The sequence below is a fragment of the Lycium ferocissimum genome, chromosome 3 (assembly GCF_029784015.1).
Source record: "Lycium ferocissimum isolate CSIRO_LF1 chromosome 3, AGI_CSIRO_Lferr_CH_V1, whole genome shotgun sequence".
Lineage (NCBI taxonomy): Eukaryota > Viridiplantae > Streptophyta > Magnoliopsida > Solanales > Solanaceae > Lycium > Lycium ferocissimum.
In genome coordinates this window covers 65534746-65605691 of record NC_081344.1, presented here as the reverse complement: position 1 = coordinate 65605691, position 70946 = coordinate 65534746, and the positions used below count along the sequence as shown (strand labels likewise).

The 70946-nt window shown below is 34.7% G+C and overlaps 8 protein-coding genes across 10 annotated transcripts in view; 2 read left to right on the top strand and 6 right to left on the bottom strand.

Annotated features, from left to right (window-relative positions):
• Nucleotides 1-5954, top strand: part of LOC132050433 (methylsterol monooxygenase 2-2-like) — a 9132-nt gene extending 3178 nt beyond the window's left edge. Inside the window, exons 3-8 of the mRNA XM_059441674.1 lie at nt 2608-2745; nt 3010-3155; nt 4291-4410; nt 4501-4713; nt 4812-4892; nt 5587-5954. Of these exons, the coding sequence (XP_059297657.1) occupies nt 2608-2745; nt 3010-3155; nt 4291-4410; nt 4501-4713; nt 4812-4892; nt 5587-5734 (846 nt within the window). The 3' untranslated portion in view covers nt 5735-5954. The remainder of the gene's footprint in view (nt 1-2607; nt 2746-3009; nt 3156-4290; nt 4411-4500; nt 4714-4811; nt 4893-5586) is intronic.
• A 7341-nt stretch (nt 5955-13295) lies between these two features.
• Nucleotides 13296-21742, bottom strand: LOC132050432 (tropinone reductase homolog At5g06060-like). Its single transcript, XM_059441673.1, has 5 exons — nt 21522-21742; nt 19335-19542; nt 17627-17843; nt 17219-17325; nt 13296-13531 (listed from the first exon to the last, which is right to left on the bottom strand). Exons 1-5 carry the CDS (start codon nt 21740-21742, stop codon nt 13343-13345), a joined length of 942 nt encoding a protein of 313 aa, XP_059297656.1. The 3' UTR covers nt 13296-13342.
• A 2048-nt stretch (nt 21743-23790) lies between these two features.
• LOC132050431 (uncharacterized) lies at nt 23791-27950 on the bottom strand. The gene is made up of 3 exons (XM_059441672.1): nt 26219-27950; nt 24613-25158; nt 23791-23917 (listed from the first exon to the last, which is right to left on the bottom strand). The coding sequence occupies exons 1-3, from the start codon at nt 27029-27031 to the stop codon at nt 23816-23818; spliced, it is 1461 nt and encodes a 486-aa protein (XP_059297655.1). The 5' UTR covers nt 27032-27950; the 3' UTR covers nt 23791-23815.
• A 111-nt stretch (nt 27951-28061) lies between these two features.
• On the bottom strand, nt 28062-32832 carry LOC132050430 (protein PLASTID TRANSCRIPTIONALLY ACTIVE 16, chloroplastic). The gene is made up of 6 exons (XM_059441671.1): nt 32476-32832; nt 31644-31876; nt 30281-30739; nt 29835-29903; nt 29418-29476; nt 28062-28865 (listed from the first exon to the last, which is right to left on the bottom strand). The coding sequence occupies exons 1-6, from the start codon at nt 32684-32686 to the stop codon at nt 28235-28237; spliced, it is 1662 nt and encodes a 553-aa protein (XP_059297654.1). The 5' UTR covers nt 32687-32832; the 3' UTR covers nt 28062-28234.
• Nucleotides 32833-34788: 1956 nt separating this feature from the next.
• Nucleotides 34789-37413, bottom strand: LOC132050429 (pentatricopeptide repeat-containing protein At2g13600-like). Its single transcript, XM_059441670.1, has 2 exons — nt 36182-37413; nt 34789-35822 (listed from the first exon to the last, which is right to left on the bottom strand). The coding sequence occupies exons 1-2, from the start codon at nt 37356-37358 to the stop codon at nt 35131-35133; spliced, it is 1869 nt and encodes a 622-aa protein (XP_059297653.1). The 5' UTR covers nt 37359-37413; the 3' UTR covers nt 34789-35130.
• A 3056-nt stretch (nt 37414-40469) lies between these two features.
• Nucleotides 40470-43445, top strand: LOC132050428 (pentatricopeptide repeat-containing protein At5g59600). The gene is made up of 2 exons (XM_059441668.1): nt 40470-41179; nt 41620-43445. Exons 1-2 carry the CDS (start codon nt 40525-40527, stop codon nt 42546-42548), a joined length of 1584 nt encoding a protein of 527 aa, XP_059297651.1. The 5' UTR covers nt 40470-40524; the 3' UTR covers nt 42549-43445.
• A 4252-nt stretch (nt 43446-47697) lies between these two features.
• On the bottom strand, nt 47698-49373 carry LOC132050427 (transcription factor LUX-like). Its single transcript, XM_059441667.1, has 2 exons — nt 48225-49373; nt 47698-47962 (listed from the first exon to the last, which is right to left on the bottom strand). Exon 1 carries the CDS (start codon nt 49108-49110, stop codon nt 48244-48246), a length of 867 nt encoding a protein of 288 aa, XP_059297650.1. The 5' UTR covers nt 49111-49373; the 3' UTR covers nt 47698-47962; nt 48225-48243.
• A 5915-nt stretch (nt 49374-55288) lies between these two features.
• On the bottom strand, nt 55289-65755 carry LOC132050426 (pumilio homolog 2-like). 3 transcript variants are annotated; one of them, XR_009413415.1, is made up of 11 exons: nt 64378-65753; nt 62228-62618; nt 61061-61988; nt 60835-60976; nt 60051-60158; nt 59208-59420; nt 59017-59127; nt 57841-58035; nt 56567-56741; nt 55583-55725; nt 55289-55502 (listed from the first exon to the last, which is right to left on the bottom strand). XR_009413415.1 is itself a non-coding variant. In XM_059441665.1 (10 exons), exons 1-10 carry the CDS (start codon nt 64963-64965, stop codon nt 55688-55690), a joined length of 2889 nt encoding a protein of 962 aa, XP_059297648.1. In that variant the 5' UTR covers nt 64966-65753; the 3' UTR covers nt 55289-55687. The 3 variants fall into 3 exon arrangements, 2 of the variants coding, with proteins under 2 accessions (XP_059297648.1, XP_059297649.1); XM_059441665.1 differs by having other exon boundaries at nt 55289-55725; XM_059441666.1 differs by lacking the exons at nt 55289-55502; nt 55583-55725 and adding an exon at nt 56330-56468 and having other exon boundaries at nt 64378-65755.
• Between the last annotated feature and the right edge of the window lie 5191 nt (nt 65756-70946).

Sequence of the window (70946 nt, the reverse complement as noted above, 5' to 3'; positions counted from 1 at the left end):
ACTTTCTTTTTCCTTCTAGATGGTTCTGAATTTCTGTTCCAATGTGACTATTCTATTTTTAGTTTGGTGCATTGAGGAACAGTACATTTATGAGCAAAATGACACAGCATTGTTTGCTTCATTAGCATTCTTGTGTAGCAGTAATGGAGGCATTTTGACTTGAATTTGAGTCATTATCATAAGTTCATTTCTCCATGCATTATTTGATTGTTCAGTTATTGAAAGGAAATACTAGGAAATTCTCCTCTCTATTTCATACTTCCCTCAGTCTCAATTTATGTGTTACAGTTTGGATTTTGAGAGTCTAATAAATTTTTTGAGATAAAATTTACATATTTAAAAAATACGGATAATCAACTTGTTTGATATCAAAATCCGAAAGGTATCAGAGTGGGGACCAGAAAGATTTATGGTTTTTACTGAAGTAATAATAAGTAAAATTTTGATATGCCGTGAAAATTCCATTGACTTTTAGTTGTTTCCGGAAGTTAGTTGGAGGTGTGTTTGGTACTCCCTCCTTCCAAAAAGATTATCTTCTTTTCCTTTTTAGTCTGTACCAAAAGAATTGACACCTTTCTATATTTAGAAATAATTTAACTTTATGAGGTGATTTACTGTCACACAAATATCTAAGGCTTGTTTTGGACCACACATTTCAAAAGTCTTTCTTTATTTCTTAAACTTTGTGCCAAGTCAAACTAAGACAATTTTTTTGGGACGGAGGGAGTGTGACCCAAAATATTTTGGGAAAATAAGTCATTTTGTGGCGTATGATTGTCTGAATATGATTTTTCAAGAAAATAATTTCCCTCGCTTTTGGACAAAAGTCATTTTCATTTGTCTCAACTCTTAATTTCGCATCACTTTGGACACTTGGTATTTTATGATTTTTTAGTATACTCCCTACGCCCCAATTTATGTGGCACAGTTGGAATTTCGAGAGTCAACCAAGTCTTTCTTTGACCTAAATATCTTTATATGTCTTTTAAATATTTTAGGTTGTTAATTATTGTGATTTATAGTGCTTTTTACGTAGTTTCTAAATATATAAATTTTATTTCAAAAAACTTAAAGCTTGTGTGTCCAAATTCACGGTCAAAGTTTAGAAGTTTGAATCTCGAAATTCTAACTTTGCCACATAAATTGAGACAGAGGGGGTATAATGATTATCGATCTTTGAAAAATGTTTTACTATGATAAATGTTTTTTTAGTAAAACATTTTCAAAATAATCATCTTTTCCGGAAAAAACAATTCGGATAATTTTTTCCATCTACTAGACACTAAACACTTGAATTCTTTAGTTTATTGTATGAATTGTTGGTGTTCGGACCAGTTTGTGTGAACCTCGACTAATCCGTAGCCTGTCTAGCCCGCTAGCAGGTTGCCAAAGCTAATCATGCTCACCAAGGTTGGAGCAAATGGGCTCACACCTAGTGTTATAGCCGGGACTAGTAGCCGGACATAGGCAATAAGGATGAGTTAGTTTGCTGTTGACTGTAGCTGGTTGTACCTTCAGCCTTTTTTTCTGTGCTGTAATGTTCACTGGTAATAAATAAAATGTTTATTTACCAAAAAAAAAAAAATTGAATGAAGGAGAAAGCAGGATCTTTTGATCTGCATCAGGGGATTTTGACAGGCTCCAGGACTAGTAGCCGGACATAATCACAATCTGAACATGATGGAATGCAATGGAAATGCGAGTTTGTGTAGCACACATGAGAAATTTTTGAGTAGCCAAGTTTGAAGTAGGTGGAGCTCGAATGATGATAATTTTGTAATTATGTAGTTGTAGCGGGTTTGGAAGCAGGATTTGAAGTGGGAGCAAAAGCAGGTTGGGGTTTTAGAATTCTGTTGTGGCAGCAATCATGGAAACTGGAGATGGATAGGGAGTAAGACCGTGAAGATATAGCTTGTAGACCGATGCTTATTAAGTTTGTTAGAATGTAATTAATGAAACATAACTTAGAAATTTGGAAATAATGTAGGCATGTCAGGTTTGGGAGTTTTTGACATGCAATTTGCACTCAGGGGAGTCTGAACAAATCGTTCCACTGAAACTTTGGACTGATTTATTAGTTTGATAGTCCCAAAAACTGAAAGTTGGATGCCTTCTTTGGTGTTTGAACCGCATCACGTGCTGTTTTTTTTTTTTTTTTGGGGGGGGGGAAGGTTGGTGTATGTTCAATCTTCAAAGTTCAGGAAAGAATGAAGCAATGGCTCATTTCACTACAATATTTCAAGCTTGTTAGCATTCATCATTTATCCGTGGTAAAATGTGGGACTAACGTAGCCTAACATGACAAAACACATCCAACGTGTAAACTTCATATTTTTCTTTGTTCTCGAATGGTATAATTCCTGTAGTCATGTAGAGTTTCAACTTTAACAGGCTACTATCAAACTTTACTTTCTATATAGTGCTAAGCATGACAAGATAATGATACTCAAGGTTGCAATCTGGCACTTGTCTGCTTCCGAATAAAAGTCCAGTTCTCCAGATATGTGGATTGAAAAGTCCTACAAGTGCACTCGTTGTTATTTAGAGTAACGAGGTACTAGTTACCTGTCTAATAGCCTTTTGTTTTGTGCTTTCTTTCTTTTTCAGTATCTTATTACAAATTTCAGCGATTTCCAATTGACTTGTTTTGGAGGTTTCTTTCTTCATGAGAGTGTCTTCTTCTTGTCTGGACTCCCCTTCATTCTTTTTGAAAGGGCAGGATGGTTTGGCAAGTACAAAATTCAGGTATTACTTTTTGACTCTTCTAATGACATGATATTTCTTGATTAAAATGATCCCAAACTTCAATAATATTCGAATTAAGACTCGTGCACGAGTTCCGTTTTGGTTTGCATTTGGAAAACAGTTTCTGGATAAAATGATTTGAATTTTCGCTAGAGTATTTGTGTTTAGCACAAGTGCTTTGCTGAAAACTTGTTATGATGTTTCAAGTTCATATTATTCGGATGAATTTTCATTTCGTGGCATTCTTGACCTCTGTTTGTGCAGAAGAAGAATAACACCCGGGAAGCTCAGGAGAAATGTATTACTCGTCTACTGATGTATCATTTGTGTGTTAATCTTCCACTCCTAATTGCATCGTATCCTGTCTTTAAATACATGGGCATGCGAGCTAGTCTTCCATTGCCGTCCTGGTATTTTCCGGTTCTCTATATACCAAGCTTTAGTTATGTGATGGCAACACATATTCATTGTATACCTTTATTCGGTCTTGTAATCTTCGTTTCTTTTGTTTTTGCTTTCTATTTCTTCATAATTTTGTTTTCAGAATCCAATGTCCCGACGACAAGACCATGAAACCATTTTGTGAGACTGAATATATGCCGTGCAAGTTTTGCCAGCGTAAGAAAAGTGAAGTTGATGTGAAATTAGATGAGGTTATGGTGCCTAAAAGCAAACAATTAAGATATATAGGCTCAATATTCCAGGAGAATGATATGATATATAGAGTTATAACACATAGTATCAAAATAGGATAACTGTATTGGAGGAGTACCACCACAGTGTTATACGATATGAGCACTGACCATATGAAAGACAAGTTATATGTGAGTTGTATGATTGAGAATATTATATGAAGTGAATGTTAGATCTCTATGTTCCAACATATCCACAAGATGATTGTTGAAAAATATGAATGATGAGACAGATGAGCAGCTATATAAGATTAGAAACAATTATAGTCGACAAAAGGTACACGTAACCTCAAATAGAGGATAAAACGAAAGAAGTTTTTTTAAGATGGTCTAGTCATGTGACTTATGTCCTATGTGGACATCGAGATCACCATATATAGGTGGGCGAAACCATGGAGGTTGAACGTGTTAAAGCCGGACAAGATAGATCTAAAATCTTTAGGAAGAAAGTTGTCTTGAAAAACCTATTCATCTCATAAATTCATGAAAACTTACTGAAAAACATGATACAATGGAAAAGAAAAGATCCATATTGGTGATACCAATTAGTTCAGATTAAGATGTAGTTATGGTGGTACGCTTACTCAAGTACAATGTTTGTTAGGAGCTTTTTAATCTTGTTAGCGATTTGTAAGCAAGTAACACATATAGTCAACTAGATTAAGATTGGTCCAAATGGAACAACATGGATAGTGAGAATTCATTCTTTTTTTTATAAATGAGGATTCATGCAGCTGACTCCAACTAGCTTGGCATTGAGGCGTAGTTGTATAATATTGGAGCAGGTGTGGTAGAGCTTGCGTTTTCTGTTTATTCACAAGAGTGAATTGCAATACCTTTTTCTTTTGTGCAGGAAAGTGGTTTCAACGCAAATATTATTCTATTTCATCGTGGAGGATTTTGTATTTTACTGGGGACACAGGATTTTACATACGAAATGGCTCTATAAGCATGTCCACAGCGTCCATCATGAGTATGTGAACTACATTATGTTTTCTACTTTAATTCTTCGGATTTCTATTTTTTGCACATGAAATCAGCGCTTCTGCTTGTTACACCACAGGTATGCAACACCGTTTGGGTTGACGTCTGAGTATGCTCACCCTGCTGAAATTCTATTCCTTGGATTTGCTACGATAGTTGGTCCTGCAATCACGGGGCCCCATTTAATAACACTATATCTATGGGTTTCGCTTAGAGTCCTCGAGACAGTTGAGGCACATTCCGGATACCATTTCCCTTGGAGCCCCTCGAACTTCTTGCCGTTATATGGGGGGTGTGTACATTACTTTTACTGTTAGAAAATTTGTCATTTTTGTATTTATTTGTTCTCCACGTCATTAAAATCCCTGAAATGGCTATTATTGTTTCCAGGTCTGATTTTCATGATTATCATCATCGACTGCTCTACACGAAGTCCGGCAACTACTCATCGACATTTGTTTACATGGACTGGTAACAATTTCCACACATTGACTTAAATATTCTTGATATTTGTTTTCTGCATCTTTCTCTAAGCTGTTTATGCTGTCATTAATTTCTCTTTAACTGTGATACTTTCTTTGTGGCAAAGAGGATCTCTGCTGAAACTGCAAGTAATCTGTTTGTGGTATTTCATGTTTTATGTTGATTGTCTACCAAATTCCTCTTCACCACTTCTGCTAATTTTACAAGGTCACCAAAGAACTAGCCCCTTTAGTTATAATGAAATTTCATAGGCAGTTATTTCGAAAATTCGATAACTCGTTTTGATACTTGCTCTCTGGTCCGATGTGCACGGGAGGTTCCAGAAGCTAATACATCTACCGGCTCATGCTTTGACAATTGACAAAACTGTCTTTCGCATGATTTCTCTTTGCAGTTCAATAGAAACTTGATTGCATACCTCCGCCACATTGTGGTTGTTCTTCTGTTCCCCAGCTGATATTGACCTATCTTGCTCGGACTTTCCAAATTGTCGCCTCATCCGTGTCGGATCCTCTAAGAAATGCATTATTTGAAGGACAATTGGACACACTCCCATAGCATTTTTGAAGAGTCATAAGACTAACTCTATCTCAATGATATCTCATTATTTTGTGGCCTGAACAATACAGAATAGGAGATTTTTGTAGGATTTGTGATTTGACGGATCTCTTTGTTTTGTCAGGATATTTGGTACTGACAAGGGATATCGAAAGTTGAAGTCGCTAAAGGAGGAGGAACGCGCTGAGGTCAAAGTAATGCAAAGAAGATGGGAAAGGGGAATAAAACTATGCCTGCTTGGGCATCACACGATGGAGTTTCTGGTTGAATAGATGTAGGTGAATGTTCAAATTGTTGTACCTAGTCATCTTGTCTGTTTGTGTTCATCATTGGTCTCAAAAGAACATTCTTGTATTTAGGTGGATCAATTGTAAGCTCGTGCTGAATGAAGTTTTTTCTCTGCCTCCCCTCTTGCGTTTATGTGATTGTAAATTACATTTTCTTTGAATAATAGTGGTGTATGAAGCAGTTCGCACGCACCTGATTATTCTACCATATTTGTTACTTCCTACCAGTGTATTTACTATATAACTTGGTCCGCTAAACTTAGGCAGATGGGAAGACTCACCTAACGTGTTTTTTCTCTATTGGAATTTGAACTCTGATCTTCAAGATATGCAGTCATTTCATTGATTATTCGGTCACACACTTGATGTTATAAGTTTCATTCTTTCCAGGGTTTCTTATGCTGCTAACTAATAATTGCGGAACCCATCACTGGGACCAACTAAATCCGAATTTGGCTCTTCAAGATAGTTTCTCGACTCCGTAAATAACCCGACCCCTGGAGTTGTCTAGGCAAAGAATCTTTAAATGGCTCATGGAATAAAAATATTTAGTATTCTGTGTTAAAAAATCAGCAAACCAGTAAACGAAAATAAATTGGAAACCCCAATGAAAATGCAAAATGTATAAAACTGAAAATATCCGAGTCCACAAGGTTCTTGTGTGTGCTGAAAGAATTTTATTCCCTCGCTGTACCCAAGGTTATGGATTACTTCCTCCCAGGATAAAACGGATATACCTGTTCTTTGGCGTCGCGGTACCTCAAACCCCAACAGCTTCGTCGAACGCAAATTCGGTATCGAATCACACAAAGACTCGATATTAATTTGTAAGAAAATATGTAGAAGAAGTCCAGAATTTTTCTGTGTCGAAAACTGAGGCTGGTCCTCTAAATTTATAGGCAATGAAAAGGTGAGATGGAAGAGTACAATCAAAAGGTGCCTTAGATGGAGAGGTGCAATCCAAAAGGTCTTTTGCGCACTCCTTTTCTCATTTCCCATTCACGCTCCAAAAAATCCAACAATCCCATATGAATGGGGAATGACTATATTATGAAAAAACATGCATGAAAAACTATGTGATTCGTAAGCAAGGATTAATTGCATCTGGATAAGTAGATTTCTCTTTGAACTTTCCGTAGTGAACATATGTCGAATATACTCGATCAATTGGTAGATTTGATATCTTTGAACCGTCGAGCTTTGGTTTATACCTAGATAACCACATGTCACACAATTAACCCTTTAGCCGTCTTTTGGTTCTCATTGTTTTGTTCGCTTTGACCATGAACACTTGCACGTTCATAAGTGCATAGAGAATTGACCTTCTGAGAATTCTCCTTGAAGCCGCTTACACTTCACACTTACATGGTGATTCCTAAATGTGTCATCCCGTAGATACACTATTTGATATACCCGTATCAAACTTAGAAACCATTAAAAAGCCTTAATGCTTTATCCTGGTACTCAACATTGTCTCATCACGAGAATGGACCAAAAAAGTTTATTTTGACAATGTTGAACCGTCATCAATGACTTTGTTTGATCTCTTTGAACCTAGATCTTGGGATTTCCAGTCTTTTAGGTAGAGTTACCGCCACGATCACTTGTCCTCGGCCATAGTCCCATTCTCCTTGATGATCTTTCAACCACCTCTCTAATTAGGCCTTTAGTTAGTGGATCCGACATATTATCTCTTGACTTAACGTAGTAAATTGTGATAATTCCACTAGAGAGTAGTTGTCTAATGGTATTTTGTTTTGTCGCATGTGACTAGACTTTCCGTTATACATAACGGTCCTGGCCCTTTCTATTGTCGCTTGGCTATTACAATGAATGCATAAAGGAGCCAATGGTTTGGGCCAAAACGGAATGTCTTCTCAGAAATTTCGGAGCCATTCAGCTTCTTCACCGGCTTTGTATAAAGCTATGAACTCAGACTCCATTGTAGAGCGGGCGATATATGTCTGTTTGGATGACTTACAAGACACTGCTACTCCACCAATGGTAAAAATGTATCCACTTGTGGATTTAGTTTTAGTTGATCCGGTGATCCAATTTGCATCAATGCATCCTTCAATAACTGGAGAATACTTGTTATAATGCAAAGCAAAGTTTTGAGTATGTTTCAAATACCCCAAAACTCATTCCATTGCCAGCCAATGATTTTGGTCGGGATTACTTGTGTAGCGACTCAATTTACTTATAGCACAAGCAATATCAGGCTGTGTACAATTCATGATATACATCAAAGTTCCCAACACTCTGGCGTAGTCCAATTGAGAATGACTTTCACCTTTATCCTTAGCAAGAGCAAGGTTCACATCAATTGGTGTCTTTGCAATTTTAAAGTCCAAACACTTGAACTTTTCAAGTACCTTTCAATATAATAAGATTGAGATAATGCGAGACCTTGAGGAGTCTTGTGGATTTTAATTCTCAAAAATAAATTTGCAACTCCTAAGTCTTTCATATCAAACTTACTAGCAAGCATGCGCTTAATAGCATTTATGTTAGCAATGTCGTTACTCATTATAAACATATCATCCACGTACAAACAAACAATGATGACGTGATTCATAGTGTTCTTACTGTAAACACATTTATCACACTCATTTATCTTGAATCCATTAGACATCATCGCGTGGCCAAATTTCGCATGCCATTGTCTGGGTGCTTGTTTTAGTTCGTAAAGAGACTTAACAAGTCGACACACCTTCTTCTCTTTTCCGGGAACTACAAACCCTTCGGGTTGTTCCATGTAGATTTCTTCCTCCAAATCTCCATTTAAGAAGGTTGTTTTCACATCCATTTGATAAATTTCGAGACCGTACACAATAGCTAATGCTATTAACACCCGAATAGATGTAATCCTCATTACCGACGAGTATGTATCAAAGTAATCAAGACCTTCTCATTCTAAACCGTTAACAAGAAGTCTTGACTTTATTTATCAATAGTGCCATCAACTTTCATTTTCCTGTTGAAAATCCATTTCGAATCTAAAGGTGTGTTCCCTGGAGGAAGATCAACCAATTCCCAAGTATGGTTATTCAATGTGGATTCTATCTCACTATTGATTGCCTCTTTCCAAAATTGTGCTTCCAATGAAGGCATAGCTTCGTTGAAAGTTCGAGCCTTATTTTCCAACAAAAAAGTTAGAAAATCATGTCCAAAGGAAGTAGATGTCCTTTCACGTTTGCTACATCTTGGATTTTCCTCAACAGAAACATTTTCCTTTGTTTCTTCCCGAGGTCATTTAGATCCTTCGCTAGACAACTCACATTCCCTTTTTATACGGATATATGTTTTCAAAGAAGTCAGCATTATGTGATTCAATTACCGTATTCACATGAATGTCGGGATTTTCTAATATGTGAACCATAAATCGATATGCTTTACTATTTGTTGCATATCCTATGAAAACACAATCAACAGTTTTAGGTCCTATTGTTACCCTTTTGGGTTTAGGAACTTGAACTTTGGCCAAACACCCCCACACTTTGAACTATTCCAAATTGAGCTTTCTTTCTTTCCATTTTTTTGTATGGAATAGATTGTGTTTTTCTATGGGGCAATCGATTGAGTATTCGGCTAGCCGTAAGAATAGCATCCCCCACATTTTTGGTATAAACCAAAACTTATTAACAAGAAATTCAACATCTATGTTAAATCGTTCCTTCATATTGCAACAACATCATTAGACATGTATGGACTTAGTTTCCGTGAATCGGTACTAGTGTGTACTAGTCACCCATTAGTGAAAGGAGAACCAAAGAAACCATGCCACAATAAAGTTTTACTAGAATTCATTAACACAAGTGTCAATTGACATTATAATATCACTGTAACATATAAAAATTATATATGTATATCATTTACTGCTGCTCCTTCAAGCATAACCACTTTATCATCACTTAATTTATCATATAAATCAATAAAAGATTAGTAAAACTTCCAACGATTAATCTCTTTGAGATCGTTAGAAAAATAGGTTTTTTATATCTTCAAAACCGTAATCGATAATAAAGAGGCTTTGCCATGAACATGAATGACACAGGCATATTTAATATCAAGCAATTAATATGATCCTTTTCATATAAATTCTTAGCCACTGGATTTTGTAATCTGAAGGAGAATCAAAGGGAGTTATAGAAAAGATGTGTTCGTTCACACTTTAAAACCTCCAACTAGAAATTTTTTATTTTATTTTCATCTCTATAAGTCATTCGGACCACAGAACGCAATGAACATCCTTACGATCATATTCTTTCTCTTCTCTTAAATAGAGAATAAAACGGTAAAGTTTTTATATCTTCAAACCGAATAATTTCTGACACAAACAGATTTAATAAATCGGTGAAGTTTTTATCTCTTCAAATCGAATAAACAACCAGCGAAGATTTTATATCTTCAAACCAACAAACGTTTACTAAATCGGTAAAGTTTTTATATTCTTTAAAGTCACTAGAAGTAACTTTTTGAAAGTAGAAAATTAAAAATAGTCATTTTAATCTTCAACTAGAAAGTAGAGTAGAAAACCACAAAGGTTTTAGTCTCCAAAAAGAGTACTTTTTATTTCTCGGAAAACTTTTTTTTTTTTTTTTTTTTTTTTTACTTTATAAACAACTCTCTTCATAAAGAAAAGGAATAAAAACTAGTGTAATCTTCATAATAAACGTCATTAACCCTTCTGGGACCGATCACGTTGGTCTTGCCAAAGCGACGCCATACTTTAGAGAAGAAAAAATTACAAAGAAACTATTCACTAAAATAATTTATACAACTCATATGCATATCAATGCTCATAAGATTTCATTCCTTACTATAATAGTTGGGATTACTTCAATAATCTTTATCACAACATCAAAGGCATCTTTCGAGATTTGGGTTCTTATATATACAAATAAACCCGCATATGCACACTTATGCTGATGCAAAAAATGTGTATATTTTTACTGACTCATAATAATATATGTATATTATTTTCATGATCTCAAGAATAATATTCCAGTACTAACATAAGCCTAATTCATGTCTTACTATCTTGAAAATAATCTTCCACGTACCTTATGCATGCTACCAAATTGTATACCAACTAATTAATTTTATGGCACAAATAAAATGTACTTTGAGATCATCAAATAATAATTGTGTACCCTACCATTTATAAAACTAAATTTCATAAATCATAAAGGGTAGAAAATTAAAAGATGAGCAGAGTAGAGAAAGTTGAACCCGATTTTTGTGCGTTCCAATCTCTTCATAGTGGCCAGGATAAACTACTTAAGCCCGAAAAGTTGTGTCATTCGACTCATTTGAAGACAACTCTTCATGGTCACTCTAGTACTGACGTCAAGATGCCATCTTTAAAACGAATTGGCCGTGTGATGAAACATTATTTTTTAAACATTATGTTAAAGCCTTTAGTTAAAAGGTGTCAATGACGCCAAACTCTGATGCTTCATACGGTTGAACTTATTGTTCATCTCATATCCATTAATTGTCTACAGAATCTCTTGCCTTCAAAGATAATGCTAAATAATTAGAAGTTTTTAATTCCACATGATCAAATACTATTGTTTCAAGCTTCCCAAATTGCTTCTCGCCAGACACATCTGGAACTATTTAAGGCAAGCAATTATCACATTTAAAAAAAAAAAAAAAAAAACAACTTAAATTAAAAAGAGGCCACAAAGACTTCTTTGATATCTGATGTTGCATCGACAGAAAGACCCAGTCATTAAGGGCATTACTTCTCCTTTGACACCTAATCCACCCACTGCTACCTTCTTTTTGTTTAAAGTGCCGCAAAATTCTCCTGGATTATGGACCATATTTTCCAACAAAAAATAAACCCTAAGTAGATTCAGACAAAGAGTCATCCGATAACGTCCGCTACTTCTTTTCTCTTTCTCGTTTGGTCTCCCCCAAACAGATGTTAAAAAGAACACAGAAAATAAAGTATTAAATTCCTTAAGCTTGTTAGTATTCTGTGTTAAAAAATCAGCAAACTAGTAAACGAAAATAAACTGGAAACCCCAATGAAAATGCAAAATGTATAAAACTGAAAATATCCGAGTCCACAAGTTTCTTGTGTGTACTTAAAGAATTTAATCCCCTCACTGTACCCGAGGTTATGGATTACTTCCTCCCAGGATAAAACGGATATACCTGTTGCTGGCATAGCAGTACCTCAAACCCCAACAACATCGTCGAACGCAAATTCGGTAATGAATCCCACAAAGACTCGATATTAGTTTGTAAGAAAATATGTAGAAGAAGTCCAGAATTTTTCTGTCGAAAACTGAGGCTGGTCCTCTAAATTTATAGGCAATGAAAAGGTGAGATGGAGAGGTGCAATCCAAAAGGTGCCTTTTGAGTGCACTCCAAAAGGTACCTTTTCTCATTTCCCATTCACTCCAAAAAAACCCAACAAAACATGCCTGAGCTCCATTGTTATAACTGATTGAGTGGTGATGATGCAGTGACCTTTATATTGAAACGTTCTTCTCTACTAGATTTCCATGTTTATAGTAATATCTGGATTGATTAGCATAAGTTTGTTGCACGAAAGCTGAAATGCACTGTGAATGATCAAAAGGACTGGGGATTGGATAAAGGTAAAGAATTTGGACAATTAAATAACCAAATGTCAGTAATTCACATTGTTTTGAATGATCAAAAGGACTGGGGATTGGATAAAGGTAAAGAATTTGGACAATTAAATAACCAAATGTCAGTAATTCACATTGTTTTTAATAGGCACCAACTTCGAAATAGTTTTTTGCACACTAGTTCTTACGCTGGCCATTGGAATTGGAACTAAGGAACTGGATATATATGTTGAACAGTGAGAAACTCACTGAGTTGTTGAAGTTCTTTATCTGATATTCAAACATGCTTCAAGAGACATTCAAAATACATTGGTGAGTTAAAGAAGTTAACTATCAAGTTAACAAGAAGAGATTCCTAGCATAACCAAAACGCACACACAAAAAGAAAAGACTCAACAAGGCAGAGGCGGCAAGCACTTTGTGGTGATGGTTCAATTTCAGAATAAACCCGAGACGACAAGCAACAGGAGAAGAGGTTCAATTTCAAAATAAACCTGTTCCACCAGAAAGCTGCAGAAATGTTGCATATTCCGCACTATTGGTTGAAAAGATTCAAGAAAGCTCAATACACGGCACCTACGCAAAACTGAATACCAAGATTATATTTTATTTACCTAAGAAATATACTGTAAATGGCAGAATCAGGATCTGAATTCAAAATTGGACTGAGAACAAAATTTACAAACTTTATGTTAGCATGCTCAACCACTTGGTTTGAAGACTCGTATTGCCAAAATAGGAAGAGCAGTAAGGTACACAAGTCAGTGAGCCAAGACTGGCATTTGTTTAAAGACTTCAAAATCAGGTCAAAAATTGACCTAGTGTTCCAACAAAATTAATGTAATTCCTTCAAATGATAAACCTGCTAAGAAGCAACTATTCCGGTACTCATGGAAGCTCCAGCCAATGACGCATTTAAGACACACGACAAAGTTTTCCACTGCAATGTTTTAGCATTACTCAAAAGGCAGTTATTTCTCTAGCCGTGGTGAGGGTAGAAGCCGTTTACAGACATTCCACCATCAACACAGATTATCTGACCGGTGATGTAAGAAGATGCAGGCAAACAAAGGAATCCCACAAGAGATGAAACCTCAGATGGTTCTCCCAGGCGCCCAAGCGGAGTCCGGTCATATACCTCTTGTAAATAATCTTTGTTACTCAGCACCTGAACATTCAAAAGGGAATCAGATAAATAAAGTACGTTCAAACACAGTTGAAACATAGAAAACTCAAACATGAAGAAGGGATAGATGGGGAAAAAATTCAATCCATTTGTTTGGTTGACGTGTAAAACAGAAAAAATTGAACATTTGATGTAGCTCTCAATTTTGGCAATACATGAAAATTAATGAAATGGCTTTTGCATAGATAACTGCATATGTCAGGATTAGCATAAAGAAAGGACCAAATAAGTTGTTCTTTATCCTTTTCCCCGGACAAAGAGTCGTGACTTTTGACTTCACCCCAAGCTTTCTATAATGCTCTTATAACTGCTCTTACATTACTGAGTCTGGATCACACTACATGTATACATATAAAACATTCTTCTAAAGAAACGGCTGAATAACATGAGAGTACACCCTGTGCCACAAATAAGTAGTTTGTGCATGGCATGACTTGCGCCCATAAGTGCACATAGATGCCCCTTTTTTCCTTCCTTGGACTTTTTTGGCGTGAAAAATAAAATTCAGACAAACCAGCCAGTGCCACTCTCTCGCAAAAGCATTGCTAAACATCCTTTTGACAACTCACTGTTCGTCAAGCACAAACACTGCTCTGGCCGCTATCATTTTCCTCTCATTTCAGCAACCAGTGAGAGGTCTCTGTGTTCTTGTGTTGGCCGTGCTGCAGCTTCCTTTCCTGGCTTTAGGGTTCTGCTCAAACAAACAACTGGCAAGTTCTGTTGGGAATTAAAAAGACCCACAGAAATAACACACGGTGTATAACTGCAATAAACCTGGACCACCAAAATATGGTAATCAATGATAAAATAAGAAACAAGGACACCAAGAATTTTTTACGTGGAAACCCTTTTAAACTAAGGGAAAAAATCATATCCCGGGAGGAGCAACTGATATCACTGCAGCAAGGAATTTTACACTTTATAGGCCTGAGTAAAATACTCCAAAGACCACTACACGCTCAAAAGAAATAACCCATTTTGATTTACTCACCTCGTTATAATATCGCTCACTCTATTTTTTCCTCACGGATTTTTTTTTTTACACCTTGTCAGTGATGCTTCACTCTTTTATGGGTGTATTTCAAATGAACGTGGAACTGTCTATATATAGGAATGAAGTGCTCTTCTTGATGTCATCAATGACATCACTATGTATGCAAAGCTTCCAACTTGTGAAACCATTTAGTGGTTGATTGCCCAAATTTATTTTACTGCAGATTTGTGGGCTTGACGTTCATGCCAAAGGAAGATTGTCTTCCTTCAAAATGGGTCATGGGATGGACCCCACAAATCTCCCCCTTCATGTCCCATGCATATGAAGGAGGTAGTTTCAATTTCTCGAATAGAGCTCATCAACCTGCAACAGAGATTTCACTTGTGTGAGTCTTCTTGACCTGAAAAGATTCACTCTCCACTTACTCACGAATTCAATGAGATGTATTTTGTTCTTGCATGATACTCAGATAAACTTTCTCAAGTTTATTGCACGCTGACTGTCACAATAGTCAACATACTCCATCTGCTGCAACCCAGGTTGTTAAAGAAATTGCTAGAATCATATCTCTGCTTGCTGCCTTGCTTGCTTCAGTAGTAGCAATATACTCCACTCAGTTGTTGAAAGCTAAGCTGCTCGGACTCGGGTGCAGGTGTCCGATACAGGTGCAGAGGTCGGATCCTTCATGATCTAAATTTTAAGATTAGGGGGTATGGATCCAGGTACAGATACGGGTGCAAGGATTCAGCTAGAAAAAGTATCTGAAAATAGAGTAATATGTCTAAATTATGAGACATTATGTGAATAACTTACAAGGTATTCCGAGGAGAAAATATTGATCAAGAGGAGAATCCCAAAAGGAGATAGAAGGAAAGGACTGACATAGAAATTTCTATATACCTTCAATTTCTTCAATTTCACCTTAGTTTTTGTTTTATTACAAAAAGCATTGTATTTTTCCCAAGTTCCTCGGTCGATTTTGGTCAAAGTACCCAAAATTGGTTGACCATATCCGGTAGGAATCCTACAGCCATGTCATGTCGACAAGGGTACGGCACTAAAAGTGAAGAATCCGAGCAACTTAGGCTAAAAGTGCAACGCACTTTTGCAACTTAGACTTCCACTAAATAGCTCCTCCTAAAAAAGTAAATAGATACCCAATAGTGGATTTTCTATTATCAAGATCACCAGCCATAACAACATCTGTATAGCCTTTCAAGTGGAAATACCTCCTTCAGATGCATGAGACTGGAGGGGCAGATTTGTGGGGTCCATCCCATGACCCATTTGGAGGGTAGACAATCTTCCTTTGGCATGAAATATCAAGCCAACAGATCTGTAAATTTGGGCAGCCAACCATTAAATGGTTTCACAAGTTGGAAGCTAGACATTTGTATACATGGGGATATCATTGATGACATCAAGAGGAACACTTCATTCCTATAAATAGATAGCTCCTGGTTCATTTGAAATACACCAACGAAAGAGAGAAACAAGAGTAAAGCCAGTGTTGTCAAATCACTCTTAAGCGCTAAAGCGAGATGCAAAACATGTTGAGTGCTTTGCTTTTCATAAAGGGCACTTCAGTGACGTCATCAAGGATCTACGACATACTTTTTTTTTGCCGATGAGGGTAATCCTGCACAGGCAAAACTAAAGAATTGATATTTTTCTTCATCGTAATCCTTTTCAAATTTTTTGTCCATACATAAGTTATTCATGCTTATAATTTGACTACACATACATATTTGTAATTTTTCTCCATTTGGGCCTTTCTTCACTAAAGCCCACACTTTATTTGCGCTTTGCGCTTAAAGCCCCAATGGACCTTAGAGCCTTTGTTGCTTTTTGCCTTTGATATCACTGACTGAAGCACCACATACAAGGTGTAAGAAAGACAGTATGTAAGAAAAAATAGAGGGTGTGAGTGATATTGTAGTGAGGTGAGAAAAATTAAAAGAGTTATTTCTTTTGAGTGTAGTGGTCTTTGGAGTATTGGAGTATTTTACTCGGGCCTATAAAGCGTAAAATTCCTTGCTATAGTGATATTAGTCGCCCTCTCGAACCGTGCCTTTTTCCCTTAGTTTAAAAGGGTTCCACCTAAAAAAATTCTCGGTATCCCTTATTTCTCATTTTATTGTTGATTTCCATATTTTGGTGTTCCGCATTTATATACCGTGAATATTATTTTTGTGGGTCTATTTTATTCCCAATATAAAATACTCCAAAGACCACTACATCCAAAGAAATAACCAAGAACCCACTCCATTGGCATGTGTACCCACTGAATCTATGCCCTAGAAGGTTCTACAAACAGCACTTGAACTTAGACCATAGTTGAACTCCTATGCACACCCAAGAACCCACTTTTTTGGTTTTCAGTTCTGTCTGTCTTGTCATTCCCCCCTCAAAAGTGACATGAAAAAGCATAAGCATTGGGATACAGATACTCTTGAATTTGAACCTCAATAAAAAGATTTAAAAAAGACATGAACACTCTAATTATACTAATTGTAAAGATATACAGTCAAATACATGATACCAATATCCTAGAAAACTAGGGATGGCTGTACTTGAGACCAAAGAAAACCTCAGCAATTATCAAACGGACACAGACCATCAAATACACCGACATTTGTCATAGGATTACTGAAAAGAGGAAAGTATTGAATTACTTGCTCCACCATGGATGTTTTGATGTACCAAGGCGCAACAGCATTACTCCTGATGTTGTCTTTAGCCCACTCACATGCCAAGTTTTTTGTAAGTTGATTAATTGCTCCTGCAGACAACATTCAATCGGAAAAGATGATGACATTTCACTATAGTTTTTTTTTTTTTTTTTTTCATTTTTGGCCCATCGACCAAAATTAATTACGGGCGTTAGCCAAAATATACAGAACCTATACACTGACTATGTATATAATATGTATATTTTGTGTATATTTATACTTAATATACACAACAAATAAATTTGCTGGCTATTATTTTTTAGAGCAGTCCAAAAACGTAATTATCCACTTCAATATTTCATCACGATACTCTATATCAACCTTAAAGTCTTAAAAATGGAAAGGTCTTACCTTTTGTTGCTCCTTGTACAGACATATTTTTCAATGAGACAAAACCTGAGACGGAAGAAGTGAACACAACACTTCCAGCCCCAGATTCTTTCAGAAGGGGATAGGCCAGCTGACAAAGATGGAAAACAGATTCGAAATTTGTTGCCATGAGGGTGGAAAACTCTTCAGCTGTAAAATCCACCATAGCTTTGCGAATATTGGTCCCCACGTTGTTTATCTACTGAGTATTGAAAGAAAGCCAATTGACTTATTAGTTCATCTGCTAAAGCATGCATATGGGTAAAGGAAGCTAGATGAATCCTTTAAACTATACGTTTGATAACTGAGTTGTCAGACCAATCATCACAGATGCCATGTTTAACTTGAGGAGCAAAGAAATACATGATGTAATGTTTTACCCACCAATTATTCAAATACCACAAAATTCTCCTACTCAGTTGTTATTCCTTATATGCAACAGGACAAACAATAGTTTTGCCAAATATTTTCATGACGTACCAATAAGAAAGAGTATTTCAGTTACATCTCTTGCATATTAACCCGATAAGTAATTTCATGTTGGTGTATGATTTCTATATGACTGGGAATGGTTGTAATATATAAGCTCACACCGAAAGCAATAAATAAGAAGTAGTTTTAGGGGTCGCCAGAGGAGCAAAGAGAATAAGATTAACTAGAGCTTCTTAATTGGGTCAAATAGATGGAAAGCTTTTCAGCTTTTGGGGAAGATTGCTGGACTAGTTTTCCAACATTTCTTTAAAATTTACAGAACGGGGTTGGACAGTGATGTTACCAAATGACAATAGACCGAGATAAAAATGCAAGACCAAATCATCTTTCATCAATCTTCGAAGATGCACTACTTCTCCTCCTTCAAGATCCTGACCGGCAGCCCTTACTCTAATTTATTCTCCATTGACTACTTTTATTATATACAGATAAAAATCTTTCTCCTTCGCCCATTCTCCGGTCCTGCTATATTTTTCTCCTCTCTCCACCTTTCTTGTATTCCCTTCTCATTACTGCCCCCAAAATTCAAAGATACTAGTGGGACATCGCTTGGACTTCATCTGACGGCTCAGCCATGGCAAAGTCATATCTAAATCAACACATCAATCATATATGTACCTCTGCTTAATTATTTCAGCTATGAAAAAAGATAAATCCTTTAGTTCCAATTGGCTCTACTTTCTCTTTTCATTCTTTTTGGATAATGCATTACAGGAGGCTAATTACTAGTATAATACTTTTAAATTTTCCTTTCATTGCATGATTGTTTGCCAGTTGTTGCTTAACTGCGAAAAAAAAATGATAACATTGTTTCCAATACTAAACCGCAAAAAAAAAAAAAAATCCGACAAGTAAAAGTGCAAAACGGAAATTGCTTTCCGATAACTTCTCAAATATTAAAATGGTGAAATATTTTAGAAAACTACAAATTCCCGCTTAATGTTGCTCCTTGAAAGTTCCCACTATGCAGATTATAAACCATCCTAAGCCCAACAACCCCCGTCATGCTTAACTATGTTTAAATCGATCAATCAACTGTTAGTCATGGCTATATGAATCATCCATATTCATTTTACTATTCAACTCAGCAAATTTAAAGCAAACAGAGAGCTTTCCGTTAGCCTCCTCGAAGGCCTTCTCAGACTTCTCATTTTAACAAAATGCTACTAAGAAAAGTTTAAGTGAATGAGATACCTACAAGAATATTGAGTTTCCCATTGAATGTCGACGAAACAACCTCCATTAACTTCTGGCGATCAACTTGAGAAGACACATCACACAAGGAACCAGACACTGCGAAGCCATCATCTTTCCAGGTCCTCAAACATGTTCCCAGTTCATCTTCATTCCGGGCACACGTATGCACAGTGGCTCCTAATCCACACAATTCCTCCACTATTGCATGCCTAATTATACAACAATTAACCTTGTCAAATACAAATACATGGTTACATTTGGATTCTCAAGAAAACTAGACAAACATACTGTGGTTTGTGACTATATTTGTTATTTCTTCTGTCTCAAAACAAATGATTATTCAGAGTACAAGATCAAAACATCTAATTGTATTACGTTAAATATACATGAAATCCTTGATTTCTTGAAATAATGTACATTTTAGAAAATATGCTAAAGCTACTTTACCTCAAAAAATCTACAATAAAATCGTCCATTTGTTATTTACTCAGTTTAAAAAACAGAATATTTTACAAGATCATTCAAAAAACTACACTAAGTCAGATTTCTTATAATAAGTCTTAACCCAAAGAAAAGAAATATTGTAACTTTTATACTTCGACAATGTAAAAAGATTTTACAAGTCACATTAAAGTAATTAAGGGGTCGTCTGGTTGCTGGTTAGAGTTATGCAACTATCAATAATGGAGGGATTAGTTATGCAGGGTTTAGTTATTCATGTATTAGTTATTCCATCTTCTATTCTACATAAAAATACATAAATTGCAGTCTCAAAAAAAAAAAAAAAAAAAAAAATACATAAATTGACTTGCACCTTATACATGTTTTAGTTATGTGAGATTGTAAAATGAGAACCAGACGTCGTGGTGAGCTGAATTTTATAAAAAGCAACTACAAAACTACCAAACATGGTACTGACTATGCTAATTTTAATACACGAATAATTCCCTTCCTAATGAGCAATCAAACGACCCCTTGGATGTAACCACCCATAATAAATCGAGATAGGAAGCTGAAAATAAGGCAAGCAACATGGTACATCATTTTAAATTGAACTGATTATGTAAACAACTCAATTACTTTGTCAATCGATATAAAGATATATCCTGAAGAAAACACAACTATTAAGCTAGTCATCCCTAGCTTATGACTTTTCAACTTATAAGCACTTTTGTTTGATGACGTATTTTACCATTTGATCCTGAATATTTTTTTCTAATTCTCAAAATATCTTTCCCAAAACACAAATCCTAACTTCCTCTTCACTTCATATAACGTCACTCCTCCTTTTCCTTACACAAATACTTCTAAATCTATAATTCTTTACAAAAATTTCTAGGGTAATTTAGTACAACAACAACAACATACCCAGTGTAATCAGTGGCGGAGCCAGAATTTTTACTAAGGGAGTTCAAAATATGAAAAAGTAAACACACGAAAAAGCTAAAGGGCTCAACGTCTAATATATATACATAAAAATTAATTTTCCGCCCCTGAAGTGTAATCCCACAAAGTGGGGTCAAGCACACTTACCCCTAACTTCAAGGGTAATTTAGTCATTCTATCAAAAGAACAACTTACCAGCATTTTTTTACCAAATACATCTACTGCTTATTAACTAAATGTTTCAGCACTGTTATCCAGACACATAACTGCTTATTAGTAATAAAATCAATTTCAGCATTTTAAAATGTTTTTCATCGCTTAAAGTTTAACAGCTATTTACAATCAGCTAATTCAAACAGGTTCACAATAAAACAAGTAATTATTGGAGGGCTCACACAAGTATGCCCTCCAATAATTATGTGCCGCGTCAATGTCATGTCATCATTTGTGTTTACTTGTTCAACTTTATACAAGTTGAGGTGTCTACTTGTGCACACCCAAAGTTGGAGGGCATAATTACCAGCTGAAGTCAAGTTTAAGGGCCTATTTATGTATTATGTCATAACAAATCCCTACATAACTAATATGTGCATTACTAATATCAGCATAACTCTAACAAGCAACCAAACGACCCCTAACTACCCGTAATTAATGGAATTAGGAAGCTCAAGAATGAGGCAAGCAACATTGTAGATTATTTTAAAATTGAAGTAATTATGCAGAGATTCAATTTCTTTGTCAATGGATATACAGAAGACACAAGTATAGTAAGGGGGTAGTTGAGTTGGGGGAGGGACCCAACCCAATGCCTCTAGTGCCACCAGTGACAAGTGCATTCTTGCCATTAAGTGACCATCTATTATTGCCTTTGCCACAACATTTAGTACTGGATCGAATTGAATTGCTGCACTTCATCCATGGTGGGGTTATTATACAGTTTCTGGGTTTTGGAATTTGAAATTTGAACTTTACAGTACTGTGTGAAGGTGCAGGAACTTGTAAGACCAACAGAGATTCCGACATTTCTTCTTTTCCACTGTTCCTGTAAATACTTTTTGTAAAGAACAGAGGGAAACAAATTAAGGGCTTTGAGGGATTTCCGTTCATTTTTTTTGCGCGGATTGTCCATCTTTTTTAATTTTTGGCCCTCAAATTGTGGTCTTTAATTTCTATCCTTTGCCTAATATGCTGTGGTTCTGGGTTCGAACTCCAATTCAGTGAAAAAAATTGTAAAGCAGAGGTTTGAATTCTCAAGACAGAATTTTTCTTTCAAAACTCTGCCTGAAGGCAGAATTGCGAATTTTTTTTTTTTTTTATTGAGCTGAGATTCGAACCCAGAATCTCAGGATATTAGGCGAAAAATAAAAATTAAAGACCACCCCAGTGAAGGCCAATCCTGCAAATTGCCCATTTGGGTTTGGGGTAATTCGTACAAATGTCCTCTTTCAAGGGTGGTCTTTAATTTCTGGCCCTTAAATTGTTGGTCTTTAATTTTTGCTCTTTAGTGCTTTAAGTAACAAAAAGATGGCCGAAAACACCCTGATTTTGGGTTTGAATCTCAACAGAGTTTAAAAAAAAAAAAAAAAAAAAAAAAAGAAGAAGAAGAAATCAAGGCAAGATTTCATAGTCTATACGGGAAAAAGTTATGCTTTAAGACATAGTTTCTATGTAGTTCCTTTTCCGGCATAATTCTATAGTATAACTTAATTTCTACAAAGCTACGTCGGATAAGGCATAGTTTCTATTTAACAACATAGAAATTGTGCCTTGTGGCATAATTTTGTAGGATAACTTAATTTTTACAGAATTATGCCAGACTTCTATGTAACATGCCTTGTGGCATAATCTTGTAGGATAGAGAACTATGTCAGACAAGGCATTCTTGACATAGAAACTATGCCTTAAAGCATAAATTTTGCCCGAATAGGCATAGTTTGCTATGAAATCTTGCCTTGCGAATTTTTTTTCCTATATTGGTGTTTGAACCCTAATCTCTTAAACCAGGGAATAAGGGTGCTTTGTCCCAAAGATTTTCATTAAATGAGGAAGTACGGAAAAAAAATTAAAAACCACCGATTTGAGAGACAAAAATCAAAGACCAGCCCATATGAAGGACAATCCGCGCAATTTTTGTTTGGGTTTTGGATATAATAAAGCCCATTAGCTATATGCAACCTAATAAAATGGAGGAAATCACACCTAATGATCTTAAAAATCTGGTGTTGTTTAACTTTTGACTCTCGCTTGGCGCTTGCCATATGAACAAATCGTTAAAAGTTAAAATTGTATAAGGCAAGGAAGATCAAAAATTTGAAACTATACCTAATTATCTTGAAGATTTGTCATATGAGCAAAACTTCAAGATCAAAAGTAAAAATAGACAAGCAAGTTCAAAATTAGTTTCCTCCTCGTCCACCAAAGTTGTTCTTATAAATTACTACACAATAAAATAGAGTTCAAGCCCTTGCACAAATTTAGATTTTGTTTTCTATCTCTTCATTTCATTTTATGTACACTTGTTCGGTATTTGACTGAGCATGCAATTTCAAGCAAATTATTTAAAAGTACTTTAAAACATGCATAATTTATGTAGCTATAATTTTATATCAGCAAGAATAAAATGAAAACTTTAAAGTGAAATAATTTTAAATATAAAAATGTGCTTGAAGCGGACTAAAAGAGATATAAAGTTACATAAAGTGAAATAGATGAACGGTTTGTTTTTATCCTTTTCAACCCAAAAATGAAATAAAATGAAAAGGGAAAAGGAATGTGGAGAGGGGTAAGTGAGCTTCGATAAATAATAAATTTATCGTCAATAGATATGATGAACGTGGTTTAATTGTCAAAAAGTAAATCTGAGCACCAAACTGATTTTTTTTTTCCAAAGATGTTTATAGTAAATCAATTCAACATCTATGATTCTCAATTTCTCATTAACCTTTTATTTTTCATGTAACATTTGTAAATTGCAGAATCCTCTTTATGTACTTACTTTTAGATAACTAATTAATAACTGGGTACATTCAGAATTATCTTCAGAGTGTTAATTCAAAAAAAAAAAAAAACGCAAAATCTCTGCCATAGTCTTGACAATCATGGAATAATTTCATCCAGCATGCAGTCTCTAAGTTTGATTTCTGTAACACTCATTTCTGCCCTGTATATAACATCACAACACTCTCTTCTACTACCCACCTGAAAAACAGCAAAACAAATGCTAGTCAGATAAATACTACAGTACTAGTAAATATTGGGTGCTATCCATGACATTAAAATAAGGAAAGATATCATATCTTTGTTAAAAAAGTATTGAAAGTACATAGGTAGGTTGGTACACAAAATAAAAAATACAAACCAAAAAAAAGAGGATTCGTCATGTATGTACTCACATTAAAAACAATTTTATATCTTCAGCATATATATTTTAACATGTTTTAGCAAGTTAGCTACAATCAGATCTCTCTATAACAATTATCCTTTATAATAACATTTCACTATAACAATTAAGTATTTTTTTTGGAATCAATTATGTTATGTTATGTTATATTATATTATATGTTTGAAATAACAGTATTTCGCTATAGCAGCAAAAAAATTATAGGACAAATGACGTCGTTATCGAGAGATTTGACTGTATTTTATTTTCAAGTTACTAACCTCAGTTTTTATAAAAGATACATATAGTTATCTTTTTAATATTTCTGTGTAACTTAATCCTATTATAGCATGCTAATCTTTTACTATATTCTCATGTTACCGATCACTAATATTTATCACATAGATTTATCTATTATTATTGGCTTATAAGTAACGTGATTGTTTTAACATCTTTACGACGTTATTAATACTTATAGAACTTAAACTTTGTCAAAATAATTACCAGTACTTACCCAATCAAGCTTCTTCATGGGAGAGAGGACATGGATTTCTGAAATGTGATTTGCAGAGTGATTGCCACTTGATGAACAAGGAGGCAACTTTCTCGGATATCTCCTTGTATAATTTGTAAGCAAATGAGAATTTCCACCGCTCACTTTCTTCATGGACTCAAAGAAAAGCATATGTGGTGCTTCACAAGGATTATTAGAAAGCAGCCTAGTGTTAATAACAAAGAAAGGTCTAAACATTTTGCTCCATGGAATAAAAGTTTGTAAAGGTATTTGTATGAAACTTGGAGGAAAAATGGACTCATAAATTTGAATAGAGTAACCCCATGATATTGAAAATGTCCAATTTTTGGGTTTGTGATAACAAATGCTTTGTTGTAGGAGTCTTGATTGGTCACCCCCTTTTGCAACTTTCATGAAATGGTTTAGTGATTGAGCACGGTTCATTAAGGGAAATATAGGGTCTACAAAATCAAGGTGGTGAAGGGAAATTAAAGGAGATTGTGGATGTGCTGATAGAAAGCCAGATATGTCACCATGCAGGTCCATCTGCAATAATAAAGATACAATATGAATTTACCAGATGAAAGAATCATGGACGTTGCTGGTTAAATTATGTAAATATTAATAATGCATAAATTAGTTATGCCGTTATTAGGAACGCATGCTATTAGAAACAAAGGTTTTTTATCGACAATCAGTGGGAGATTTGTGTTATTTACACCTCCTTTCACTAACCAACTAACTAGGAAAACACATGGTGGGAAACAGGTTCCCACTGAAACGCTGGGAAAACTTCCTAATTTTTCCCTTTGAAAGCACTACTATTTTTTCTTTTCTCACTGATTCAATTTATATTAGTGGAAATAGTCACTGAACATTTTTTAGTGAGGAATTTCAGTGGGAAAATGGTAATTGTTTAGTAGTGGCAGGGATTAGTTAAATAAGGTTTAGTGGCAGGGATTAGTTATATAATGTTTAGTTATGAAATGTTTTATTATTCATGTATTAGTTATTCCATTTTAACATCTTCTACCCTGCATAAAATAATATATAAATTTTATCATAATTTATACATGAATTGGGTGTACGGGAAAGAAAAACAATGAGCCAAACATTATACTAAGTATTAACAACGCCATATATGTTTTAATGTGGAAAAGAGAAAAAGTCAACCAAACATCGTATACGTATATGACAAATGCAATATCTATCTTGAGTTTAAACTCTATTTATGGCACTATTTCTTTTTAGTCAATTACAAAAAGAATGACATCTTTTCATATTAGTAGTAATAATTTAACTTCAAAATTTATCATCAAAATTTATCATTTTATCCTTAACGAAATGATTTATAATCACGAAATTTTTTATAGTTTGTTTTAAACCATAAGTTTCAAAAAAATTCCTTTTTCTTTTAAACTCTATGCAGTCAAACACCTTCACATAAATTGAGATGAAATGAGTAATAACTAAGCTTTAATTAGTAACCTGATAAAAACATTTTTATCAATACCGAGTAACATTCACTAATTGTATAAAGATTCGTTATATCATCATTGTATATAACTTAAATCTTACTTTTAAAAAATCATAAAATTTAAAATACCTGATGGAAGCCCTTTTCTTGAGTGAGAGAGACACCTAAATCAGCCACACATGACTGCAAAATATGGTCACCTCCATAAAAAGTTGTATACCTTTTGATACAAATGTCCAAATTCTCTACCATTGCCTCCACAAGTGCATAACTAAAAGCATATCCACCTCCACCAAAAGCCATATTAAATGAGTGAATAACATTTGATGAATGAGTTTCTGAATTCATCCCAACATAAAAATACTTCCTATGGTCGTACTTAGACAATACCTCAACCAAATTATCTAGGAAAAAAACAGTGTCATCATCAGCCATAATATACCACCTTGCACTCTTATTTTCCATCTTGAATGTCTCGGCTACAACACGAGCCATTCGTATGGTTTGTTGGATCGGATGCTTATCGTAAATTTTGTATCTCGAGGTGTCTTCCGAGACCTTAAAAGGAGGACAAGAAGAATTAGGCCACAGAAGCAATTCTTTTGGTAAATTTTCGAGGAACACGAATCCTCGTGTTATGTTTGGTCTCCACCAGGACTCAACGTAAGATATTCTGTTCTTCCAGGTTCTAGACGAGCTTGTTATTCCGAATACTAGATGGCTAATATTGGTGGGAGAATCATCTTGATTTTCAACTTGAAACCTCATCAAGTTATTGAACATAGTGATAGAGCGGCAACATGGATGGTTAGATAGCAAAATGTAGATAACATAGAGGATTAGTCCTGAAATTAACAATGATTTGCATAGTTTTCCACTTAATACATCGGATAATTGCATAATCTTACGTCGAATAAGAGAAATCAAGTTGGTGGAAACCATGAAAGATGTGAAAAATTTAAGGAAAAAAAATGTTTGAACAAATAGTGTGAACTTTTCTAATGGGATTCTTTAAGTATAGCAAGTATTGGATGTAATTATATGTAATGATCAGTAGATGCTTGAAAAACATTAGAATTTTGTGGGTTTTGTCTGAAGGATAACAAAAGGTGCATGTTTATAATAAGACATGTTGTATTTCTCGTGTAAACTATATAGTAAGGTGTTGAATTGAATGGGAAAAGGTAACAAAAGAGATGTGAGGTAAAAGTAGTTCAGTTTTTCTCGTGCCCTTATGCCAATGCACAAGAAGTACACACTGTTAGCATTGGGTAATGCTTATCATCAGTGCTGTTTTGGGAACTTGTAAAGGTTTTTTTTTTTTTTTTTTTTTTTTTTTTTTTAATTTCATGTGCTGCCAATTTAACCAGCATAATTCGGACTATTGCCAACAGGAACATATAGGATTTATAACTTACATACACTACTGAGAATAATTTTATATCAGAAGTGTCAGTGGTGTATCCAAAAAATTTAAGTCAGGACTACTCATCTGCCTAATTTAGATTTGTTGCTAATAGAAGCGTGCTCGACCAATCTATTTGTATGCCAATACTATTTTCCTATATAAAAAATATATTCTTGAAAAAAGACGATGGGTGCGTGAGCATGACCAATACACTCTATGTAGCTTCACCATTGATTAGGGTAATTTAACCTGTTATAGCAGGTTACTTACCATTAATTCTAAGTTACCAATCATTGTTTATTAAAGGGACTTTTCATTTTTGGTCCGTCCGGCCAAAATTTATTATGGCCGCTAGCCAAAATATACAAAACTTATGCACTGATTATGTATTTTATATGTATATTGTATGTATATTAATACTTATTATACATTTACCGGCTATTATGTTTTAGAGCAGTCAAAAAATGTAATTATCCCTTTATTAAATAGAGTACTAATTACCTAGAATGAGTTTAAATTCTATGTATCAACAGAGTAAATATTATTTGGAAGCGAAAACAAAAATGAACAAGTGCCTTAAATGTTGCATTTCAGGCAAATATACAATCTAAGATCCACAGAAAATGTGCAGGGATTTACATGCTTCTCACTCAGCCTCAGTTAAATCATTGTTTTAACCTCATAATTGGGCTAAAATGAAATAAAGAAAATTAAGATTTAGCCTTCTCTTAGTCATCTCAGTCATCCACATAGATGGTTTCTTGCTGAAACAGCCCGCCGAAAATCTTCCTCTTCTCTGTTGCAGTCTCTGTTTGTTTAGCTGGTTTTTCCGGGGCCTCCTTCGTTTTCGAAGCAAACGGTTTCCTTGGAGGCGTTTTCACCACTGCTTTCTGAGCAGGCAACTTCTTGGCCTTGGCCTGCCCCCTAACGGTAGCAACTTTCACGTCCGATTCCTCACTGGCCTTTTCAACAGCTGATTTGAGTTGTGAGCTGAATTTTTCGATTGAAAATCCTGCACTTAAGCCTTTTACTTGGTTCAATAGGCTTTCAACAGATGGACCGGCAGCTGACGACATCTTCTCTTCAGCTTCTTTTTCAATGTTAGCACCCTTTGCTTCTTTCTTTTCAACAGCTGATTTGAGTTGTGAGCTAAACTTTTCGAATGAAAATCCTGCACCGGTAGCTGATGATGCCGTCTCTTCAGGTTCTTTTCCAATGTTAGCAGCCTTTGCTCCTTGCTTTTCGAGCTTCTTCGCTTCTACTTCCTGTATCTTGGCTTCTTCAGTTGCTCGTCGAGCTTCTTCCTCAGCTTTCAATTTTTCAAGGGCTTCTGCATAAGCGTTTCTCCGACCATCCTCAGGAATGCCGCTATATATAATGGTTCACTCATTTAGATTATATAGAAGCCAGAACTTGTAGAAAGAGGATTGAACTTATGTATGCTAACAAAGTAAGAAAAATGCTACTCCCTCTATTTCAATTTATGTGTCTTACTTTCTTTTTAGAATGTCACTTTATATATTTAGTAACTCTTTAGTTTCAACATCCTACATAACATGTTCAATACCACAAGATTCACGGGCATTTTAGTACGTTACACGTATTTTTAGTTTAAGACCGCGAGAATCAAAAGTCTCCTTTACTTACTTACTTAAATTTCGTGCCCAATCAAACTAAGACACATAAATTGAAACGGAGGGAGTAAATTTTAACCAGTTTTATAGCAAGTAGTCTAATTATTTTCCACGTTATTAATCACAGTTTCTTATGGACGCCTGTAGTTATCTTTTAGACGAACTGATGATTCTTTTACACTTTGGGACTTAGAATATAGAAGTTAAACTCGTGGAAAAGTAATTGTTACGAGCACCAGTATTACACAAATTTGGAAATACAGCAATTGAGTATAGAGGTATTTACCTAAAAAGTTCATCCACAGTCTTTGATGTTGCTGTCGGATCAGTAGAGACTTCCACAACCTGTACAATGAAATAATTCCAGTTGCTCAACCAAGTGAAGAACTAGCCATTTCATGCAAAATGGAAGACTATAGAAGGTTCATTTGTGTGAAATCATAAACCATTCAGTAAAGAGTATGTCTTATAGTAGACTATGAAGTAGATTTCATCCGGTTTTGATAAATTTCATCCGGTTTTGAACTCTTCCTCATATTGGACTGAGACTGCCTTAAATGGAACGATATAGACAGTGAGGATTCATATAGCCGACTTCCCAACTTGCTTAAGATTGAAGTGTAGTTATTTTCGTTATTGTAATGTTGTACTACACGACCTAATGCATTACAAGAAGCTTTACTTGAGGGAGAGAAATAACTACCTTATTTTCTGCCACCGCCGTGTTGGAGAAAACATCCGCCACTAGCTTAGCTATCTGAGACTTCGCCACCTGATTCATAAAACAAGAGATTGTAAGTGATGACTAGACTATTCTATCTGTATAACATGCTAATTCATAAAGTGGGGTAGAGATTGAAAAAGAGGAAACAGTAACCAAAGTGTATGTCATGTTAGAGGTGGATCCAGGACTTAAGCTCTACGGTTTCAATTTTTAAGGTTTTATCATTGAACTCATTACATTTTAAAAGTTATGGGTTTATATCTAATATTTATTGCAATTTTTGTGAATTTTTACACAAATTTATACTCCAAAGTTGCATCCGCCCGTGTCATGTAACTAAATCTAAAATAAAATATGAACAGGTTCAACATTAAAAGTTAGCTAGAATTTCCATGACAAAAAAGAAATTTCATACATTACATTACTTTATAGACGTCAGCACCAGCACTAGCACTCCCTTCAGCTGAGACGACGATTTTGTATGAGCTCTCAGGGGAGAAATCATCTGTTAAGCTGGTTTTTATGAGCGTATAGCTTAGATCTGTCTCCACTATCTTCTGCAGAAACTCCGTTATCGTCAACGGTTGAGATTTTGAGAACAGATTGTTGAAGAAAGACGTAATTCCATCGAGCACATTGTAGGTAGAGCCTACTGGAGAAGATTCATCATAGACAATGGCTACATGCCCGACACCAGCTAATTGTGCAGCTTCTATAACTTGCACAGCATCTGTTGTGGTGACTTCGGTCGTGGGACCGTTCTCTCCCTTACCAATAGTAACCACAACTTTGCTAGCATTTCCGATTGCTTTTGCAATTGATTCTTCATCTTGAAATGTGGATGCAACAGCATTCAGGCGTTTCGACTCATCGTTAGAGATTACCTGCAATGATGCGATATGTTTAGTCAGAAAAAATGAGATTATTTCATTTTATTTTCTACCACCCCTAATTTCCGATCAAAGGATATCCTGTTTTATTTGGTCCTCAAGGATTAATTACCAATGCAAAAGATATTTTTCATTTAGTGTTATTCAGGGAATTGTCTAGGTCTTAAAACTTGCGTAGAATACATTGCTCTCATAGAAATGGTATAGAAAATCATATTCCAATTCTTTGTTGAATTTTTGCAACCTTCAAGATTGTTGAGCAGTTTATAATGACAAACTGTTTGCTGCTTTCATCCTACTACTACTCAAACATTGATCCTCTCACGTAATTCCTTAAGCAGTGGAACACTCAGTGCCAAAGCGGTTACATATTATTGATTTACGACTCCTCCAATAGCGCCAACAACCATCGAGATAATTATCTTGCATTGCCAATTTTCAAAACATTCATTAAAATCTTTCGCCATATACAAAAATTGAATGCACTAAAGAGTTCAATATGAGTTCTGTTAAGCAAAATGGACGTTGTGTCTTGCTTAATTGCAAAAGTTAACTCATTAGGAGAGTATTATCCGAAACCATATAAGCATACAACAACCCATTCCCTCAACCAATGTGAGACACTCTAGCACTCCCTCTTCCCTCCCATGCAAGGCTGGACATCCAAATCGCATATTGTGAAACACAACATGGAGACATCCAGGCTCAATATTGTGAAACACAACAAAATCGATCGCTTTGTTAGAGAAAAATGGACCTTGAGCCTTATTCAACCTAAAAGCTAGCTTATGAGTTCATATTGATCATCCAAAACCATATAAGAAGTCAATAGTTCATTCCTGCAACCAATGTCAGATGCTCTAACAAGTTATATATTTCCAAGGACAAAGAATCTAACCTTGTAGCTAACGGCTAAACGAGCTAGTTCTTGTGCTGCACCAAGGTCAGAAACTCCAGCTCTAACACTATAACCTTCACGAAGCAATGTCTGTGCAATGCGGATACCAGCTTGCCCCGTTGCACCAGCAACAAACACTGTTCCAGGATCTTTTGCCCTTTGCCTTCCAAAAGCCAAACCAGAAGAAGGGTTGGTGCTAATAGGTATCAAAGACGTCACATCAGGTAACTTCCCTGTCGTAGACAAAATACAATGAAGTAATTATTTAATTAAAAGCACGCTCTCCCTTACAACTTAAGATGAAATGATCACACAATTCAATATGGTATCAGAGCAAGCAGACGTCTTGTGTTCTAGTTTCAATATGACATCAGAGCAAACATAAATCTAGCGCTCAGGTCTCACTGTCACCCATTATCAAAAAGAATTTTTCAGACATAATTAAGTAAATTTAGATGAAATGGCCACACAATTCAATATGTTATTAGCGCAATTCTCAATACGGCATTAGAGCAGACATAAGTTTTGTGTTCAAGTATTACTGTCACCCATTATCGAAAAGAAGTTTTTCCAGACATAATTAAGAAAGTTTAGATGAACTGGTCACGCAATTCAATATGGTATTAGAGCTAGTCTCAATATGGCATTAGAGAAAAATTAAGTTATATGTTCAAGTCTCACTGTCACCCGTTATAAAAAAAAAAAAACATTTACAGACATAACATAACTAAGTAAATTCAGATGAAATGGTCACATAGTTCAACATGACCAAAATCCAAGCTGAAGGGAGATCAAATATTAGATGAGATGATCACACAATTCAAAACATTACCAAAATCAAACTTGAAGGGGTTGTCAGAACTGCTTGTAGTTTCTTGATTTTCCTCATTAGAAGACTCATCAGCTGATGATTTGCCAAAACGAAAAGATGGGAATTGTCCAGATTTCTTTGCAAACACAGTGAATCTTGAATTCTTGAATGATAATCTTGGGTGGGGTGGGGTTGTAAGTAGAAATGAGTTTGAAGTAAGAGTTGGAGCCATAGATAAATATTTTGGAAAGAGATAGCAGATGAATCGCTACTCTTCCTATTCAGTTAGTATATTTTTTGCATGCAACTTTTTTTTTATTATTAATGAAATTCCATTTGGGAATGGTGACAATAACTTGAGCAATATATGTATGTGGCATTTGATTCTGGTCTCAGAACAGTCTGTTTTTGGATTGAACAATTTTGTCCATTTTGGATGGGGAATAAAGTGGCTTTCCAATAAGATAAAGCCACGTCAAATTTTATCTACAAAAGAAAATTTTAAGCCAGTCGTTTATAATTGGTTCAAGAATGGTGGAAATATTCCAAACATTGTGTTACTATTTTGTTTTGGTTTGGGTTTTTCCTTTTTTTGAATGCTTAAATTGGAGAATTGTTTTCTGGATGTGTTGAGAGCAAAATTTTGTTTTGTTTTAACGATTTAAGTTGTATATGATAGTATAAAGAATTTTTTGCACAATTACTCTCCTATATTTTTTTATTTTTTTTGGAGTTTAACCTGTAATAACATGTTAGTTATTATTTTTATCCAGTTACCAAATAATGTTTATTATAGAGATTTATTTGTAAACCTTATACTCCGTAAGTTATTTGGTTATGTAAACATTTTTGAATGAGTTTATGTTCTATGCATTATTCATGTGGAAAAAAAAATACACAATAAGTCAACATATAAAGTATCTATAGTTAAATCTCGACAATAATTGTTAATTGGTACCTGATAAAAATAAAAAATAAAAATTGGGGCCATACGAATCAAGCCTAAGTTAATATCTTAATGTCTGGAATTATGTACATATTATTTTGGGCAATTTGCAGGATTGGCCTTCGCTGAGGGTGGTCTTAAATTTTTGTCCCTCAAATTGGTAGTTTTTAAATTTTCTTATGTCGCAGACCATAAGGCGAATTTTGCAGCGCAGAAGGGAAAAAGTTAAAGAATCAAAAAATCGATTTAAAACTTAAACACCACCAATTTGAAGGGCAAAAATTAAAGATCACCCCAAATGAAGGGCAATCCGCGCAAAAAAAAGTATAATTTTCTTAGATTAGCACTCCCTCCAGTCCAAAGTAATTGAGGTATTAGCCTCTAAAAGTGATCTAAAATAATTGATGTTTCATAAAACCAGGAAAGTATTTAGTTTTCTTTTCCAAATTTGTCCTTAACACATACCCATATCCTCATATAATTATTTCAACCTAAAGAGAGTAAGAAATTCATAATTAAGGATATATAAGTCAAAACCCCTGTTAACTTTTAGAAGTTAATGAATTCCTTAATCCATGTGCTCAAGCATAAAACCTCAATTATTTTGGACCTGAGAGAATACAATATAAGGTTTTCTGGCGCCATTTATTCTAGTAGTTGGCCCTTATCCATTAAACTAGTGTAGTTTGAGGTCGCTATATTCTATTGAATACACTGATGTTGAATCCTAGCCCACACCTTGGCACTAACATGTGTTCCAACAGTTTCTGGAACAGATAATATCTAAAACCAAAAATCTGTTGAAAAAACATTAATGCATAAAGTATTGAAATTGGAGGTGTGGTAATGATATTCAACAACAACATACCCAGGGTAGTCCCACAAGTGGGCAGTGGTAATGATAGTCCTTAAAAATATTTGGCTTATAGTAAAACAATGAAAGAATGGCGCATTTATCAGGATTTAACAAGTTCTAGTTATAAATTAGGAGCAGAAATAACAAATTAGAGACTGTTAAACCCAAAGGAGCAGAGAAATAGAAGTACAAGAGAAAGTGTGTCATGTTTATCTACAAATTGCGGGAATGATTGTACTTAAACCAGTCAAAGCACAAGTTAGTTTCTAAGGGAAAACATAAAATGATAAAAGAATCAATTGATGAAAAGGGTGGATATAAGAGAATGAAAAACCCACCCTTTTCTCTCGTTGTCAGCCTAATCAACTTTGTACCTACAGGAATCAAATGAGAGTCTAATATGTACAGATTGGTTCCAATTTTAGGGTGTGTTTGGTATGTTTTCCACTTTTCCCATGTTTGGTTGGTCAAATTGTTTTGGAAAACATTTTCCGTAGGAAAACAAGTTCCTTACAATGAGGAAAATGACAACAAGTTCCATAAATGGCTTTCCAAATTCATTGTCTCCTTCCCACCCAAAAAATAAGCAACAAAACCACTTATTTTCCGAAAACACATTTCCCATGGGAAACATTTTCCTTAATACCAAACACACCCTAAAGAGCTCACAATTGTTGAGACAAAGAACTTCACTTGTCATAGTATCATGTTATGTGAGTAAGGATAATCAAGAAATCCCTAAGAGCCAATAGTGCACGATTAGGAACTCGGTGGATAATGGGTCCCCTTTATCTTTCTTCACTTAAATACCAGGCTTTTGTCTGTGACAGAGTTCGAATCATGTCAATTGGTAACGATACCACCCTATTGTGAATTATAGCCAGCTATAACCAGGTTTCTTACTCAATCCTCTATCCAACATAAGCTTCCGCTGTCCCTCTGCGTCGCTCCAACTCCCTTCCGATGCTAGGACATTTGCTAGCAGTATATATGTTGCGGGATCATTAGGGCATATTTCAACAAGCTTCTTGGCAGAAATCACAGCAAGTTCCTTATTACCATGAAGCTGGCAAGCACTCAGTAGACTTTTATAAACCGAAGGTCCTGGCTCTATTGGCATATTGTTAATGAAGGCCTTTGCTTCATGTAGATGACCACCACGGCCATAAAGGTCGACTACGCAAGCATAATGCTCTACCTTTGGTGGTGGTAGAGAATTGTCATTCTTCATTAGGTCAAAATAAATAAGCCCTTCGTCGAGCAAGCCAGCATGTCTACAAGCCGAAAGAACAGCAAGGAATGTGGTTAAATCTGGCTTAATACCATTTTTCCTCATTTCTTCAAACATTATAATCACATCCCGACCATAACCATGATGTGCACACCCTGTAAGAAGTGTGTTCCACGATATAAGGTCTCGTTCCTCCATTGATGTGAATATTTTCTGAGCATCTTCAAGTCTACCGCACCTTGTATACATGGAAAGAAGCCCATTTTGTATGATAATTTCAGAAAAATGTCCTGCTTTCAGAGCTAAGCAATGGGTCTGCATTCCCTCCTCCAGGCCTGAAAATAGGTGTGGCGAATTAGCCCAATGAAACATGACACAGCCAACCCGGTGATATGTAGCCCAAATTGACTCATGAGAAACCTTATCAAAATCTTTTCAAAAATACATTTTTTATTTAATATGTAATATAAAAAGCCATAATAAAGAGAAAAATAGTTTTATTAGGTACTTAAAAATTTATAAAAGAACAAACAAAGAAATTAAAACCTAGTAAGAATAGTGCGGGTTGGGTTATGACCCACTTTTTAGGTCATTTTAACCCAACCTATTTCAGCCCAAGTAACTTTTGGGCGGGTTATTGATCCGCCCAATTATTAACTCAGCCCTTTTTGATCCGCCCATTTGACATCCCTACCTGAAATGCTCCCAATTGCTTTCGAAATGCTCGCAAATGTGTAGTGATCAACGGTAAAACCAGCCCGCCTCATTTTTGAAAAGCAGGAGAACGCTTCTCCACCGGCTCCTAAATTAGAGAAACCGGAAATGACTGCGTTCCAGGAGATTTCATCCCATTTCATAACGTCAGAGCACAACTTACGAAAATCCTTTAAGTTACAACTACACCCCGAATACGCAGACAACAACGATACCACCAAGTAATGATTAATGTTAAAACACTGCTGTATTACATGACAGTGAACCTGCTCACAATGAACCAAGTAATCCGGACAAGAAAACGAGCTCAACAAACTCGTATACGTAACATAATTAGGTTTAATTCCCAATGTCATCATTTCCTTAAACAAAACCATAGCTTGAAAAGGGCAATGATATTGTGCATAACAACTTATCATGGAAGTCCAAGTAACAACATTCTTTTCAGGCATTTGATCGAAAACTCTCCTCGAAGTCTCAAGATCGATACATTTCGAATACATATCAATCAAAACAGTCCCTACTATAACATCCAAAGCAAAACCAACTTTCCAACACAAACCATGCAATTGCACCCCAAATTCACATGCTTCTAACTGAACACAACCAACTAAACTAGCCGAAACACTTGATGGGGTTGGACTAATACTTTCCCTTAACATTTCAAGAAACAATGCTATCGCCTTTTCGGAGTAAAGGGTGTCCAGATAACCAGAAATCATAGCATTCCATGTCACTACATTTCTCTCAGGCATTTCATCGAACAGTTTCTGTGCTTCTAGTACAATACCACATTTTCCATACATATCAACAAGAGATGTATTGATAAATACATTTGAATCAAACCCCATTTTGATAATTTGACAATGAGTTTGTATTCCAATTGATAAAGAACCCAATTTTGCACATGTGGAGATGACTTTATTGAGGCTAAATTGGTCAAGTAGAACACCATTTTGATGTAACTGAGGTAACAAGTCTAAATTAAGGTTGTTTGACTCGTTGTATTTGTCTTTGAAACATGGGTTGGTACAGTAAACAAGACTATGGATTGTTGTAACTTGGTAAGCAATTTGGTTGGATAATATTGCTTGTTTTGCTATGTTGTAGCATAGGTGAAATGCAGGTGATCTTAAAATCATTTTATGTCGAATCATTGCTCGTTTGAGAGGTCCTCCACTTTGACATGGCCTCTTGGAAGGAAACAGTGTTTTAAAAGGCAGTTCGGACTCACCTAAGGCCTCACCTCGTATCAGGGCATGTAAAATCTCTCGACTTGGGCCATGGTGCTTGGCGCTGCCTCCAGCGCTTGATCAGATGTCTCGAACACGTTTAACGCCTAACGCTCGTGGAAATTGCCCAAGAAGTTCTTATACAAATTATGTGTCAAATTTCTAACATTAATGACCTTCATAATTTTTTATTAAATGAATGATGCTTAATTGTTTTCTTCATCGATAGAAATAAGACGATTGAGAGTAACTCAAATAACAAGCCGTAGTATTGCATATTTACTACTATATCTCAAAATTATCATAATTTATTATTTTGCTATTTGAAAGTGATTTTATATTTATTCATGAAGGAGTGATGTTTTAATTATAATTTGATAAAGTTTATTGATTATTTTTTTTAGGAAGATAAATTGCATAGTATATATGATCGTAGTATGCTTTAAGAAATTGTTGTTCTTTTATTGTTTGAAAATTAAGAGGTTAGAGTTGGTTTCCATCTCATAATAACTTTTAAATCATTGCATTATTTCTACTTGTAAAATCATGTTAGAAGTTTTGTTTTCTATGAGTTTCTTTAATCATGTGTTAAATTCTTATAACTATTAATATATATTTTTTTATATTTTTTGTGTTATTATACTATTTTACTAGATTATAATTTAAAATTTTAAAGATCCATGGGCTTGCGCCTTGCCCCATAGTAAGTAAAACGCCCCGCCTCACGCTCCCGCCTTTTAAAATGCTGAAGTGAAATACTCTTTTCATCTCAAATTATTTAAATACATTTACTAATTAGGATGAATTTAACTATTTTACTCTAATTTATATTTTAATTAATTACACTATTTATTGGTCATTTTCATCAATAACATAATCTAAACTTTTACTAAATGTGGGTGCAAATCGGTTATATGCAAATGCAAAGATCATCTCGCCCGCATAGGTCCATAGGATATCTAAATAGATCATACAAATAAATATCACCCCATAATTAAGGTGATTGTAGTCTCAAGAACAATTACTATAAGGGTAAAATAGAAAAAAAAAATTATCATAAACTTCTAAAATAATAAATAATTTGAGATAATTATTTTTAAAATCACAACAAATAATTGAAGACAAAGGGTGTACTTATTGATATTTATTAGAGATAAGGGTAAAAAACACACCCCAATTATCATCTTTTTGAGTTTCATACCTAAACTATCAGCAGGTTGAGAAAACTACCTAAATTATCACCATCTAGTTTGCAAAATACACCTCAAATTATTCTTGAATGGCATGTGATCTACACTCTCCATTTTATATACAAATGTTGCCAAGTGTTGTCCACGTGGATAAATAATGTCACAATGGCACCTACACGAAAATTAAAAAAAAAAAACAAACAGAAAAATAATAATTTTTGTAAAAAAATAGCAAAAATTATAGAAAATAAAAAAAATAGTTTAAAAAATGGAAAAGTTATTTTTTTTAAAAAAAAAAAGAAAACTAAATATTTAGTTTTCACATTTTTTTAAAAAAAAAAATCAACTTTTCTATTTTCTTAATTTTTTTTTTCTGATTTTCTAAATTTTTTAATATTTTTTACAAAAAAAATTTTTTTTTTAAAAAATCCAGATTTGTTTTTTAAAAACTGCATTATTTTTTTAAGGATTTTTTCAAAAAAATAGTGCAGTTTTTTAAAAAAATATATACAATTTTTTTATAAAAAAATATTATTTTTTAATTTCCATGTAGGTGCCAACCATAGATTATTTACGCCATGCGACAAATTTTTTAAAAAATTTAAACTTCATCGCTTTTCGAGAAATGAGTTCACACATTTAGTTCAGGTATGTTTTGCAAACTAGATAGTGATAGTTTAGATAGTTTTCTCAACCTTATGATAGTTTAGGTATGAAACTCAAAAAAAATAATAGTTAAAGTGCATTTTTGACCCTTATCTCTGTTTATTACCATGCCCTACATAGACGAGCGTGTCATCAGCACTCGATGTCTTTTAAATCTCATAGAGTGCACCAACATACTATCCCCAATTGAAACGCAATCCATTCAATGCAATATTTAACCGTAACAAGATAATCAAATTATATATGAAATTTTTTGTATTTTCAGCTAAAATGGTCATAGAAGCTAATTAGGCAAAGTTAAATAATTTTTAGAAGATAAATAAATAAAAATTGGCTTTGGTATACAGTACTGTAAGTTGAATGACCATTCTGGCATTCAGCGCAAACATGTGGTTATTTGTCTAAAATTGTACCTAGTCGATATTGTCTAATTAAATACTTCATCTAAATGGGACGGAGGGAGTATTAATTAAACAAAAAAATATATGCGAAAATAACACCAAATACTCCTAAAATATAAAATATTTATCCGCTCTATGTCCCTCCTAAAGTAATTCCGCTTCTACTCCAGCCGGCCGGAAATATTTACACAACATACCCTTTAGCCCAAACCCCTTCCTCGGTGATACCATCGCAATATATTTATATATCATAATGGTATCATGAACGACTAAGAAAAGGACTGAAACAGTCCTCTAAAATGCATCTCAATATTATTATATACCATGGTAGTACATGATCTTGAAGAGTGTCTCATTAAAGGACTGAAGCGCTTCTTTCATTATACCATCACACTATATGTATATCAGACGATGATATCATAGAGATTTTTTTCTCGAGAAAAGTGTATCTTTTTTAATAAATGAACGTGTCCATAATATCATCTCAATATATTTATATACTATAATGATATCAAAGAGGACTAAAAAAAGGACTGAAGCAGTCTTCCATGATACCATATCAGTATATTTATATATCATGTTGGCATCATAATTTTGAAAACATCTCGGGTAAATAGTTTTAATTTAGTAATGAAAGTATGAGCGGGTAATTATTTTAGTTTCAGAGCACATGCCCGTTCTTTCCCCAAAATATATTTGATCAATAAAATGAGATTTTACTTTGACAGAAGGAATAAAGAACCATTTTTGTTTAAAGAAATCTATTAAGTACACTTTTTTCTGTCAAAATGCAGTTAGTTTTACAGAACAACTAATTATCCAAAGCTGACCAAAATGGTCATTGGCGCCAAAGCAACCGATATATACACAAAACTTCTTGAATGTTATACTCAAAATGGCGCCTTACAATTTGGCAAAGCATTACATGCACATTTGGCCATCAATGGATTGGTTAATCGAACACATTTCGCTTCAAAACTCATTGCTCTTTACGTAGAATGTAAGCACTTATCCCATGCACGTAAACTGTTCGACAATATTCCTAAATCAGATATTCGACGTTGGATTGTTCTCATTGGTGCCTATGCTCGTCGCGGGTTTTATAACGAAGCAATGGGTGTTTTCTCTGAAATGCAAAGACAAGGAAAGAAGCCTAATAAGTTTGTTTTGCCCAGTGTGCTTAAAGCCTGTGGACGATTTAATGATTATCGATCAGGAGAGATATTGCACGGTGTGATTTTAAAGAATGAATTTGAATTCGATACATATGTTGTTAGTGCATTGATAGATATGTACTCAAAATGTGGTAGAGTTGAGAAGGCGAAGAGAGTGTTTTATGGCGTGTCGGATAAAGATTTGGTGGCATTGAACGCTTTGGTTTCGGGTTGTGTACAACATGGGATTGTAAAAGAAGCATTGGATTTGGTTGAGGAAATGAAAGTTCATGGTATGAAGCCTAATGTGGTGACATACAACACTCTGATCGCAGGTAAGGGTATCGAAAGAGCAGGTTGGCCTGAATTTGGGAAGGTCAAAACGGGCTGAGTTAATAAGTGGACGGGTTATTGACCAGCCCAAAGTTACTCGGTCTGAAATGGGCTAAAAAGCGGGTCATAACCTAACCGACCCAATTTTTACTAAGTTTTAGTTTCATGGTTCGTTCTTTTATAGTTTTTTAGTACCTAATAAAACTATTTTTTTCCCTTAATTATGGCTATATATAATATATCAAATAAGAAAATGACTTTTTGAAAATATTTTGACAAGATTTCTCATGGGTCAATTTGAGCTACCTGTTAGCCCAACTTTTTGATGGATTGGTTGAAATGGGCTGAGCTAATAAATGGGCGGGTCAATAACCAGCTCAAACTTGGGCGGGTTGGGCAGGTTATATTTTCATGGGCTAATTTTTTTCACCTCTAATTGCAGGGTTTTCACAAGCAGATGATCGAGCTATGGTTTTTGAAGTTATTGAATTGATGCAGGACAATAGCCTCGAGCTAGATGTAGTTTCTTGGACTAGTATTATTTCCGGACTCGTGCAAAATTTTCATAACAAGGATGCTTTTGATATGTTTAAGCGAATGTTGGATGTTGGGATGTGTCCGAGTTCAGCTACGGTCAGTAGTATATTGCCCGCTTGTGCAACTGTGGCGGACTTGATGCGGGGTAAGGAGATACACAGTTATGCAGTAGTAATGGGTATCGAAAAGGACATATACGTAAGGAGTGCTCTCATAGACATGTATGCAAAATGTGGATTTATATGTGAAGCGAAGCACTTATTTTCTGAGACTCGTGAGAGAAATACTGTAACATGGAATTCAATGATTTTTGGCTGCGCGAATCACGGGTATAGCAGTGAAACAATTGGATTATTTGATCAAATGTTAAGAGAGGAAGAGACTAAACCCGATCACTTGACTTTCGTAGCAGCTTTTACAGCGTGTAGTCATGCTGGACTTGTGCAGTACGGAGAAAGTTTGTTTAAACTGATGCAGGAAAAATATGCGATTAAGCCAAGATTGGAGCATTTCGCGTGTATGGTGGATCTTTTAGGGAGAGCAGGGAAACTCGATGAGGCTTACAATTTGATTCAGAGCATGTCAATTGAACCGGATTTATTCGTTTGGGGAGCGTTATTAGGGGCATGTAGGCAGCATGGGAATATGGATTTAGCAGCGGTTGCAGCTGAAATGTTAGCTAAACTTGAACCTGAGAGCGCTGGGAGTAGTGTGTTGCTATCAGGTTTATATGCTGATGCAAGTAAGTGGGTAAATGTCGCGAAGGTGAAAAGGGTGATCAAGAAGAAGAAGCTGCAAAAGGTTCCTGGCTGTAGTTGGGTAGAAGTTGCATAAGAGACAGAAGGCACGGGAAATTTGGTAAACAACTTAAAGATGCAAAATGTATCCCTATGAAATTGAGGTGATCACCTTCAAAATGAGATAAAAGACTGAACCTTAACCAGATTTCTGTCCTATCACTGTTAGTAAACTTTTTGTACAGATCAATTGAAAAGCTTACGCAACCAGACGTGAACCACAGTTTTTCTCTGAGAGTTGGTTGACAACTCCACTTTTTTCTTTCAAGTTCTACAGGCATTTAGTACTAGCACAGAAATGAGACATGGTGCTTCGTTCAAAGGTGGTTAACAACTACTGAAGCAAATGTGATCATTCAAATTCTGTCGCTTGCTGGTTCAAGATGCTGAGAGCACACTAGCTGGTCATATGCCCAGGATGAAGGTGAGCCTCGAGGGGGCGGTGTAGAGAAATCCAATGGTTGTTTTTTCACCCTAGGGATAAGGTCTGCGTACACATTACCCTCCCTAGACTCCACTTGTGCGACTATACTGGGTATGTTTTTGTAGTCAACAGATACACCAAAGGAAAAAACAATGCACCACTTAATGAAGAAGCAGGCAGTTTGTTATTGAACAAGGTTTAGATTCAAGGTGATCACAACCTAGTGTCCGCTGGATTCAGGATCTTAGTTGAGTCCATTACCACCTTGAGTACCAGCTCGGTTTCCAAGGACGCTACAAAGTGCTGGAAATGAAACAGTTTGTCGAGGAGATACAGATGGCAAACCCTTACAGAAATCCCATACACTTTGGGATCAATAAGTAATAGCATGCGCAAAGGAACTGGTTTATACGGAATACTATGGAAGGGCACAAAATCCTGGGAGGCTGTATCTGAACGGGAGGTTGTATGGTCTGAAATCAGAAGCTAAAGGTTTCTTTGAGATTATAGGCTAGTATTTTTTTTTTTTGATGAAGTAAGTAATTTCATTGCTGGCATCAAGTGGATGCATAGTAGTTACAGAAGTAGTATAGGCTAGTATTTTAATGCTGCATTGAGCTTTGAATCTAATGCCTTGTAAATAAATTGCATAGTACGTGTACTGGATTTGAGAAATTAATATTAGTATTTTTGAAGGGAAGTCTTGGAGAAACGATACAATTATTTGTGTGACAGATATTCATCTATGATGAAACCGTTAATCTATATGCTTTAAACCGACATTACCCTGCCGTAAACGAACATATAACATTGTTTATCGTGTTTCAAAATATTATAATTTCTTAAAATGCAATACTACTACATTTCTCATCCATTCACCAAAGTACTGCGGAAACCAAGTTAAAATGACAGAAGAAAGTTCAGTGTTTCCAGGAAGTTAAATGACTCAAGAATTGGGCGGAAGTGATTTTCCCAAAAAAAAAAAAAATAGCTAAAAAATATTTTTCAAGAGAAACATTTTCCATCTAAAGTGAATATGGAGAAGTCATTTTCTTTGCAACTACCATATTACTTGCTTCGACTCATTCTTTGACATTATTATTAGTCTTTAATACAACATTAAAATTTCATCCAAATACTCTACTGCTACATGCTCATATTTTAGTTAATTGCAACACACTTCTCCATTGAAAATATATTATCCAGTCACCAATCTGGTCCTACGACCGGAAACAATTTCCTACAAAATATTACTAACATTTTACAGAACTTCTCATAAGAAATGACTTCCATCATATCAACTATAAATGAATAGAAAAGGACACCAAGGAATCAGCAGTAATTCCAAGAAGTTACAAAAATGGGACGTTCGGTCCTTGTGCAGGAGGCAAGTCCAGCTAGTGATAATACAATGAAATTGCAAAAACCTTCTGACATGAAGGATGAATCAACGACATTTGATCTTATGAATTCTCTGGATTACAGTTATCCATTGCTTGATAACCGCACACCACAGAGATGATTGCAAGCACAAGGCAAATGAAAAGCAATCAAGCAAACAAACGGACACAGGATTCTGTTATACTGGTTGTATCCTTCATAATCTGTCTATGAAGAATGGCAAGTCTGGTAGAATAGCAGAGCGAGCACAAATTGCAGACGTTCATTGTACGAAGTATACATGATAAGCAATTTATATTTTGCATGATAAAGAAACAAGCAACTACTCAAGATAGGATCTTCTACCAAATAGCGAGAGGATAGAAAACACCTGAATGAGACAGTTACCATCTGACAAGGACAAGAAACATAGGGCAGTATATTTCATAAAGAGAAATAAAAGAATTTCTTTTCCACCACTCTTTGAGCATGCGCTCAAGAGCGCTTGTCTTTGATACCTACACAGTAATGTTTTCTGAAATTGTTATGCCCTTGTGCTATACAAAGGTAGTGCAGCGCTTTCAACACTTAAGAGCATGAAATATCCTTGGCTTCTCCACCTAAAAGAGTAGTCGCCAGTATACGTAGGCATAGTGACAAACAGTAGATATAAGGAGAAAGATGAGATGTAAGGAGAAAGAGAAACTACACGGCACCACAGGGACAACAAGGAAAGCAAGCTAAGCTTAATCTGAAAGAGTAATTACTTGTGCTGTCTAATTATTAGTCAGAAGCATTCCATGTAATGTTCATCAAGAAACAAGTGAAAACCTAACGACTACCTTATAAGGAAAACCTATCCATGAACAATTAGTTACGCAGTAAAGGAAAAATATCAAGGCAAAACAAACAGAAAACAAGTAGTTAATAAAGCCAAGAAAATTACAGAAAAACCATCTCCCTCCGGAATTGGGGGTGAGATAGCGTCAACAATACTGACACCTGCATCAATCTAGAATGACCTACAAGATCAAGAGGAATGGATGTCAACTTCCACTCATTTTCTAATCAGCCACCATCACAAGTGATTACTTTACTTTTTTCTTTAATAACCGTGGTGTCCGGGCCAGCGCGCACCTCGACTAATTCCAGGTAATAGGTCCCATTTAACTCTGTCCACCAAGGCTAGGACAGATGGGAAGAAATCACCAACTGTTTTTGTCTCTGCTGGAATTTAAGCCTGGGACCTCATGGTTCTCAACACACTTCATTGACCACCACCCTTGGGGGAACAAGTGGTTACTTACATGAAAAGGTCCAACTTCATTGACCCCTATGCCACACCCGAGGGGGCACAAGTGGTTACTTACATAAAAAGGTCCAAATTCCACAATGTATCAAAATCATTTCAAATTCCTCATTCAGTCCATGAGTTGTGATTCATTGCATCTACATGTACGGTTTAGACTAATGCACGAACACAAGTAACATCTATTTTAGCTGAAGTCCGCTATAGTATTCAGAGATTCTTCATAGTTACATTATTTTTACATTTGGCATTAACCCTCCTCCTTTATCCGGGCTTGGGACCGGCTACGCTTTGCAAAGCTCACATAGGCAGAGTTTCAAAGCGATAGAAGTTGGGTAAACTAAATTCCACTTCAAATTTTCAACACAAACAAACAATATTAAGAAGAGAAAGTACTGAAGAAGGTGCTATACAGCATCTTACAATCAGCTGAATTTTACCTACTCACTGTTGCTTCATTGAAGTAGCTTAAAGAAAGGAATAGTACAAAACAAACACCTTCACATAGTCCATAGATAGACATATACATATACAACAAACGGAGGAAACGCCACGCATTCACAATACAAAGCTTCAAGCTCAAGCAACATTGCAAAGAAGTTACTAGCGGTATCATGAAATTGTGAACCAAAGTCATGCACAAAGAAATCAAAAGCTTCTCAAAATTTAATCCCACATGATTTCAGTCACACCGTTGATGGTCGAAAATACACATATGTGTATATCCACAATACAAAGATGACAGAAAATTGATTAACTCAGCTAGGATTGATTAACTCAGCTAGGCCAAATAAGGTATTCAGTTAATTGGTCCTCCAAAGAATATTGCATCATGTTCATTACATAACGGAAACAGGGCAGCAGATTATCTTAGGTATATTGGAAAACCTAAAGCCGCTTTAGAGAAAAATGTAAGCAGGTGAATTGTTTGTAAATTGTTACTGAACTTTAAGAAAGCACAAACACTTAGGGCTCGTTTGGTATGATGGATAAGAAAAAATAGTCCTGGGATAAAATTTAGTGCCGCCTTATCCCACATTTGGTTGGAATAAAAACTCGGGATAACTAATCCCGGGATTAGTTATCCCAGGATTATAGTGTTTTTTTATCCCACCTTGAGGGTGGAATAACTAATCCCGGGATAAGTTATCCCGGGATTAGTTATCCCGGGATAAGTTGTTTCCAACCAAACGAGCCCTTAGGGACCACAGAGTTGGCCAATGATATATGGTACATTGAATCATTGTGTGATAGAAAGAAATATGGCTGTAAAGTGGGAGAAGAGGGATAATACTTTATATACCCATGTTAGGGAAGCTGACAAGTTCCTACTTTACTATTGAGTCTTTGATCATTCCTGAAAACAAATGTCTAATACTAAAATTGATACAAAGCGTGAACACTTATCATTAAAAGTATAGGTTGAGATCGTACAAACAATTTGCTGCTGTTGAGTGAAATTATTTCAGGGAAACATCCACACCAATGCTTTACAAGAATAGCTGCCATTTTGCTGTCTAACTCAAATTGTCACAATGTTACCAGAGTATTTTTTATCAGGACAAAAACTTTTTCCTTATTTTGAGAAGAGATCAATAAGACAAATACATGTAATCAGGTATGCCGTATAATATTTGTAACAATCTTCTGAGGTAAAAGCATGAGCCAGAAAATTACCAATGCAAGAACTTCATTTGTACATGTTGATCAGACATTCAGAAAGGAACCGCTTTTTCCCTCTATCACCAACACTTACTGCTGTTTAGGAAATTTTTGTCCCTATAAATCTACCAAGTCTAAACAAGTAATAGAAAGCCTAAATGATCTAACGGGAATTCCTACTTTGCATTCCACCAAGTGAGATTTCTGATGGACAAATCAGTAACTAACCCTGTACAAACAATTAACTATTAGCATACAAAAAGTTCACACAAACAGTAGAGTCACAACTTATAAATAGAACCAAGAATCTAACCTCTTTTTCTTGTCTGCAATTATTTTTCACTAGGAGCAACATGATGATAAGCACCAAATTTATTTCCAGACAAGTCCTCCTGTTGCGCCATATTATACTGATGATGAAACTCAAATTTATTTCAAGATAAGTGCTATCGAAACAACATTTATCATGTATTATGTTTTAACATCCATTCTGAATAAGAAGCTACAATCAGATATGACCTGGCTCTAAGAAACTTAGAGCAATTTATGAACTTTTTGTCCCTAAAAATCTACCAAATCTAAACAATTTAAAAAAAAGACCTAAATGATCTAACTTGATTTCCTACTTTGCATTCCACCAAGTGAGATTTCTGACGAACAAATCCAGTAACCAACCCTGTACAAATAATTAACTATTAGCATACAAAAAAAATTCACAAACACTAGAGTTGCAAAGGCTACTCCCTCCGTCTTAATTTGTTTGTCTTACTTTCCTTTTTATTCCGTTCATATGCGTCTTTCCTTTTTCAGCAACTCTTTAAGACATGTTTAAAACCACAACATTCAAAAGTCTTCTTTACTTTCTTCAAACTCCGTGCTAATTAAAATCCAGACAAACAAATCGAAACAGAGGGAATACCTAGAACCAAGAATCTAACCTCTTTTTCTTGTCTGTAACTATTTATCACCATGATAAGGACCAAATTTCTTTCCAGACCAGTCGCGCTGTTGCGCTATATTATACGGATGACCATGAAATCCATGTCCTGACATTCCCATCATAGGCATTGGCATCATCTGCGACGTATACATCATAGGCATTGGCATAGGTATAGCCATATTATGACCATTATTATTACCACTACTATTAACTCCATTACCACTACCACCATTATTCCCCTGCTGTTGTAAACTCTGAGGCACGGGCGTAGACGCAAACAAATGATCAGAACTCGAAGGTCCTTCATTAGATAACCCTTGCATTCTCTTTAAATACAACCTATATTTCTGTAAATGACTTGCTACATTTTCTCTTGTTAATCCTTCAACATTCATAAGTTGCATAATTGTTTTAGGTACAGCATTTTTAATACCTAAATGTGCTACCACATCAACAAATCTCTTATGTAACTGTGGGGTCCACACTAATCTCGGCCTCTTTAAAGCCTTACTAGTAAACAGATTATTATCATCATCAGTTACTGCTGCTGCTGCTGCTTCCTCAATCCTACGTGTCTTCCTCGAATCGGTTAGATCCAGTTCTTCTTCTTCTTCTTCTTCTTTTTCTACATCAACTTCATTGTGAAACCTTACTCTATCCTTCTCGGATATAATTTGGAGAGAAGAAAACGTATTTTCCGAAGCGCGATTAACGTCCGTCATTGTTTTTGACGGTTCAGATGTGATTCTAAAAGCTGATGCGAGTTGCGGTGGAATTAACGACGTAGATAACGGCGTTAAATCATCCAAACTTGGAAGTCCGTCTTCCCATTCAACAACACGGTTATTATCATTATCATCGGTAATTTTCACTTCTTCACCCATAGTAAAAAAAAAAAAAAAAAAATCTTACAATTTTTTTTTTTGTCTGTTGTTATTATAATTTTTTTCGAATATTGCGTGATATGAGTAGAGGATTGGATGAGAGAGAGAGGATTTTTCCGGTGAATTTACACCGGAGAGAAGGCGGGGGTGTAAGGCGGGGTGGTGGGGTATGTGGCGGTGGAAAAATGGGAATATAATAAAGAAAGGTTGGAAAAAGTGAGAGAAAAAGTGCAAGATGTGATTCTAAATTTTGTCCAGTAAGGATGACAGCGTGGATGACTTAGCTAGATATTTTTTGATCTCCTTACACTCTGTTTGGATGTCGTTACCTATGCTTTCATAATGTACAGTATGCGGAGGCAGATTCAGGATTTAAGCGCAACGGGGACACTACTGTCTTTAGTACGCCAATTACTAATGAGTAGGTTAGGCGTGCGACTCTTAAAAAACTTAATGATTATGATAGCAAAGTAGAAACTTCAATATTATCAAATGTCATTAATTTGGTACTAATATAACAAAAGTATATCATGAACTCGGCGTGTTTTCATTTTTTGAAAACGATTAATAATAGCAGCATTGCTTACAGCTGCAAATACTTTCTTCTCAAAGTAACAAACTAAACAATTATTTAAAAATACATCACTAATAGTACTACATAATTCATATTTGATGTACTTCATCGATGAGAACGTTTTTTCAACAGTTGCAATCGCGACAGGTAAAATCAAATTCAACTTCACAAGTAAATAAACGAGTGAATAAGTCTCCACAAAATTTGCATCAACCACCACTTTTGCTAAATCAATAATTTAAAGACCTTAAGTTAATTGTACATTTGTACTTGTTATATAAATGATGAATATTATATACTTGCCACTTTCTTAATTAAAAAATCCAAATTTAATTATATGATGAGATTATAGGGATATAGTTAAATAATAAGTAATTTATGTTAGTCATTGAAAAAGAAGGGAAAGCTTTATGAGGAGAGAAGTCCAATTGTTGGCTCGAATTCGATTACCGGAGAAGTTGATGAATATCAATAACAAATTCGAATATGAGTGACGTTCTCTTAGAAATTTGTGAGAAACTTGACAATGGAAGAATGGTTTGAGTCTTTGAAAAAGGGGAGAGCCGAAAGAGGGGTTTTTTCTTCTATTACGTTGGGAAAAAGAAGTGGGAAGTCAGAAAAGTTTTTTGGAATTTGGGACTTTTAGGGAAGGGGCTTAATGAAAAAGTAAAGTGGGAGGGGAACTAAACAATAAAAAAGGTTAAAAAAAAAAAAAAAAAAAAAAAAAAAAGATTATGTGACTAATTTGTAAAGACCCAAATTTATACAATTGTACTCCACAAAATAAAACAAAATTTGTAGCAGCTGAGGCTTCAACTCAGGTCGCGAGCACCACCTTAGGAGCACAGTGACCAACTGAACAACTTTAGCAATTATGTTTGGGGGGTCCTTCTAAAATATTTCATAGTTTTTCAAGGGATATAAGTATATGTACATAGGGTTTTTTTCGAAGTTACCAGGCACACGTGCCCCCCTCCCCCCCACCCTTCAAGGTGGGTCCGTCACTGACAGTATGGTATTGTATTGTACTTCCTATATCCCAATTCTGTGATATAGTTTGACTAGGCATGAAATTTAAGAAAGAAAGGAAGATTTTTTAAACTTGTGGTCTAAAACAAACCATAAATATTTTGTGGCTGTAAATCATTTCATTAAGGCTAAAATGAAAAATTTTACGTTAAATTATTTCTATATAGAAATGTATCATTATTTTTTAGACAGACTAAAAAGGAAAATGTATCGCCTAAATTGGGATAGAGGGAGTATTAATTAATACAATATTTGGATAGAGTGTATCGTTTGTTGTATTTTAATAACATCTTTATGTTTGGTTTGATTGTATGATATTGTTTAGTAACTTGTAAATGAAATAAGTAACCACGCAAAAACTATCAAATATGTGGTTACAAAAATTAAGTTGTTTTAGGATTATATAACAACAGAACTACAATGGATTTACAACGCCATACAATATAATTTTAAGAATAATGAAAACAAACATGGTATCAAGGAAAACAATACAATAATGAACCACAGGAAACAACCATCCAAACAGGGGGTTAGGGACTGTTTGGTTGGTGACATAAGAATAATAATTCCGAAATAAGATATGGGATTATTTTACTCCGCATTTGGTTCTAGGTATTAGTTAGTCTCGGGACTAGTTTATCCCACCATTTGCATTAAAATGATAAGATTACTATCATGTAAAAGTGGAATAAATAATCTCATGATATCCCAACCCTTGGAATATCCTTATTTATGCCCACATACCAAACGATCCCTTAGAATTTCGAATCTTACTATATAAATATCTACATCTCTTTCGCACTTTTCTACTCTCATGAGATAGCCCAATTGGAATGTGTCGTGTGTCCATTTATTTAGATTTTTGTCCTTTTCCTTAAGTACTTTTTGCCTGAATTAGTAATTGTCCTAAGTATACAATCTTATCTTATGATTAACCTGTATTAGTTTTTTCTGAGGATAGTACTCCCTGAAATATTTCTTATGTTTCAATTCAGGAAATATAGTTTAATTGAACATAAAGTTTAAAAAGTAAAGATAAAATTTTGAAACTTTTGATCTTAAAATGTTATGAGATTTTGTGATGGTAAAAAATGATATTAAGGTATAATTAAAAATTTAAAGGTTAAATTACTTACAAGAAAGTGTTATTCCTTTTTGGAATGGAGTAATAAAGAATAATATCACGTAAAAGGAAGAATGGATTGTTTTGAAAAAAATGTACTTTTGTATTGTTCAAAATTGAACAGTAATCGATAATCTAAGCAGAGAAAAGTATTATTGGTTTATTGGTATCGCATTATCGAATTAATGATTCGAGATCAGTTTAGAATTATATGATTAACCGATTATTAATGCGGCGAACAAATTATCTAACTCCTGTATTGATTTAACAAATAATTCCGATAGGTTCTACTCAATTTACATTTATATAAAGTAGAGAATGAAAACTTTGAGGTAATATCTCTTGGGTTTAATTCTTTTATTACCTGACTAGTTTAATGAATTCTTGCAAAATAGTTACTCGTAGCAATGAATTTTCAGAGTGAATAGATAATCTAATTGTAAAATAATGTACCTTATATAATTAAATTATTGAAAGCTTGCTTGGTTTTATACTTTTTAATGTATACAACTTTTAAATCTACCTCTATTAGCAGACGGAGTAGAAAAATATAAAAAGGATAGTGATGTCTGGCTTCGATTACAAGTATTCAACTTTAACCCATAACCAATAAAATTGAAATCAAACTAAACGATATTTTATCAGTTTAGTTAGCGGTTTGACACATTAAAAATTTGCGATAATCGATAAATATAGCTATCGAATTGAATCGCTCCATAAACACCCTAATGTATTTATTCTAAAGTACTTACATTTAAAGATATATAAAATTCATTAACTACTTTGTTTCAAATTCATTTTGCCCCTCTAATTATCACGATGTTAATTAAATGAAACGTCTAAGAAGAGATATAAAATACTCTAAACAATAAAAGTCTCACCAATCTTTTAACAAAGTTTGAAGAAGCAATAAAAGGTGATCAAATCAAACAACCCTGCTGATTAATATTATTAGATAATTTTGTAATAAGTGCGCCAAAACCTTAAACACGAATAAATAAACACTCTTATTTGAAAATCATTAAATATTTTTCTTATAGTTTGTGCAAACATCTTAAAACATGCATAATAGATCTAAATTCGAAAAAACAAGAAACATTTTAGAAGATAAGTTGTTCTCAACCCCAACGACTTAACTTTGATTCCTCACTTACACCAATGTGAGTCAAATCCGTGGACCATAGGTTAAAAGTTAAATATGTCAACACTAGAATACTATTATTCTCTTAAACATTGAAATATGTTATTTTATCGTAGATGCATCGGAAATAGTTTGATCATTAATAAACACCAAGAATGCATCAAAGAAATGTAAAAAGATGTGTGTGATATCCTGTTCGAGTCATCCCATTATCTACCACCAAGTTTGACCAATTATTCTTTAAGCAACGCATTTATGAATTATGAAAAAGTACCAAAGTTTCGATTTAGAGTAAATTTCCCTTCACCTCTAATCTTACAACTACTACTTCTGCTATGCTTTGCTTCCAAGGACTGATTAGTCATGTTTCATTCGAAGGTCATCGATGAAGCTAGGTAGTGAATATTATAAATTCCTCAAAAAAATATGTTACCCATAATATGTGAAAATATATATGCAATTTTAAAAGGTCATTGGATCTAAATGCTACATGAATAACGTATGCCAAATAATGGAAAATGAATGACCTGAATATAGAAGATCATAACATCACGATTCACGGGAGGATTGGATATTGAGATAACACTTGTATGAAACTTTCTTTAGTATCTCCTCCTCAAACATTCCTCATAATGGGCTCATTGCACTTCGTCTCTTAGTGTAACCTAAATTAGGCCACTTAAGCTGGACTAGCTCTTTCAACTCTGAAATTGTTCGTGGGACAATTTCATACAAGGGAACTGATGGGGATTGGTGGGTCTGTGGATTGAGAAGCCAAAAAACTCGTCACAAGAACAAGAGAGAAAACCCCCTCACGTAGGAGAGAAAAATCCCTAGGGAATTAATCAAGATGTATATAGTACTATTAGCTAGCACATGCTAGAGTAAAGGCAATTATTTTTGCGGCTATTTGGTTTCAGATCACTAAAATTATTTTGAATGTTTATAAATTCAACTAGACACGTCTTGTCAATTTAGACTCTTACGCTAACTCCAAAAAAGATGAAAAAACATTTTGTTTCAAAGTACGAAATAATACAAATTGTACTGTAAACCTAAAGGCGATTGACTATTCACTTTCTTGTTCTTTTTCTTCTGGTTTTCTTAGGTTGGAAGTTAAATATACTATCATCCTTTTGAGCATTAAAATATATTTTCTTATGATACTTCATAAAAAAAATCATTAATAATAGCATACCATCCATGTAGTAGAAAAATGTACAAAAATGCGTGATACACTGCTTGAGTCATCCCATTGTCAACCAACAAGTTTGACCAATTATACTTTAACCACAGCATGCAAGAACTATGAAAAAGTACCAAAAAAGTTTGATTTCGAGAGAATTTCCCTTCACCTTTAATCTTACAACAATTACTACTACGGCTACGCTTTGGAGCCTGTTTTGATGGACTTATAACTTATAAGCTAAAAGCCATAAGAGACTAATTTTTGTTATTTTGACTTAAAGCAAGTTCTTAAAAATATTTTTTTATCTTACCCAACATTATAGAAGTGTTTAAAAGCACCTAAAATAAACTAATCCAAACAGGCTCTTAATTCCTAGGAGGACTGACTGTTAACATTTCATTTGATAGTCAAAGACGAAAGCTAAATACTCCTACACTGTTCATAAAATATGAAAAAATTGACGTAGTTTCAAAAAGTGGTAGAAAATCATAACATGGGCAATTCAAAAGATTTAAATTTGAGACTGACTTGTATAAATCTTAACTGTCGGTGCTATTTAAACCTTTATCTTTCTAATATCATAAAAATTAGCATTTTCTACTGGCATATAATTATCTAAGTGAATTCGAGTGAACATTGTACCTAAAATAAACATAATTGTGACATGACTAAGTCTTTTTCCTAAAAAACCTGACATGATTAAAACTCAAATTGTGAGATTGATAACCAACTTGTAGTTTAAATCAATCGACCATGTAGTGCACCAATTAGTCACTTTAGTTGTATCCACTGCAACCAAATACCACAACCACAAGAATACACATCCTACTTCACCATCACGAGGTTTATGTCGGTATGCATAGGATCCTTCCATCCTTACCAGAGTTCTCGGGTTCAAATCCGAGGTACGGAAAGAATACCTATTAGCACTCCTTAAATGGAGCTTACGCGGTGCAAATCTAAATTAGTCAGGACCAGAATACGGGTATCGAACACCAAGTGGGAACCCCAAAAAGAATTAATACATCCTACATCACTAGATGGACAAACACAAGCAAATCCAATTGCAGACATAAGAGCATTAAATTTTTCATAAAATGGTAGTAAACTGAGAATCTGAGATAAAGGAAATATACTTGGCCATAAAAGAAAATTAGTCAAATACCATACATAAAATTTCCTCACCTAAACATCAACTCTCCACAAACGCAACATTTGTACAGTCGCGTTGACATAAACTACCTCGCCTTTTTATCTTTCTTTTTACACCCTTTTGGAAACTCGACTTCCCTCTGCACAGCCATCTCGAATATTTGACATCTGAGCTTCAGCATACCTGATTTTTATGTTTTTAACTACACAATTTACAGTTCCTCTAGTACATGCAACAACTTTATTTGCAAATATACCCCATACCTTAGAAGACATATATGGAGCCAAAACACTAGATGTGGAAGAAAAGGAAGATAGGTAGCTCAAACTAGCCTCAGTTAGCTGTACAACTTTCTTTTTCCTACAAGACTAAGCAGGACTTGGGGACTGAGCAGCAATTCTTCGTTCTGCAAAACAGCATAACAAAATCACTTAGCAGCCCTTCACACAATATTGGCTGAAGCTGAAAAAAGGAGCTCTTGAAGTTGAGGTTAAAAAGAGAGCATTCAGAAGTTCGATTGTATTTCGACATTGATGTCTGGAAAAAAGTTGAAGATTTGTGAGTGAAAACACAATCAAATTACTTGAAATACTCCTCAAAGAGAGAATGACAAAAATGGTCTCTTATGTTTGGGAGTAGGTTTAAAATAGTCCCCAAGTATGCTCTGAAAAGTCTTGGTCCTTTAAATTTGCCAAAGTAAAAGCTTATCGTCTCCGTCAAATATTTAACGAACTAAATCGTTAGTTTGACGGGAATTGTGGGGAAAAAAAGATTTAATCAAAAATACTAGAAAAGCTCCATCAAAATCTAGAAACTCCAAAAACTTTAGAAAGAGAACCAAAAAAAAAAAAAACTCCAAAAACTGTAACTTTGAATAATGAGTTCCCGCAAAATCCTTTATTTTCACAGTTTCCGTCAAATCTAACTGACAGAGTTCGTTAAATATTTGACAGAGACCACAAGTGTTAACTTTTGAAAAACTTAAAGGACCAAAATTGTTTAGAGCATACTTTAAGGACTATTTTGAACCTATTCCCCAACATGAGGGACCCTTCTTTTTTCTTTTTTTTTTTTCATTTTCTCACTCCTCCAACAAGTTTTTAAGTATCCTGCAAAAACTGATAGCCAAACTTCACTTGCAAATAATGACTTCAGTATTTGCACGTGAAGTCAAGGCCAAACACATTAATATCATAATCACAAAATTATTCAATGATCCAGACAGTACAAAAAGAAAAAGAGCTTACCCCCAGCAGCAACTAGCTTTTCAACACGGGCGACAATATGCTTTCCGTAAGTGTATTTCTTCAGAGCATTCAAGTGAACTTTTATTCTCGACATGATCAGCTCACGTTGTTGATCGCTACAAGTCTCCAAAACTTTCTGTACTACGTAATTCGCAAACTGATCTTTCATCATAGCCTGGACAAAAAGAAGAAAAATGAGGAAACACAATGCACAAGTCCACAAGATGATTCAATAGAGAAAAGAGAGGAGAAACAAGACTGACAAATTTATATGATAACACTGCTACCAGATTGACAATCACAGATGCATATGTCTGTACTTCCTAGATGAACTCTATAGCATAGATATTGCTGAGGTCCAATAATTATCATAGGACTAAATTCATCATAATTCGCTTGCAATCCTGCATTGACTTCGTTTCTTTTGAGCCGAGGGTCTATCGGAAACAGCCTCTCTACCCCATAAAGGTTGAGGTAAGGTCTGCGTACATCTTACCCTCCCCAGACCCCACTTGTGGGATTACACTGGGTATGTTGTTGTTGTTGTAAATTCAACATAATCCATTACTTCGGTAAAGCAATATCTTTCAATGATCTTATCTTCAATTTGGCAACAGTTAGTTTTGAGATTTTTCTGGGTTAATTTCAGATGTAGCAAAACAGAATTATAGAAGAATCAGGGTTGACGAACGATCGGTCAATGTTCTAAGCCTCAAATGTTTCCTGCTTATCGAAAATATGTGCCACACAATATCGGGTATAACTATCTTTTCTTCCAAGTTCAACCTTTTAATAGACTGATAGCCCATCCAAGCTAAGTCCTAACAATAAAATGGCTGGCTGCCTCAGCAATTAATCTGAGACGTCTCCAAGTCCCATTACGAAGAGAAAATATGGAACAGAGCAACACCATGTGTCTCGACAGGTGCAAGAACACAATCAGAGGCAGCAAACTCGGCTTGTATCTCAATAGGGGCCAACCGAAAATAATAGTCGTCAGTTCAGCAATCTGTAGGTTCAAACATCCTATATACAAAAGCTCCAAAATATCCTCAACCAAGCTTGCTAAGTCAGGATTTGGAAATTTGGGTAGGTGCATACAAGAGTTTAAAAGTTTAATCCTAACAAATGCTCAAATTAGGTTGTTTATACTCCGCCCTGACACAATGTCATGTTAAAAACTTAAAATGTTTTAAGGTATGAACCCAGTAGCCATATGCAAATCAAAATCCTTCTTAACTAAGGCTAAAAGGCTAAATAAAATTTAGACAAACCTGAAGAGGCTCATTTTCATCAGTTGTGCCAAGCATCTCATTCACCAGTAGCTGTCGTTCACTGGAATTACAAAAAGTTAAACACTTCTCAACAACATTAGAGGCAAACTTCTGTTGGCTCATTTGCACGATCTTCCCAGCTAGTTCCTGAATTATAGTAGTGCGCTCGTGCGGCTTCCCGTGCTCCAATACATGCTGCAAGTGTTGCATTTAAAATAAACAAACGGAAGAAAAAGAACAAGGAAAAAAGAAGGTCGATGTATACCTCAGTATAGGGATGCAAGACATGTTTGCTAATATACGAGAGCACTTTTGGTACAAACAAAGATTTAACTGACTCAAAGAGCTTTTCCATTCTACTAGCACTACTTTCGCTTTTCCGTTCTACTGAATTAAAGTGAATGTGCATGTGCATTTCGTTGAAACTTTTGCAGATAGTTTTTAGATTTGCATTTTAGTTTTCAAAGAAGTTGAAAGTTTGAAATAACTTTGCAAACCACCAATTTTTTGCAAAAGATTTCACTTCTCCAACCAAATGCATTTTACTGTAAAAATAATTGACCTCATTTTTGGCAGTAACGATATGAGACGATATGAGACAAGTATTTTCCTATAAATTATAAATTGGGGAAGCAAGACAGAGCCATCAATCAATGGAATGAAATGTGCAATATTACTCTGCTGGGGGGGAACCAGTAGATTTGTACCATCTTGGTACTGTATTACTCCCTCCAGTCCAAAATAATTGATGGCAGTTACACAAAACCAAAGAAGGTATTTAATTCTTTTTTTCAAATTTGCCCTCGACACATTCCTAATCTCCATAATAATTATGTCAACCTAAAAAGAAAAGAAAATTATAAATAATGGTATTTTAGTCAAAACCTCTCTTTAACTATTAGAAGTGAATTCCTTAATCCATGTGCCCAAGCCTAAAACATCAATTATTATGGACTGGAGGGAGTAATAAACTTTTACCTTATAAAAAAACAACAAATTCAGGAATCGCCAACTCAGCTACATTACTCCATTCTAGTCAAGAAGTGAGTATATTGTGTACAATATGACACAACAAACAACTAACTCAAGAAGAAAGAGTGTAAAAATATTTACTTCTAAATAAGATAGTCTTAGACGCCAGTAGCAGCAACATTTTGAGTAGTGAGTATTTCATACCTGAACAACATAATTACCATATTGATCTTGTGCCAACATGCTTACAGATCCCAGGATTTCCTCCATCACTTTACTTTGAGTTTCAGGATCGCTACAGTGTTCCAATACTCTCTGAAAGATGGAGGAAAATTAGTAATATATCAAACTAAAATGACTACAACAAATGGATAAGACACATCACTCATCTCTACCTGTATTACTCGACATCCATATGGATGGGTAGAGAGAGTAATAACTTGTCCAAAAAATGTCGAGATGATAAATTGAATGTGATCTTCTGGTACACATTCAATACATTTCTGAATGACATGATTCCCATTCTGATCTCGTACACAGCGCATGATATGACCATCAAGCTCCTCAACCATTTTAATCTTCTGGTCCACATCAACTACTTCTATTGCCTGCATAGTGAATCATACCACAATTTTCAGCTCAACATAACTCAGTTATTGAGAAGAGGCTGGTAATCAGCCCAAAGAGCCCACTCGTTAATGCTATATTTAAAGCTTGTTTGGATGGTTGTTACAGATCGTTTCATAATGTATTCGTATTGTACTGTATTGTTTTGATGAATACAACATTTGGATAGATAGTGCCGTTTCCTGTCGTTACAAGACCACACACCATAATCTGAAGAATAAACTTACAATATTATAACAAAAAAGTAGGGCACGGGGTAAAATTACTATAAGAAAAGGTCGGGTAAAGGATAAAATAGGATTATTAAATAATAAGCAAAAGGAAAAATAAAAAGAAAAAAAGGCAACAACACAACCACACCAAATCGGTCGTTACATACAAGGGGACTTTTCGTCGTTACGTAACAATGGATTTAACGATACAATACAATAAAATTTAAGTAACAATCAAAACAAATAATGTTTGTAAATTAACAATACGATACAATACAATACGTAACAACCATCCCAAACAAGCTTTCAGTGTATCAGAATAAGAACCAAAACAAAAGATTAACAATAGCAGATAACATTCGAACATGTATGGGCATTTGTTGATTCACTTTGGTATACCTTCTGTATCACGCGACAACCATACATTTGAAGGCTCAGTGTTAGTACATGTCCAAACAGTATGCCAGCTAATTCTCTCCTCTGATGTGCCATTCCATGTTCAAAAAACTGCAAGAGAAATATGTACATTATAATCCATTTAAAGGGCAACAAGACAGACCTGAAGATCATGGGCCTCAACATCAATATATACTCCATAGAAGAGAGAATGACAAAAATGGTCCCTTATATTTGATTGTAGGTTCAAAACAGTATTCTCTTTTCTTTTTTTCTTTTTTTGATAAAGATTGTAGGTTCAAAACAGTCATTTAAGCATGCACTTAACAGTTTCGGTCCTTTAAGTTTGCCAAAGTTAACACTTTGTCTCCGTAAAATATTTACCTAACTCTGTCCACTAGATTTGACCGAAACAATGGAAAAAAATATTAAACTACATAAACACCAAGAAAGTCCCATCAAATCCTACAATATGCAACACAAAAACTACACTAGACATCTCAAAAAATTGCTCCAGACCCTACATAAATTAAAAATAGCAAGAAACTGCAAAATTATACCTCTAAAGATGAGTTCCTGCTAATTTTTTTTCCATAGTTCCCGTCATATCGATCAGACAGTGTTCAGTAAATACTTGACGAAGAATAGAAGTGTTAAGTTTTAACAAACTTAAAGGTCCAAAACTGTTAAAGTGCGCACTTACGGACTATATCTTTAGCCTACCCTCAAACATAAGGGACCATTTTTGTCATTTTCTCCTCCATAGAACAACCAAAGTTAGACATACCTTCTGGATTACATAATTTCCGAAGACATCAGTCATCAATGTAAGGGCTTGGGGAAAAATTTCCTGGAAAACCATGTTTTTCTCCTCATTGGTGGCAGTTTCAAGTTTTTGTTGAATGAATCGGCTCCCATACTGGTCGGCACTGATGATAGATGAATATAGTTTTAGAAGCAAGGCTAGCTTAAGTAGGTGAAAACCCAGAAGAACAAAATTTTATGATACATACCTAAACTCAACAACGTGACCAACAATTTCTGAAAGTTCAAAACACCTGGCCTTGTTGCTTTTGAACTCTTCCAGTAGGGAGGACGCTAAGCTGTTCTCCATGTTATCCAAGTGATATGGTCCTATGACACCTCCTGCTATGTTTCTCATTCTACCAGTAAATCTCATATTATAATCACTATGCCTCATAGGACTACCGGGTCCTACCGGAGAGCCTGGAATAACTGGACTTGCTAAAGGACTACCAGGATATGATAAACCAACTCCAAATGCAGGATTTCCGTAATAGCCATGATGACCTGAACCACCGCTTTTGCTACTCAATGGGACCCCGTATTGAGATTTCTGAGGTAGCACGTTACCAAGATAAGCTTTCTGAAGCAAGTCCACATATGAATTACCCATATAGTTCCTGTCCAAAGAAGGATCATTAAGAGCAGCGACCTGCGCGGCATATTCAGCTGTCAAGTACTGAAGATACATAGGATCCACGAATTGATTTCCCATTCTGCTGAGAGTTTGCTCTGAGGTTGCGGCGCTTAAGTTAGATCCCCCCAACATTCGAGAGTCCAATCCAGGTACAGCCATCGCTGATGCTGCAGCAGCATTTCCAAATAAAGGTGGCAAATTATAGTTGCCAAGATGGCTTGACATTGGACTGAGAGGATGACCGCTTAAACCATAATTAGAGAAGGATGAATTTTGATTATCCAAATGCGGATATTGAGACAGTACGCCGCCACCTCCACCATTCAATCCTGAAGTTGGGGATCCTTTGAGGTATGAACTATTGGGGTCTGAGCCTCCACTGTGGCCAGTAACAGCGACAGAATATGGTACTTTTGCAGACTGAGCAATAGAAGCCCTATTAAACTGAGGGGATTCGGATTGCTTCAAGAAATCATGCTGCTTCGTGTTATTCTGCCCACCTGCAAGATTGGGAGGATAGTATTAAAACCAAATAGAAAATATTACAGTCCAATGCCTTTCGGTGATCTAATTTACAAAATATCAAGTAAATGTATAGGTTTTGTGTATTAAGTATAAATATACATACCGTATGCAAAAAATATACAAATAATATACATAATCAGTTATATGTTTTGTATATTTTGGCAGCACCCGTAAATATCATGTTCAATCAAAGAATTGATCTCATCCGACGTACCATTAGATATATTCATGCCAGACAAAGCAGCAACAAGATCTGCAGAATCAGTTCTGTGAGATGACGACACACCATTAAATGGATTTGGACTACTAACATTTCTCTTCTCTGAAGTGGCTCCCCTGCCTCCGCCAATAGGAGTGAGGGAAGGGCTAGGAGCCCTCGCAATATGTTGGGGATCAGGAGTGGTACTTCTTGATAAAGCAGCAGCATATGAATAGGAAGTAGGCACCTCATCAGACCTTAAAGGTTTTGAGGAAGAGAGCTCGTGATGAAGATGAGAAAGCTCAGCTTCTACTGAACCTATTGTATTATCACCACCGTCAAAAGCATTTCGGCTAGCGGGGCGTGAAGGGTGACCAGGAGCAGGAGACACATGGCTGAAGTCATCCTGGATGAAACATGGTTTAAAAACACATCAGATGATCATGTTACATTCTCTTTCTCGAGCTTAAACGTAAAGGAAATTTCTCCTTAGTCAAAATAATACTAACAAATATCATCACTCGGTTTTTAAAGGGGAGGGAAAAAGTAACACTACAAAAACAAAAATCATGATAGGTGTATATATTGATTGAAACTCAAATGTCGAAAACCCTCAAAAAAAAAAAAATTAAATGGTAAAAAGAAATGCAATTAGCAACAACATAACAACAGCTATAATGAATCAGATGCCAAGCAGCAGACAGATGTCTTGAGCCATAAGGTTCGGAAAAATGAACGAAAGGCATTTTCATACCAAGTAAACAAAGAAATGCAACAACATTTCTAGACTATTATTAATTGTTACATAACTCTGCTCTTATCATGTGAGTGCTGCCAATATCATATTGGAACTATATACACACACAAATATACCAATATGAGGATCTCGTACTGCTTCCAAACCACGTAATCAAGAAACGCAACATTCTTCCATTTGATAAGAGCTTGCTTTTATTGGAGCACACCCGCACTATTATCAGGTTCTTGATCGTTTATGCGCTAAAGGGCATTTTTGCACCCAGGGAACAAGAAACGCAACATTGCAAGAGATGTTTGCTCTTATTGGAGTATGCACTTGGCCCGCATTTCCTCAAAGCCAATCCCAAACTTGATATGATTACTTGTTACACTATGTTTCTCTTATCATGCGAATGCAAAACCAGTCTCATAAATGGAACAAAATATAATCAATGTCATAAACATCCGGATTCATTGTCAGATAATTGAAACTTCTAATGCACCTCCTTTAATCATAATATTAAAATTTTGGCCTTGAAGATGTAGAACTGCCTCAGATCTAGGGCGTGTTCGGTATGGAGGAAAACATTTTCCAAATATATTTTCCATTTTTCCCATGTTCAGTTGGTCAAAAATTTTGAAAAACATTCTCTCTAGGAAAACAAGTTTCTTAAAAATGAGGAAATTGACTTCCTTAGTTGAAGTAGGGAAAACAAGTTCCACATTGACTGTGTCCTCCCCCCACACACCTCATCTTCACCCCACCAACACCACCCCTACCCCCCCCCCCCCCAAAAAAAAAAAAAAAAAAAACCCCACCTTTCCATAGTATTTGTCTAGTTTATATACAAATGCTTTTAGGATAATATTTTTTTGCTTACGCAAAGAAGACACGAAAATAAGTAAGAAAGCGACTTATTTCCCTGGAAAACATTTCCTTCATACTGATCACACCTCCAATCAGCTTAACAGAGATGATTGAGGGAAATGGAATTCATGTCTACCAAGCCACCTTCTTGTAAACAAAGTGGTTTAACGGAGAGTATCATAAGCAAAAAGGAATGATTTCCAGCACACAAATTTTAAGCAACTTTCAAGATTGGTAGAACTTTAACAAATGAATCAAAATATTATCATGAAAGGTTTGTGCTACAAATTGTTACCATTCCATAGAACCAATTTGGAAGAACGTGAATCAACTACCATCTTTAGAATTCATGCCACACAACAACAACAACAAAAAATTTCCACAAACTCAAAATGCCAAGTCCAGCCAAAACACCTCAAGGAAATTCATGAAGCATTAAACTCCAAATGTTAATTGCTGCAGTTTCAAAGCATTTAATAGTTAAACCTTGGAATCTAACAACCATTAGTCAAAATTGTAATTGTAAAAAGAAACACTAAATTGAGTTTCAAGTATGCACCTGGAACATTTCAGCAATGCTCTTCTTTTTACTACCTAATCCTAGTCCTGGCAAACCAATCAGCCCATCACCACCCCATTCCACTGAACCCTGCAATTGATCCGTCTCGTTCTCGCTCTCAGCTTTTTTCGAGTTATTAAATCCCGGAGGCATCGAAAAGGGTGATGACCTCCCGCCATTACTACCATTATCATTCTTGTTCACCTTCCTCCTATCACCAATAGCAGAACTCCCTCCTCCTTGCAACCTCTGCGAAAACCGCCAATCTTCTTTGGACATCAGTGGTGGAGGCAACCTAGGATTAAGATTAACGTTCGAGTAATAGTAAGACAAATAAGCAGGATCAGACCTTAACTCCTCCTCAGACATGAAACCATTATTGTTAAACAATCCACCAACTGCACTCAATGAACCTTCAACAGTAGGTGGAGCTGATCCACTTCTATACATATTCAGCTCTTTTTCGCGATCATCCGCCTCTTGTCTTCGTTGGTCACGAAGTAACATACTGATTTCTGTCTCAAACTCATCTCCAAATGAATTTTCATTGTTTCCCATCATTGGTCTCCTACCTAATTCAGATACCATATCTTCAAAAACTCATCCCACAACAAATATAATCACAACCCACAATCCTTAACAACCCAAGAAAGCTATAAAAATCAAAACTTTGTCAAATATAATCAATACCCACAATCCTTAACAACTCAAGAAAGCTACCAAAACCAAAACTTTGTTATATAAACCTTAAAAACTACAAAACCCCACGTGGACAAACCTCAAAACAAAACCTTTCAGCTCATAAAAATCCAATTTTTCATCAAATAAAACTCCAAGAAAGCTACCCAAAAAACCTATCAAAATAAAAACTTTGTAACATAAACCTTAAAAACTACAAAACCCCACATGGACAATCTTAAAAACAAAACCTTTCAGCTCATAAAAATCCAATCTTTGATACAATTAAAATTCCAAGAAAGCTCTTTTCTCAACATCCATGATCAAAACACCAATTCACACACAGTCAGTCCACAACAAAATATAATTAATACTCAACAAAAACTAAAAAACCAAAACTCTACATATAAACCTCAAAAACTTACAAAACCCCACATGTACAAAGCTGAATCCTAAACATTTAAGCACATAAAAATCCAATCTTTGATTAACTAAACTTCAAGAAAGTGTCTTAAAGAAAAGGGTAAAATTATGTAGGTTAAAAAGAAGAAAAAAGGGAAAAAAAATATGGCGGCGAATCAATCTTAGGGTTTTGTTTTTTGAAGTACAGTATATTAGGCAAAGAGATGATTAAAAGCAAAAACAGAAATTTTGTTCTATGGGTGTATGTATTATAGGAGCATATAAAGGAAAATATTCTTTTGCCCTTGTTTTTAGAATGGTAAGTAAAACAAACCTAATCATTAAAATGATTCTCCTTTTCATAACAAGGGGTCTACATGCTATCCGGTTAGAATTATTCTGGTATTAGTAATAATATATAATAATTTTGTTAAATTTATGTGAATCCATTAGATACGGAGTTTAAAAAAAAAAAACTTTTAAATTTATGATGTTAAATGAGTCATATATATTTTTATGTAGCTATTAATTATTGCATAAAGATGAATTGTTTTCAAATATAGCAAGAAGTCATATTTTTTTTACACAGATTAATAAAGAAATAGGTTCACATAAATTAAAATGGAGAAGTATTAATCATGAGATAATTAGTTATGTGAGTTTTAAAATCGCAAACCAAATATCATTTTAATTTTACACGTGAATAAATTACCTCCTAACTAGCTACCAAATATCATAAATTACTTACTCCCTCCGTTCACTTGTACTTATCTACTATACTAAAAATAAATTTTCACTTTTACTTGTCCACTTTAGCATATAAAGACAAAAAAAAAAAAAAAAATTGTTTTATCCTTAATTTTAATTACTCATTTTTAAATTATTCTCTAAATTTAATGAGACTATATACCAATTAATATGGAGATAATAGTAAAATACATACTTCATTTATCAATTTTTAAGAAGCGGACAAAGTTAAAAGTGGACAAATAAAAATGAACAGAGAGAGAGCATATAGAGATTAATATATGAATAACTTATCTCCTAACTAGCTATTAAATCTCGAGGGTTATCTTTTTTTCTTGTTATGTTAGAAGGAAAGGATAAGTTTGAACATGACAAGTCAAGGGACTATTTTAATCCAAAACTTAAATTACAATATCGTAACCGTAAATTATCTATTAAGCCGCTTGTTTAGCAATAATAATGCTTATATAAAAGAGAAAAGAAAATAATCTTTTTATAGATGTATGTAAAGAAATAAAGTGACGTTTGTTTTTATGCCTAGTCTTCATAAAGAAGAATCTGAAAAATGCCACGTCTCTCTCTCAATTAGATTGGGGACTGCCATTCTTTAAATTATCTGTCCTTCTTGAAAGAACTTTCATATTTTTGGTAAATATCTCATCTTTATTCTCTTTTATTTGGAAAAAAGAATTTGACAAAGGGCAATTTTTTGATGGGGAACATTTATCTCTTTTATTTCTTCCGTCTCAATTATATAGCACATAAATAATATTTAATTTGTCACGAAAAGTTTTTTTTTTAAAAAAAAAAAAGCTTTGAATTTGCAATTTAAAACAAGTCTTTAATATTTCTAGAGCTATAAATCATCTCATTAAAGATAAAAAGTATAATTAAATTATTCTTAAATATATAAAAAGTGACATTATTTTAACAGACTAAAAATGAAAGTTTATCAAATAATATAGTATAAAGTGAATAGTACATTTATATTTAAATCAAAAGTAACGTGCTAAAATATCACACCCATAATTTGAACTTGTGACCTAAAGCAATTTTTAAACATTTTTGCACTTACTTTTATTTCCTCTTATGCTAAGAGGATTCAATAGTTCATATAGCTTAAAATATCATTTTTATTTATTCGTATAGCAAAATTCTTCAATAAAGAGAATTCAATTGAAGTTTGACCTTCTCTTTAGCTCCGCCCTTAAGTGAAACAAATAATCTTAAATACCATATGGTTAAAATAAAATTATATATATAGAAAATGATATTTTTTTTATACTACCAGTATTAACATATTCACGAAATTACATTAGATTTTATGGCATTAGAGTCATTAAGTTGTTCATGGTTGTCACCCACTTGGGCATTACATAACAAAATGTTTCATTCATAAGCAGTTCCCAACATGTTTGCCGAAACTATTCACAAACATAGAAGGAACTGAGAAGATTGTTGCCCGTCCAAAAAGCTGCTGCTTCCCGCCTTCTTTCGCCAAAAGATCTGCCACTTTGTTCTACTTACGGTAGCTATGCATGAGTATTGGATGCCCAAGCTCGACCATCGAGCATCTGCATTCAGAATGATAGAGTTATAAGGTAAATGTCCTTCCTTGATCATTTTTATTACCTCTGTTGAGTCAGTGTTGATCTCAAGAGGCGTCAGCCTGTTTTCCAATGTAATTTTTAGTCCTTGCATAATGGCTGTTAATTCAGCAAGATTGTTAGTAGTATGAGGAAGACCTTCATGTAGCCTACAACCCAGTTTCCCCTACTATCTCTGATAACACTACCTATTCCCCCCTCGCCTGGGTTGCCTAGACAAGACCCATCAGTGTTAAGCTTATAAGAGTTTAGCTCCGGTGGCTCCCATTTAATAGAGATGATAGTTCTAATATTTGGGGTGAACGTGTAGGTGCAAACCTTGGTGAACTCAATAACTTGACTGTAAATATTACTGAAAGAAGGATGATCATGCTTACCGTTAAAAAGGTTGTAATTTCTATTAAGCCGAGTCCCCCAAAAACAAAAAGGCATTTATTAGCTAATCCACTATATTTGGTCATCAAACTTATCTCTTCTCAGCTTGTTTCAGGTAGGGGTGTACAAAGGAAACCGACAAACCGCACCAAACCGAAATCTGAATCAAACCGAGAAAAAAAATCTGACTAGTGGTTTGGTTTTTTTAAAAAAAGCCCGACCACCATTGGTTTGGTTTAAACCTAAAAAGAGTTAAACCGAACCAAACAAACCCGACATTACATGTATGAAATTTCAAAAAAAAAAAATATACATAAAAATATTTATTTATAATGTAATTTATAAATATTTCTTAAATTTTTTCATCGTTTTTGTCTTTTAACATATTATTTCAAGCTTAGATTTTAGATTTTGAATGGTCCAATAAGTTTTATAGCTCATAGATGTTAGTAACTCAAATAAAACCCAACAAAAATCAACTCAATATTATGCTAACAAAAGAAATTCAATTCTAACACTAGGAATGACAATATTGTTGGATATCTATTCTTTAATTTTATAATGGTTTAGACAGTGAAAATACATAACTTAATTTTATTTTTTTCTTTAATATTTAGTCATGTAATTAATACATATTATCCGTACTTACTTTAGCATGACTTAGTACTTTTAGATTATGATCATTTTCTATATGCCTTATAAATTAGCCGGATTTATTATAACAGGACTTAGTACTTTTAGATTATATATGATCATTTTATTTTATGCGATTTCATTACTTTTTTTTTAATATTTTAGTACAATGTCATCTCTCATCTCACATTTTATATTATTTTATTAAAAAGTATCTTAATTAGATAGCCGTATCTTACTAAGGCTAAAAAAATATTTGAAATACAAGTTATACGTTATGTACGAATACTTTACCCAAAAAAACCCGAACAATCTGAAAAAATCGAGAAAACCCGACTTTTGTGGGTTGGTTTTAGTTTATAGATTTAAAAACCCGATGCAATTGATTTGGTTTGATATTTGAAAAATTCGAACCAACCCGATCCATGTACACCCCTAGTTCCAGGTGATGATCCAATTTTGGAAGTTGTTAAAAGAGGATATATTTTTTGATGGTAGAAGAGTTGGTTTGTTGGATAATATTAGCCCAGAACTGTTTACTGATGCAACACTCAAATAGAAAATGATATTCCAGATCCTTGTAAGTTTTCATTGCAGCTATTAGTAATGCTGATGTGGTAAAATTAAAATGACAAATCTGGGAACATACATTGGTCCTTGATCTTTGGTGTCTACTCATTTCAAAAGCCAATATTAGAGAAATCTGTCGGTCAAAAAGAAGAAAAAGAAACTTACACCAAAATAAGGTACAAAACTCTCGAGTCCTGAGCTCTTCCGACATATTTTTGGTTTTAATTTAAATGCTAGCTATATATTAAGTAATGCTTGTATTACAAAAAAATAAAAAAATAAATAAATTATTCCCTCCGATTCATTTCACTTGTCATGTTTTTCTTTTATGCGCTCGAAAAAAATACTAATTAAAAATCTTTTGACAAATTATTCTTATTATTTCCTAATTATTCTTATAGCTTGTTTGACCAAGTTTCTAAAATCAGCTTATTTTGAAAAGTGTGTTTTTTTTACAAAAGTATTTTTGGTGAAGCACTTTGTCTTTGGCCAATTAATTTAAAAAGCACATCTAAACTACAATTAGTGTTTGATCAAGTTTTTAAAAAATGTTTCTAAGTGTAATTTCTTAAAAGTGTGTTTTTGGGGAAAAACTACTTTCTTTAGCTTCCGCTACTCCCCAGAAGCACTTATTTTCTCTCAAAAGTTTGGTCAAACACCTCATTTTTTTAAAATAAGTGTTTTCTAAAAAGAAAAGAAAAAACACTTTTAGCATCCAAAAGCTTAGTCAAACAGGCTATCCTTTGTACTACTTTTTTACCACATTTATTAGAGTACGAATAAAGGTGGAAAAATATCATTAATTCAATCTTATTTTGGACAGGTACAGATTTTTAGTAATCATGACAACTAAAATGGATAAGAAAACATACTTAATTAATGTCTTCTTCTTTTTTTTTTTTTTTTTTTTTTTTTTTTGGTTTTTCACCTAGTATTCGATATCCGTATTGAAGTCCGATTAAATCTAAAATCGTGCCGAAAAGTCCCTAACAAAGACGACTCTGTACTCAAGGAGCTTCAAACCCAAAATCTCTGATTAAGGATGAAGGAGTGCTTATCGCTCCACTACAACCCTTATTGGTTAATTAATGTCTTCTCAAGCCTCTAATTTTGACCACCATGGATAAGAAACAGATTTTAGAAGCCAAACTAGCTTGGGCATTACGGTATTGTGTCTAATATAATCAAAGGCGGATTCAGAATTTAGAGGTTGCGGGTGCCACTATTTTATATAGGCAATACTTACCACTAACCACAAATACTGGATTGGAAGGGTAAGCTAGTTAATTTAATTTGGGTTAATTCGATTTGGTCTATTATCTCTTTTATTTGTAAAAGTTACAAATAAGTTCGTTTTGGTTCAGTTTTTCAAACCTGATTTAAAAATTTAAATTATGGTCAAGAAGAAAACGACAAAAACAAATAACTCTTGAACGAGCGCATCCAATTAGTGTTTGCTAATATGTAGCTAAATTTTTACATATTCTTTATTTGACTACATTAATTTATCTTCAATATTTTGAGTTAGTTTTTTCAATCTCATTTATCAAGCTTTAA

Bases quoted from the DNA above. Each gene is read 5' to 3' on its own strand.
- LOC132050430 (XM_059441671.1), bottom strand. From the start codon at position 32,686: ATGGCTCCAACTCTTACTTCAAACTCATTTCTACTTACAACCCCACCC. The intron at 31,877-32,475 runs GTAATGTTTTGA...TGTCTACGACAG, and splicing joins CCCCTTCAAGTTTGATTTTG to GGAAGTTACCTGATGTGACG. The intron at 28,866-29,417 runs GTAAATACCTCT...CATTATATATAG, and splicing joins ACTGTGGATGAACTTTTTAG to CGGCATTCCTGAGGATGGTC.
- LOC132050429 (XM_059441670.1), bottom strand. From the start codon at position 37,358: ATGATTCGACATAAAATGATTTTAAGATCACCTGCATTTCACCTATGC. The intron at 35,823-36,181 runs GTAGGGATGTCA...ACCTATTTTCAG, and splicing joins AGCAATTGGGAGCATTTCAG to GCCTGGAGGAGGGAATGCAG.
- LOC132050432 (XM_059441673.1), bottom strand. From the start codon at position 21,742: ATGTCGGAATCTCTGTTGGTCTTACAAGTTCCTGCACCTTCACACAGT. The intron at 19,543-21,521 runs GTTGGGTCCCTC...TTGTATAATTAG, and splicing joins GGTGGCACTAGAGGCATTGG to GCATGCAATAGTGGAGGAAT. The intron at 17,326-17,626 runs GTAAGACCTTTC...TGTTGTCTGCAG, and splicing joins TGTACAAGGAGCAACAAAAG to GAGCAATTAATCAACTTACA.
- LOC132050431 (XM_059441672.1), bottom strand. From the start codon at position 27,031: ATGGTTTCCACCAACTTGATTTCTCTTATTCGACGTAAGATTATGCAA. The intron at 25,159-26,218 runs GTATTTTAAATT...TTATTATTGCAG, and splicing joins AAGAAAAGGGCTTCCATCAG to ATGGACCTGCATGGTGACAT. The intron at 23,918-24,612 runs GTAAGTACTGGT...GCTGTTTTTCAG, and splicing joins CCATGAAGAAGCTTGATTGG to GTGGGTAGTAGAAGAGAGTG.
- LOC132050427 (XM_059441667.1), bottom strand. From the start codon at position 49,110: ATGGGTGAAGAAGTGAAAATTACCGATGATAATGATAATAACCGTGTT.
- LOC132050426 (XM_059441665.1), bottom strand. From the start codon at position 64,965: ATGGTATCTGAATTAGGTAGGAGACCAATGATGGGAAACAATGAAAAT. The intron at 61,989-62,227 runs GTACGTCGGATG...CCAATCTTGCAG, and splicing joins TGGCATGAATATATCTAATG to GTGGGCAGAATAACACGAAG. The intron at 56,742-57,840 runs GTTTGTCTAAAT...CTTTTTGTCCAG, and splicing joins ATGAAAATGAGCCTCTTCAG to GCTATGATGAAAGATCAGTT.
- LOC132050428 (XM_059441668.1), top strand. From the start codon at position 40,525: ATGGTCATTGGCGCCAAAGCAACCGATATATACACAAAACTTCTTGAA. The intron at 41,180-41,619 runs GTAAGGGTATCG...CTCTAATTGCAG, and splicing joins ATACAACACTCTGATCGCAG to GGTTTTCACAAGCAGATGAT.